A 60,948-nucleotide genomic window follows, 5' to 3' on the forward strand; every position below is an offset into this window, starting at 1 on the left:
AAGTTAAATGGATAGTTCACCCTAAAAATTAAAATGATCCCATGATATACTCACCCTCAAGCCATCCTAGGTGTATATAAGTATCTTCTTCCAGACAAACACAATCATTGATATATTCAAAAATATCCTGGCTCTTCCAAGCTTCATAATGGGAGTGAATGGGGGTCGAGATTTTGAAGCCCAAAAAATGCATCCATCCATCATAAAAGTAATCCATACGACTCCAGGGGGTTAATAAAGGCCTTCTGAAGTGAAGCGATGTTTTTTTTTTTTTTTAAGAAAAATATCTTTATTTAAAACTTTATAAACTAAAATAACTAGTTCCGACCATATGCATATTGTGCCAGTCGACTTGCATCGTGAGAGTGACCCGTGATACGATGTGTGACGTAGAATGCAAGAGTAGCGTAACCTTAGATGCCTTTTGCGGTTTAAACAAATAGGGCTGGGCAACAAACTCCGACTACAATCTCTGATTGTGTTCGTCTGAAAGAAGATAGTCATATACACCTAGGATGGCTTGACAGTGAGTAAATCATAGAATAATTGTAATTTTTAAGTCAAATAGTTTAAAATAAAATAATTAACAGCTAACAAAAATATGTTCTAAGAACGTTTAATAACATTCCCATTATGTTATTTCTGAATGTTCCCTTAATGTTTAAAACTTATTGGATATGCGAACATTCCATTTTATCATTCTTCAAACATCATGTGAACGTTACTTTTGAATGATCTCTGAACATTCCAAAACAAGTAGTAACATTTAAAAAAACAATCTATGAACACAAACATTATTGTTGCTATGGTTTTTAGAACATTATTAAAGACCAGAAAATGGAACAAGCGTTCAGTTAACGTTACTGGAAGAACGTTTGTTCATAACTTTGAGAGAACCTTGCCAGAACGATCTGTTAGCTGGGAGGCAGCTCTCTACATTTTATAGTGCATATATTACACAACGGCATTACGTATGTAAGAGCCCTTCCTCTTTCACTCTGCCAAACAGCAACTGGAGGCACTTCATAGCCCTGAGAAATCTCATGTTGTAAGACCCCACCTGCAGGGCTGCCCTGATAAATCACCTCCCCAATGAATTGCATCTGAATTGCACCTGCAGTGTGACGGGACCGTCAGAGGAATGGAAATCAGGGGACTAACAGCCTGTGGCCCTCCTCTTGCTATGCATCCTAATGCTGTAGCGATTACCTAAACAGGAGTTCTGACGGGGAACTCCATATGTCCCATTCAGAGTCACTATATGCGCTGGCATCACAGTAGCTGAGAATGTCTTATATTAGCAGATCTACATACAAGAGTTTTCAGTGGATACCTGAATGACAATGGCTAAACTTAAATTCAGCGCTGTTCTTTTTAAAGTGTCATGAAACCCCCACCTCAGCATGGGTCAGTTTTCACCATAATTTTGTGTAATTCTGGAAAGTAGGCATGAAAAGTACACTCTAAAAAATGCTGGGTTAAAAACAATCCAAGTTGGGTTGAAAATGGACAAACCCAGCGATTGGCTTGTTTTGGTCGGGTTAAATGTTTGCCCAACGTGCTGTAGTTTTATTTAACTCAACTATTGTTTAAAAATGACTATATGTCTGGCTTAAAATGAACCCAAAATAGGTTAGAAATGAAAAATCAGACACATAATTACTAGAGGCAACAATAATAATCGTAAGGTGAACATTTATTAATTATTATTCATTAAACATATTAATACATTTTAATTTCTGGCATACTTTGGGATCATTTTAAGCAAGCAATACAGTCATTTTTAAACAATAATTGAGTTCAATAAAACTACCCAGCAGGTAGGGCAAACATTTAACCCAACCACTGGGTTAAATCAACCCCCAATTGCTGGGTTTGTCCATTTTCAACCCAACTTGGATTGTTTTTAACCTAGCATTTATGCAAATTAATAAGCCATTTTTATTTGAATTCTGTTTCAAAAAGACACACAAATGCGCTTTCAAATTTTTATTAAGTTTGAGACTTCCACAACATTTACCTCTATAGATAATTGGTCTGATTTTTTGACACACTCGCAATGCTTGCCAGACCGCATCTATAGTATCAAATAATCCACAGTCCATAACATCCAAACTATACTTTTGCAGCCAATGCTTTTGAAAATCAGAAAAATGTCAAAGGGATAATAATGATGCACTGCCGATGTACAGGAATACTAGCACTCACCAATGTCACATTAAGTAACTATCTAATAATAACATAGCCATGGCCGTGACCTGTTATACGCAGCCAAATGCACATTTACATGCACAGCACCCAAGACAATGTCTCTTCTAATCATGTTTAACATGATTGCTTCCTGATATCAAAGTCTGGCAGCTGACATGGTGTCACAGAAAAGATCTGCGCTTGCAATATGGGACATGCGTCATTTACTGCGGATGGGTTGTTCGGCACAGCGTGTCTACATCAATCAGTCAAACCATGGTCAGCTAATGAGTGTGGAATAAACAGCAGAGAGTTTCATTAACATTGTGTTGTTAATTGGCACAGGACAGCCGTGAGTTGTTCCTATGACAACTACAATGAGCAGTCGGCCAGAAGTGTTATTTAGACCGCTTATTAAACATGGCCGTGTTCAAATCTATTGTTGTCAAGAGGCCACTTGAACTTCAGTCTACAGACACGTATACACCTCTTTATGGGAGATATACTGTGCGCAGTCCATTCCAACTCCTAGAGGCGGTGTTCTTCTAGAAAAGACTAGATTGTAACAGGTTGTCACCGCTGAACTTTAGCTGTTTACATACATAAATAATGACAGCGAAAAAGCCCCCTGGTTGGCTTAATTTCCACCGACAAGCACAGGAAAATGCCGGAGTTCATTTCACTGTCGTATTTCACCAGAAACAGGGATCTTCCTGCTGGGTAGGGAGATGTACACAATAGGGTTTGGGCAGCATCATTCTCCGAAATCATCCTGCCTTGAGATTCTTCCAGGCCAACATGCACACACACGCTCTGTCACAACAGATTTCAAACAACTGTAGTTTGAGTTATGTGAGGTCACACGTGGTTATGAAAACCTTGTCTACTTCATAGAACAACTGAAAAAGACTTAAAAGTAAGCAAGCAGAAGTGTCCCTGGGCAACAAAGGGTTAAGTACTTTCTCTCAAGGATACAATGGCCATGGATTGCCTCTTGTGCCATTTTTACCAACAGCCTTTTGGCTCCCAATCTAGATTGTTAACCACTACACTATACTATAACCACCATTCACAACAACTACAGACTCTGGCCCCATTCCCAGGCCCTCAAACAGCCTCATAATAAATACATTTCCAACCTACACCTTTCAATGCCAACCCAGATTGTTATCCACTACACTACACTATGACCATAAACAACAGACTACGCCCTATTTCCAGGCCCCAGAAAGGCAAGGTTAGACCTACTTACCTCTAACAGCCTCATAATGATGGCAAATATGATAGAAATATGGGCTAGTCTTGAGTGCAGGTTTTTACCTACACTCTTTTCAATGGCTGGCCCAGACTGTTAATCACTATATTACACTATAACAGCAACAGACTCTGGCTGCGTTTACACTGCAAGTCTTAATGCACAGATCTGATCTTTTGACCATATCCGTCATGTCCCGCCTGTTTTCATTCACTTTAGACATGACTGGTTTACATTAATAGCCGCCCAGTTTAATTACAAAAACAGCAAAGTTATCACCTCGTTGCTGAGAAATATAATGCAGCTTTCAGTAGTGAAGCCTAAACCTCACTCCCATCCGGGTCACGGCACCACTGCAGCCGCTCCGCTGTAAGCGGGACTCAAACCCAGGTCCTTCCGCACGTAGGTCCTACGTCTGTTACATTAACCCCCCTAAACCTCACTCCCATCCGGGTCACGGCACCACTGCAGCCCCTCCGCTGTAAGCGGGACTCGAACCCAAGTCCTTCCGCACGTAGGTCCTACATCTGTTACATTAACCCCCCTAAACCTCACTCCCATCCGGGTCACGGCACCACTGCAGCCCCTCCGCTGTAAGCGGGACTTAACCCAGGTCCTTCCACACGTAGGTCCTACGTCTGTTACATTAACCCCCCTAAACCTCACTCCCATCCGGGTCACGGCACCACTGCAGCCCCTCCGCTGTAAGCGGGACTCGAACCCAAGTCCTTCCGCACGTAGGTCCTACGTCTGTTACATTAACCCCCCTAAACCTCACTCCCATCCGGGTCATGGCACCACTGTAGCCCCTCCAGTTCAAAACGCCTGCTGTAAAGAGGACTTGGACCTGGGCCCGTCCGCAGGGAAGTCGGATGCTCTAACAGGGAGGCTAAAGGCCGCAGTCCCTAGCATCAGTCGCTAGAGTGCCTCCTGAGTTCAGGGGAGTGAGGTTTACACGCACAGCTCTTACTAGCCTACCTCTATGCACGTCATAATACAACATTAAAAGGTGTCACCCTCGCCTTGTGGTGGCTTGAAATTCAAAGTGGAATTGGATATTCGCGTTTAGACATCAGATGTCTAAATATCGGATATGTATCTGATTTAAAACCACATTTGGAAGTGGTTCAGATCGGATGTGAAAAAATCAGATTTTTTATACGAGTGTAAATGCAGCCTCTGTTCCTATTCCCAGACCCCAGAAAGGCAAGGATGGACCTCTTATGTGACCCTGCTTACCTCAAAAATCATACTTTTGGCAAACATGATGGAGGTACATCTGCCGTGATGACCCCAACAATTTTGTCAAACTTGGCAAATGCTGGCTGGTCTAAATTGTAGGTTTCAACTTACACCCTTTCAAAGCCCAGTACAACCACTATTCACAACAGCTACAGACTACACAGAACCTGATTTTACCAAGAACAACATGTTTCTGGATCAACATTCCAATCAACCAATCAGATTTGAGGGACAAGTTTACAGTTTATGTCAAGTTTAGGCTTACAACGGGTTAGGTGCTTCTACATCAGTGTTATTCACCTATCGTTTCCCTCTGATTTTAAGGATAACTTATGGTTTAGGGGTAGGGATATAGTTAGGATTACATTTTTGGACAGGAATGTTGTTCCAAGACCCAAGTATGCGTCTAACTCAGCAAAAATCAGGACATTCACAGACTACACCCCACTCCCAGGTCCCAGAAAGGTAAGATTAGACCTTATATGTGACCCTGCTTGCTTCAAAGAGCTTCATAATGCTTGCAAACATGATGAAGACACAATGACCCAAACTATTTGGCAAAGTTGGCAAATATAGGCTGGTCTTGACACCCTTTCGACTCCCAGCCCAGATTATTGCTCATTACACTATGCTATACAATGACTACAATTCATAAAAGCTGCAGGATACTACCCACTCCCACACCTGGACTCGTCATCTCACAACTACAGTTTGCACCCCTCTCCCAATCCCCAGAAGAACAAGGTGAGCTTGCTTACTTTAAAAAGCCTCAAGATGTTGGCGACCATGATGGAGACAGAGCTGGCGGCCGCACCAATGACTCCAACGATTTTGTCTGGCTTGGCAAATATGGGCTGGTCTCCATTAGCACAGCGTACATCCGAGCCATCGCGCTCAATGAGAGCTTGCACAAAGGTAAGCGACTGCTCCAGGGCGTAGGTGTCCCGTGAGCAGGTGTCCAGGATACGGGCGCCCAGTGTCACGTTGGGTAGCAGCTCTGGGTCTTTGTTGATAAGGTCGATGGCAAACAGCATTGCCTCCAGTCTGTGAATACCCTTCTCCTTCTTTAACTCCCCGCAGGGAACGCCACGCTCACCCCGGGAATGAACCGGAAACAGGCCACCCAGGATGATGTCGCCATCCAGACGGATAGAGTGGGCGTACTCGATGGGTGGCGTCTCCACCCGCTGGAGGGAGACCGGTAACCAGTAGCAGAGGAAGAAGAGGAGCTGGTATTGAGTCCGACTTGAGCGTACAAGATCCATATCCACAGGGTTGTTATGTGAGAAAGGGTAGGTCCGAAAATTCCAGGTGATGGGATTGAGGATTAACGGGGCAGCAGCAGGTGAACAGGAACATCCATGCCCATTTCAAAGCTGAAGTTGTGCACCTTGACCATTTAGGGTGTGGCCACAGGAACTTCTCATGAGGCACAAACAGCTGGTGTACATGTCATGTGACTGGTGATATAACGAGAAGTGCCTTTCAACATCAATCTCCAAAACTCTCACGTCTTCAGAAGCATCTAAATAAACAAAAACATTGTATGAGTGGCTGCACAAAGAGAAATCAAACATGAGTCAGACACAATATATGCAAGCAACAAAGCAAACTCATCAAACACACGGACATCTTGACAGAAAGGAAATTACATCACAGTCATTTGGAGCTCAGTGTGGTCCTTCATTTCTGCCTCATTGAATAAACAACAAAATCAAGGCCTCTTCCCTCACATTTGCATAGGCAACCAAAGACATTTCACAGTGAGAGGAAATGTGTCTATTTGTGGCCAATAGAGCTGTCGGCTTGATTTTTACAGTTGGGATGGAGAGTAATAAAAGTGAGTTATGGCAGATAAATCTTCACAATTGTTTTTTTTTTTTTTTTTCGTCAGGTTGCACATATTTAGAAATTTGGGTAAATGCAGAAATTGCTAGAATGCTGGCTTAAAAACAACCCAAGTTGGGTTGAAAATGGACAAACCCAGCAATTGGGTTGTTTTAACCCAGCATTTGGGTTTAATGTTTGACCCAACATGCTGGGTAGTTTTATTTAACTCAAGTATTGTTTAAAAATTACAATCTTGCTTTCTTAAAACGGACCCAAAGTATGTTGGAAATTGACATTAATTAATATGTTTAATAAATGAACATTTATTAATAAATTTAATGAATAATAAACAAACAATAACATTTATTAAATCGCTTATTAATAAATGTTCACCTTTTGATTATTATTGTTTCCTCTAGTAATTATTTGTCCTATTTCGGGTTCATTTTAAGCCAGCCATATAGTCATTTTTAAACAATAGTTGAGTTCAATAAAACTACCCAGCATGCTGGATCAAAGATTTAACCCAACCAACAAAACCAGTCGAAACAACCCAGTTGCTGGTTTTTTTAAGGTTGATTTCAAACAGAAAGCATGTGAAATATATACAGTAGTGTATATATTTATACAGTTATTTCTATCTTTTGCTGTAGTGTGTCAGTAGGCAATATCAGTTTACATTTCCAAACGTTCCTTTTGCCATAAACCACACTAGGCTCCAAAATCAAGGTATTAATTTAGTGTTTTGGCACACACCAAACAACTAAAACATTTTAGAGAGTCGAGACAGAGAGAAGCTCTCGTGAAACACCTCCACATCACGCGCAACGAGCGCAGTTACGCGCATCCTCGCGCTTCCGAGAGAGAAACATGCTGCGCAATCTGCCGCCTCCGTGCGCCAAGAGCATCACTCCACGACGTAAAGGAAGTCCACTGCACACTTCTGAATGAGACTGGGCTCTCCTGGTGAGCCACTGAAATCCCCACACTAACCCAGACACTATAGATTACGCAGGATAGGTCTCCTCATTATCCCTGGATCTTACTGGGAACTTTATATTAGCACTCTATTCGACACTGTTCTGTTCTAGAACAATATGACGCCTGTTGTTCTGATTCTGTATGGCTGTATTCTATTCGAAATGACGATTTTCTGTTCTGTTCTATTGTATATGGTTCTGACTGCTCAGTTTTTTCTACTCCTATCATCTTTAGGGAAGACCAGTGCGCATTGGTTTCTCGAGTGCAGGGACACACTGCTGCCTTTTTGAATTGTGAATTTGCATATACGATGAAGTATGCATAATTGGATTTGTTTCAGCCTAATATTCCACTAGTTTGCACGAATTAATCTCTATAAGAGAGCTCAGGTCTTCCCTCTCTTCTGTCGTTATATCAGAGACAGATGGAGTTATTACCCTGGCAGACGCAGTGTGTCCCATTTCTCTTTTTAATTTACACGAATCAGTATGTGTCAAGCAGAACCATCCTCCACTGGAGATGCCATTATATTTCCACCAGGAGAACCTGTCTCATAGGAATCCAGAGCTCTCTTTCTCTCTCTCTCTCTCTCTTACAACTATAGTTGAGGGGAAAAAAACATACAATGGCGTGCATTTAAGAGTTCCAAGTCTGTTAGTGCAATTCTATATATTAAGCATGCGCATTTTTAATTCATAATTCTGAATTTAAAAGAGAAATGAAGTACAAACATAACAGTCCATGTGTGTGAATCAACATGCATGCGTGTGCATTTACGCACATTCCTTTGATGCAATGCAATGATTCACACACTGTCTAATCAACAGCCTCTGCATTCTCGCTCATTTCTTCATATGCAATCTCATTAAAAGCGCAACTATTGTTTCTGAAACAATAAAGTGCTGTTAAGTGACTATTTAAACAAATGAGCTAAATAGAAACAACTACAATATTCATTAAGCTCTCAATAACGCAATAAAACACAACAGTTATCTTTTTGATCACTGACAGTTTTCGCGCTCCAATGATTTCCATGAGCAACATTTCAAACAAAAGAATGAGCAGATCACGTTTTCTCCTATAGTATTACAAATGCAGTATAAAAGCAGTATTTTAAAACATCCTAACATGGAAGTGCAGTAGATGTGAGATCTTACCTTCTTTCTGCTCTCAGATGGAGGTTTGTGGTGCTGAAATGAACAGCGCATCACCAAAATCCTCCCAGTGAATGTGATTGCTTGCTCTCTCTCTCTCTCTCTCTCTCTCTCTCTCTCTCGTGCATCACATGCAGTCTTAAATTAAGCATGCTCTCATTTCAGAAGGAAACGCACAGGATGGTTTCCTCAGAACGATCAAGGAAACACCCATTCTTGTGCACAAAAAAAAAAAAAAGGATGCAGAAGTGCAGAAATAGTTGAATAAAGGAGGGAATAAATGCAGGAATGTGAAGATTATAACCTCTTTTTGGATTTCGCGCTGCATTTGTACTTGGAATAAATAATAATATAATAATAATAAGTTAAATCAGTCAAATAGCACCGAATTATGATGTCTGGTGTCATCTAACGCAAATTATATATTTTTTTCTTTTTGGATGTACTCTAAATTACCCTACTTCAATGTATTGATTTAATGAGTCTGAACGCAAACAAGTAGTTTCAAACACTCTTCAGCATGAAATGACCTAACTATTTATTTATTCATTCAGTCATTATCTTGGACAACTAACCAAAGTCCACATCTGAATAAATTGAACTTGTATTTCCAAACAGTAAAATATTTTTTTTCTAGAAAGTTGGGGAATGTCAGATTTGGCTGCATTTTACTTCAACAGCTGGTTATAAATAGCGCACTATTGCCCTCTAGTGGTGTAAGAACACTTGATCACTCACCAAATTATGACACTGCTTCCCAAACTAACCTCAGTTATTCACTACTACACTTTGGGATTTACAATCATATTTTAGCCTTTCTGTAAATATAATAAATATTACATTTATATACACATATGTGACCCTGGACCATAAAACCATTCCTAAGGGTCAATTTGTTTTAAAATGAGCTAAAAAATAAGCTTTCCATTGATGTATAGTTTGTTAGGATAGGACAATATTTGGCGGAGATGAGGGTGCAAAAAAATCAAAATATGGAGAAAATCGCCTCAAAGTCCTTAGCAATGCATATCCACTCACAAACATACATTTTTGATATATTTGCAATAGGAAATTTACAATATCTTCATGGAACATTAATATCCTAATGATTTTTGGCATAAAAGACAAATCAGTCATTTTGAGCCATACAAAGTATTGTTGGCTATTGTTACAAATATGCAAATTATGACTGGTTTTGTGGTCCAGAGTTACATATAGAATCAGAGTGAAGTGTTATATATTGATGTGTTAAGGGTAACTTTAATCAAAAAGAAAAACATACTTACAAACCCGCTTTAGTTCCATCATTTTACATGCAAAATGCCTTTAAACTTCACTTAAAACAACATTTGCAAATTATTTGAAACAAATAGCACATGGAAAACAATGCATGTGTTAAATTTATCCATTTATTGTTGGTCAATACAAAGAAAAATGAAAAATACAAAAAATACCAACTTTTATCCTCCAGAAGGCTAAACAAAGAAACTACAGATTTGCACAGTAAATGCTTCTGAAGACCAGTCAACATTTTCTGTAAAATGTGAAAAGACAAATGAAGAGCGTAAAATAACACAAGAATCATCTAAAACTGATATCAGACGAATTAATCAAAGAACTGCAGGGAAACACAACTAAAAAAAGATCTGATAGAAAGTGTTTTACCTGCAGTTCACACAAGCACAACTGATCATCTTCCCCAGAGCACGTGCTTTTCAAACATAAATGATCCCTTTCCCTTAATATAACTGAGTTCATGTTGTTCCAGTGGTCTTCAGTGTCCACCGTTTTCTCAGCGATTGTAAAGAAAGATGTCCAGATCTCACCCCATCCCACTGCACTGGATACCAATGAGTCTGATGGGTGTCAATAGCAGCGTTCAGCCATGTTCAGTGCCCTCTCAACAAGAGCATGTGTGTCTTGAAGCTCCGCCTGAGGCCAGTTCACTACATCTGGAGCCTGGAATTATCATCTGGCCGTTTTTGGATGGAAATGTCAAATCTTACTGATGGCAAAGCATATATATTTCCTCTTACATTTGAGAGTGGTCTGAACCCATCATAAATGGATAATAGAGCACAGCTGAAAATACTGTACAGTTACACATTCTCCGATGTGTGTGTTTGGGACGATGGGAAAGCTCAGGCACACATTTCCACACATTTCTTACACCCTACTAACTTCTTTTTTGTACATTGACAACTTTTTCGAAGTACAGCACTGGGATCTTTGTACTTTTTGTAACGGTTGGGCTGTCCAATATGTCTTTCCGCTGTCGCTGCAAGTCCAGTTCGCTGTCAGAAAATATCTAATAAAGAGAGACAGGACGAGTTAGAAAGAGACAAAAACAGTATCATAGTATTATCAAGGTTTTATAGAAAGCTATCATGATGTCTTTACCATGGTAAAACCATAGGGCATGTACTATAGTAAAATTCTGGCTCATATAATAATTTTAATATTATATGGCTGATATCCTAAATAATATAATTCTATATAAAACACACTTATTTGACAGAATAAAATGAGCAGTTTCATGTCTATCCTTGTATTGTTCAACTGGTCGAGGTTGATGTGGGATTTAGAAAGTAATCAGTAATGCAATATTTTTTAGAGTGTAATTAGTACAGTAATCTAATTTCACTATTGAAGATTTATTAAGTAGCTAGTAATTAATTTCTTTTTTTTTGAGTAACTTACCCAACACGGAATATAATATAATATAATATAATATAATATAATATAATATAATATAATATAATATAATATAATAAGGTACATGAGGCTGTGCGCCGAGGCTGAATGTTTATCGGACACATTACGCACAGACTCCAGTTCTTTATTGCTTAAGTAACTCTGTGCAACATGTCGACTGGGAGCAGCTGGTAATCCAGCCTTCATGTGTTTTCATGTTAGATGTAACTTACTGCAACCCAGGGAAAAACACAAAGACTAAGACCCAAAGGAACAAGTGAAATGCTAACTGCCAGAGTGACATATGGACTTCTACCACGGGAGAAAATGGGGCATTAATGGGAAAAAAAGCAAGTCAAGAATGGTCATGGATACCCTAGGCAACTCCGTCACCCTTATTTGAAGATCAGAGAGCTTCTCTTGTCTCTCCGGTCCTGTGACAGAGCAGCGTGATTAATACCGCCCGGCTGAGCCGAACCCTGTTTCCAAGGACACGGGTGAGTTATCTTAATTGCTTCTTAAAGAAGCCCCCCCTCACCGCTCTACCGGCACCCCAAGGGCTCTTTAAACCTTGAGGTGAGACCGGGGCGGCCTAATTTCCGGGGCCTTGCTGTGGCATCCATGCTTCATTCTTCCATGCTGGAAGTCCACCCTGGGATTTCTCTTATTCATTAGCAGCAAGGCTGTGCTAGCAATCCGCCAATCACGGCACAATTCCTCTCTCCCCTACAACAGAGTTCAGAGGCAGAACGAACACATGCTAGCACAGGAAACAACTGCACACAACCTAGTAAACTTCCTACCTAGACAGCTCCTGATTTTGCATCAAGAGTGAGCCTATGTAGGCAACATTTTACTACTACCTTCTGAGATGTTTTGGCCAAAATGAAGGCAGAAATGCATGCTTTTTTCTGTCAAGAATGCAATGGCAGAATTCATTGCAATGAGGTGATCTGCATTGAGATGTTTTGGCTGATTTTCGAAAGGCAGAATTGCATTTTTTTTTGTCAAGAATGCAATTGCAGAATGTATTGTGGTGAGGTGATCTGCATTCTGAGATGTTTTGGTAAAATTCGAAAGCAGAATTGCATGCATTTTTTTGTCAAGAAGGCAAATGCAGAATGCATTGCGACGAAGTGACCTGCCTTCTCAGATGTTTTGGCCAAATTTGAAAGCAGAATTGCATGCTTTTTTTTGTCAAGAATGCAATGGCAAAATGCATTGCAATGAAGTGTTTTGGCCAAATTCAAAGGCAGAATGGCATACATTTTTCTGTCAAGAATGCAATGGCAGAATTCATTGCAATGAGGTGATCTGCATTGAGATGTTTTGGCTGATTTTCGAAAGGCAGAATTGCATTTTTTTTTGTCAAGAATGCAATTGCAGAATGTATTGTGGTGAGGTGATCTGCATTCTGAGATGTTTTGGTAAAATTCGAAAGCAGAATTGCATGCATTTTTTTGTCAAGAAGGCAAATGCAGAATGCATTGCGACGAAGTGACCTGCCTTCTCAGATGTTTTGGCCAAATTTGAAAGCAGAATTGCATGCTTTTTTTTTGTCAAGAATGCAATGGCAAAATGCATTGCAATGAAGTGTTTTGGCCAAATTCGAAAGCAGAATGGCATACATTTTTCTGTCAAGAATGCAATGGCAGAATTCATTGCAATGAGGTGATCTGTATTGAGATGTTTTGGCCGATTTTCGAAAGGCAGAATTGCACTTTTTTTTTGTCAAAAATGCAATTGCAGAATGTATTGTGGTGAGGTGATCTGCATTCTGTGATGTTTTGGCCAAATTCAAAGGCAGAATTACATGCATTTTTGTCAAGAATGCAATGCGATGAAGTGATCTGCCTTTTAATATGTTTTGGCCAAATTCGAAAGCAGAATGGCATACATTTTTCTGTCAAGAATGCAATGGCAGAATTCATTGCAATGAGGTGATCTGCATTGAGATGTTTTGGCCGATTTTCGAAAGGCAGAATTGCACTTTTTTGTGTCAAGAATGCAATTGCAGAATGTATTGTGGTGAGGTGATCTGCATTCTGTGATGTTTTGGCCAAATTCAAAGGCAGAATTACATGCATTTTTGTCAAGAAAGCAATTTCAGAATGCATTGCAGTGAGGCGACCTGCATTCTGAGATGTTTTGGCAAAATTCGAAAGCAGAATTGCATGCATTTTTTTGTCAAGAAGGCAAATGCAGAATGCATTGCGAGGAAGTGACCTGCCTTCTCAGATGTTTTGGCCAAATTTGAAAGCAGAATTGCATGCTTTTTTTTGTCAAGAATGCAATGGCAAAATGCATTGCAATGAAGTGTTTTGGCCAAATTCAAAGGCAGAATGGCATACATTTTTCTGTCAAGAATGCAATGGCAGAATTCATTGCAATGAGGTGATCTGTATTGAGATGTTTTGGCCGATTTTCGGAAGGCAGAATTGCACTTTCTTTTGGTCAAGAATGCAATTGCAGAATGTATTGCGGTGAGGTGATCTGCATTCTGTGATGTTTTGGCCAAATTCAAAGGCAGAATTACATGCATTTTTGTCAAGAATGCAATGCGATGAAGTGATCTGCCTTTTAATATGTTTTGGCAAAATTCGAAAGCAGAATTGCATGCATTTTTTGTCAAGAAAGCAATTTCAGAATGCATTGCAATGAGGCGACCTGCATTCTGAGATGTTTTGGCAAAATTCGAAAGCAGAATTGCATACTTTTTTTTGTCAAGAATGCAATTGCAGAACGCATTGCAAAGAGCTACATCAAAAAAATAAGTACAAAGTTAGTGGACAAAGCAGCCTTTTTTTCAGCCAATCTTTTAGCCTACTAGGAAGCTACCTAGGCAGTAGAAAGCAAGGCAGCTCACTAGGGTTTGTAAAACTCTTTAGGAGGTGCACTCACCAAAGCATGACCTTTGATCGTGTTCTGATACCTGCACTCCTTGCTGCGGTTTTTAGATGGCTTCTCTTGTGCAACCCCAGGTACCTTGTCTTTTTAAAGCTTTGCCCACAGATGTTGCACACGTGCAGAGATTTCTTAGTGACACTCCCTTTAGGGCTACTGGGCTTCACTTTTTTGCTATTGGTCACTTCTTGGACGCGGCGCCCCTTATTGCCAGTCTTTGAGGTCTTGTTTCGCATTATGGCAGGTGTTTTTAGGTTCCTTCGCGTCGGATATGGCGAAGTGTGGTTGTGGTTGACTTTCACTTCTTCTTGTCGACCTTGATCTTTCACCTCTTCTTTGTTCAACACGACCTCCGCTGGCTTCTTGACGGCGTAGCTCTCCAGCAACTGTGAGATCCGGCTCAGGTAGGAGGACTTCTTCTTGTGGAACTCCGAGAGATGGCGTAGCACGTCTCTTTTGCGGCGCGTCTTGTAGCGGCAGAGCGGGCAGCAGTAAAACTTGACAAAGAAGTCCGTGCCATTGTCCGTATGCAGCTCGATGTGTTTCTCCAGGTTCTGCACGGAGCTGAATGTCCGTTTGCAGAGCTTGCAGAAGCGCGCCTTGAAGTCAAAGCCTGCAGAGAATTCAGCCTTGGATGACACCTTGTCCTCCTTGGGGCTCTGGGAGTTAGAGGAGGATCTGGGACTAGTGTTGGGACTGTCTGGAACTTTACCGTTGACCATTTTCTTGGAGTTGGACGGGGGATCAGTAGATTTGGTTGTGGAACCGGAGGATACAATCTTGTGAACAGTCTGCAGGTGTCTCCTGAGGTGACCTCGAACCCTGTATGTCCTATTGCAGAGGAGGCATCTGCATGAGGCCAGGTCTTCTTCCAATGGCTCCTCAGGTTCTTCAGCATCCGGATGCTGCTTGTTTTCCTCTGCATCTTCCTCTACTTTGTCCATGTTCTCCCTTTCATCTTCGTCATCAATGCAATTGCTCTCCTCTTCTTCCAACCGGACCTCGTCTGTGTACATCTCCTGGCTGTTGGAGTGGTAGTGTCTCCAGCTGTCTGTGGGCGTGTGGTTAGGGCTCTGAGATGAAGGTGGCAGGTCGTCGTCTTTGGACAGGTACTGGTACACTGCATTCTGGTTGCTGGGAATGGGTTCAAATTTCAGTATGTATTCTTCTTTATCAGAGCGGGGATAGATGGCTTCAATAAGTTCTTTCAAGCTTTTTTTGCCATCTCCAGAGGGGTCTAGAAGACAAACCGGAAGTAGATCTTAGTTAACTGGACCCTATCATGGAAAACAGGACTTTCTAAGCTTCTTTGATATTAAGGAGCACTATGTAGATATACTATTGTTTCACAGACAAGGCTTAAATCTAGTCCCAGACTAAAATGCATGTTTGAACTGTCTTAACTAAAAGTAACTTTCACTAACATATTTTAAAAAATGTCAGTGCCATTGTTTGTCTCAAGATGCACGTTTAAAAAATGACTACTTTAAAAAGGCCTAATCCTGGCTTTAGGTCTGTTCACACCAAGAATGATAACTATAAAGACAACTATACTGATAATTATATTTGCGTCCACACCAACAAACGATAATGGTCTGTTATCTTTCTTGGTGTGAATTGGCCTTTAAAGTGACAGTAGAAACAAAAGTGCAAGCTGTGAGTGTTAAGCTGGCTTTAAATGTTTTTCCTGAATCCCAATTAGATCACAAATCACAATTAGACGCTGGAAAAATAAACAGAACAGGCAGAATAAACATAATTACATTTTATTTCCATACATCAATGAAAAAATTTAATGGCAAATTCAACAGTGGTCTTTTAAGACAGGATGAACAGCAAAAAGGCAATGTTATACTAACCATCAGGTTCAGGCATTCGAGTGAAACAATAAATTTCCTTGTGCTTGATCAGATTGGGAAGGCCACGGAAGAGACTGCGGCAGAGTTTGCATTCAAAGATTGTGTCCACCTCTTTCAGGAGAATGTGTTTCAGCTGCGCAGTACCTGCAAATAAGCGCAAGAGGGCAGTGATGAGATTCATTGAGATTCTGTGTTGGGTCAGGCAATGCTTTCGGAAACAGTGTTGCACATACTTTCCATTTCATTATAATGGTTTGTTCTACTACGGTCATAAAGAGAGGAAACAGAGGCGAGGTAACACATATAAGCACCTGTGCGGAAACATTCAATGATCTGCTGGATGCCAGATTTGGAGGTGAGCAGCGGTGTTTGTAGCAGAGGAGGATCTCCAGGTTCTGTGGAGTAGACTGCAACAGAAAAACAGTGCATTCTTACAGTAACGTCAATTCATTATTTATGATATGCATACTATACTCTTGAAATTGCACTTCATATATGTTCAGAACAATATTAAAGGGATAGTTCACCCAAAAATGAAAATTTTGTCATCACTTTCTCACCCTCAAGTTCCAAACTTGTATGAGTCAAACAGGTTTGGAACAACATGAGGGTGAGTAATGTGATGACAAAATTTTCATTTTTGGGTGAACTATCCCTTTAAGGCCCATTCACACCAAGGTCTATAAATGTAATGATGAAGATATTGTTCTAAAAATCACTCTAAATATGAAAGAATAGCAGAGTACACACCACAACTGTAACTATAACAGCACAGAGAAATTATATAACTGGAATCACTTTCAGATTTTTTTCCAGCTTATGAACAATGAAAACATTGACAGCCAATCAGAATCCATCCTGCTTTAAAGAGCCCGACATTTAAAGCGGCAGACGACAAAACTTCGAAATCGCCCCCTTACCCTCATTCCCTACATTAGCCCACTAATATAGTCCACTTGAAGGAATGAATGAAAACGAGTGAGTGAATTTGGACACTGAGTGCGTCGGAAGGGCTGCCGCCTGCCGCTTTTGCATAGTTAGCTGTTTAATAATCATTTGAAACTTGGCAAACAGGCAGCTCAAATAGTAATGAAAATATTTATCTTGAACTCTAACATGTATAAACCTTAATTAAACAATTTAATAACTAAAAAGGAATTTATATCCGTATGATACTATGCTGTACCCACATCGGACCAGCGGTTTGAAAATTGGATGGATTGATGATTCAGCTGTGGGCGCCATCTTCTGGCGAGATGCGGGAATTCATTTGGCGCGACCCTCACAGTGCATTATGGGTATTCTCTAGCCGTTGAGCATACATCGGATGTACACTCGTTATTGCGGTGCATTGTGGGATTAAATGAGTGCACTTGATAACGACCACTATGGTTTCAGACAACACTGCAAATTAGTGCCATGCACATAAAGCCCCCTCTCAAACAGCTCGCGGGTACCATATTGAGTGTCTTACTGCGATTAAACGGTCAAATACATACAAAATTACCTCAAAATGTCCATCTTGGTGAGTATTCAAGTAAACACAGTCCATTTTTGGAACATAAATTGTTAAAAACACATGGCGTGCAACAGTATATTGGATCTGTGTATAAGCTCTTAAAGTGACAGCAGCCTAATAAACCTCCAGCTCCAATAGTAAGATTAAAAGATTACAGCTGGGGACGCCATCTTCTGGCGAGACGCGGGAATTCATTTGGCGCGACCCTTACAGTGCATTATGGGTATTCTCTAGCCGTTGAGCATACATCGGATGTACACTCGTTATTGCGGTGCATTGTGGGATTAAATGAGTGCACTTGATAACGACCACTATGGTTTCAGACAACACTGCAAATTAGTGCCATGCACATAAAGCCCCCCCCTCAAACAGCTCGCGGGTACCATATTGAGTGTCTTACTGCGATTAAACGGTCAAATACATACAAAATTACCTCAAAATGTCCATCTTGGTGAGTATTCAAGTAAACACAGTCCATTTTTGGAACATAAATTGTTAAAAACACATGGCGTGCAACAGTATATTGGATCTGTGTATAAGCTCTTAAAGTGACAGCAGCCTAATAAACCTCCAGCTCCAATAGTAAGATTAAAAATATTACAGCTGGGGGCGCCATCTTCTGGAGAGACGCGGGAATTCATTTAGCGCGACCCTCACAGTGCATTATGGGTATTCTCTAGCCGTTGAGCATACATTGGATGTATTTGCAGTGCATTCTGGGATTAAATGAGTGCACTTGATAACGTCCACTATGGTTTCAAACACTACTACAAATGGCTGTTCCCTCAAATAGTGCCCTATTTAAGGGTATGGGGGTTGATTTCGGACTCTATCGCAGCTTTTAATGGCCAAAGACCGCCCATGAGGACATGTGACTGACATGTAAAAGCAACCAATCACAGTTTGTTCTACGTCATGTTTAGGAGCAAATCCTGTACAATTCAATCAATCAGATTGAACCTGCACATGGGCGTGACATCTGAGACTAATGCTAATATAGTAATCATTATCATTCTTAGTGTGAACAGGTCTTTAAACAAATAGATTAGCTGTCGTAAATATAACAAATGCATAAAGCATCATTGCATATTATTCACACCTGAGAAATGCTTATACTGAAGGTCTTTACAGAATATTAATCAAGTACCTGACTTGTAATACTGCTTATCTCTCTTATTAACACTTATGACAGTCCGTCAGGCTGAATCTCGTTGAATAATTCTCCACAGACAAACTCATTATACTGAAATGATGATCTGAAGTCTAGTTTGCTGTGCTCATGCCAGTATGTTTTGGATGGCAGATCTCACCGAAATGAGTCATATCCATTCAGAGGTTCAGCTTGTGCTTTCTAAATGAGACTTTATTAAAGTTTGCATTATTGATGGTCGCTGCCTGCGACTGTCTAGATGAGTATTTGCGAAAGCGTCTGGCTCTGAAACAAAAGCCTTGATTTAATACACATTTTTCCACCGGATAATATCTCTTCTGTTTGGGCCAATATTTCAAGGTTTTGATTAATGAAGCTCTAGTTTGTGGAGACTATTACAGAGAAGACTTATTAGTGGAGTTTGCAAATAACACTAGTATTATTATTATTGCTCAAACTTAAGGTTATGGATACGGACAAACACTGTAGCATCAAGCAAAACCCCTTATATTTTCTTCAGAAACGATTATCTAAAACGGCTCTTAAAAGAGCATTTTCCGTCACCAGAGCTACATGGGAACAGATACGCAGTGGGAGACAATAACTCTTCACTATGTGAGGAGGTGAAAAAAATCAATCGTGTGTAAAGGTACGGGGCACGAACACAGCTGTGGATAAAGCGACCAAATCAGTGGGAGATTGATGATGGGGATGTTGGAGAATTTATGGCCGGAGCAGTCAGCAGTGTGTTTAGAGCGGTCCTCAGAGACTCGCCTTATATTGGAGGTGTTTTATGACTGTGTGAGGGAATTTCCTGGAGAAATGGGCAGAAATCTGCCAATGTCAAGACAGCTAGGTGAGGAGGTGCCAGTCGACAAACACTCTGAATCAATCTGGAGCTCCGCAGTTCAACGCTGCTGACTTATGCTTCTGGTTTGATGGTCTGTGAGCCAGTTTCCACTGGACATCAGAGCCCAGGGTCCAAATTTTGCACTTTCCAAGTGGCAGAGGAAAGAAAAATTGGTTTTGGCTGGTAAATAAAACTTGATTTACTCACTAGTTGGCTGATAGTAGTACATGACTGTTTTGGTGTTGTTATAACTAAAAGTAAAACTATTAAAAATCCTTTTCGGTAACTGTAATTAAGCTGAAATAAAATAACATGAACATTAGATGATATTAGTTTGCTTTGCAACTAATAAATATAAATAAATAAATACATAAATAAATAAATATGTTTAAGTTAAGTACGAAAATTACTAAAACTGGATTGAAAGTAAATTAAAGCAATAAAGAATTATTCAAAAATAATAATAAAATGACAAAAGTCTTTAAATTTAAAATGAAATCTGAAAACATAAAAAATATTTTTTTTTTATTTTAAAAATGTAAAACATAAAAAAATAATAAAAATGACAAAAGTACATAATATAAATTATTAAAAATGTTACAATGACAATTTAAAATATTCAATAAAAAACTAATTACAAAAACATAAAAATTACTAAAAATTTAAAATTATAATAAAAACTGAAAATAGAAAAGCTAATTCAAGATATTAAATAAAAAACTAAGATGACAAAAACAAAAAAATACTAAGTGTAAAATTATAATAAAAATATTAAATTTAAAAAACTAATAAATGACAAAAAACAAAAATTAACAAAACTTATAATAAAACAAAATATAAAAGATAATTCAAAATACTAAATAAACTAATAAATGACAAAAACAAAAAAAATACTAAAACTGTAAAATTAAAATGAAAACTGAAAATATAAAAGATAATTCAAAATATTAAATAAAAAACTAATAAATGACAAAAACAAAAAAAAAATACTAAAACTGTAAAATTATAATAAAAACAGAAAATATAAAAGCTAATTCAAGATATTAAATAAAAAACTAAGATGACAAAAACAAAAAAATACTAAGTGTAAAATTATAATAAAAATATTAAATTTAAAAAACTAATAAATGACAAAAAACAAAAATTAACAAAACTTATAATAAAATAAAACATAAAAGATAATTCAAAATACTAAAACTAATAAATGACAAAAACAAAAAAAATACTAAAACTGTAAAATTATAATGAAAACTGAAAATATAAAAGATAATTCAAAATATTAAATAAAAAACTAATAAATGACAAAAACAAAAAAAATACTAAAACTGTAAAATTATAATAAAAACAGAAATATAACATAATTCAAAATATTAAATTTAAAAAACTAATGACAAAAAACTAAAATTAACAAAACTTGTAATAAAAAATATAAAACATAATTTAAAATATTAAATAAAAAGACCAAAAGCACATAACAAAATGTACTAAAACTCAAATGAAAGCTTTTATTTTTATATTTTCAGTTAATTCAAAATATAAATAAGCACTATAATCGTATATAATAAAGACAATGTTTATTTATTTTAGTTTTACATACTCAAAATTAATGTTGAGATTGAAAAGAAAACACTCTATAAAGCCTGTAAGTTCATTCAATGCATTTCTACTATTAGTAGAAAAAGTATGTAAACAGGAAGTAAAACTGCTATATCATATCACTTCCACACACAACTCCAGCCCCTCCCCTGAGCCCACCCACATGCATACATCATCACATGGGCGTGGCCTCTTTACCTCCCACTATAACAAGGGCAAAGATCAGCCCAATCAATGTGACCATTTCACACTATATATGTGTGTGTGTGTGTGAGGGGAGGGGTGTGACCTCACCTCTGTAAGGGTCATAGACTCTAGTGGCCCCTACCGAGTGAAGGACAATAGCAGGCAGAGGAGGAATTTGCTCTAATCCTCTAATAGGGAAGGATCAGAGCGGATGGGCCGCTATTAAAAAGCATTTACCCTTGTTTGGGATTATATCCATTCATCTGCACAGGTCAGAGAGGATCCCATTGGTCAAGTTAAAATGTGTTTCACAGATGACATCTGCATGTATTATTCATTTAAGACTCATAAAGTGGAAGTTTACCTAGCGTCTTGCTCGCGTGGTCAGGCCCGGGCACAACGGCCTCACCTGCGATGTCATCAGTCTGACAGCACTTCTCATTGGCTGGAGTCGAATGGGCTTCAGACACTGTTTCCTCCATCTCTAAACCTCTTCAAATGTGCCTCTGTGGAGATAGAGAGAAGAGCAGATCAATAAACAGCGACTACAAGCGCTTAACTGTACCGAAGAGAGGTGTAACAGACACCTCTAAATCCAACTTAAAAAGGCATTAAAGGACAGTGATCAGATCCATGTCCTTTAAATGTAAGCTTTTTAGTACACACACACACACACGATCTGTCAGTTTGTTTGTTCATATGCATATTTGTCTCAGTGTCTGTCTCTTTGTCTCCATCCCTGTCCATTTCACAACACTTCCCTTTGCTTTTGAATTAAAAACATTGGTTGTATAAGATGTCTGTCAGCCTGTAAATGTTTGTGCCTGTAAAAGTCCTTACAAACACTCTCACTAACACTGAATACTCAGACTGAAGAGAGCCATCAAACTCCACTCGCTGACACACTGTTATTGAAATGTGGCAGCAATTCACACCGTAATGTAATAAGATGAGGGCTTTTTCATGGCTGGATGATTTCAAACTACTTATATACTGATAAACCGCTGACCTAATTAAACTAGCTAAATGGAAACAAACAAAGAAAATCTCTCAAAAAGTCCACACACATGCATATAAATAAAGAAGACAGGAACTGGAATTTGAAGTAGAATGTCTAAGCTCTAAGTGACCGTGGTTGGGCGACTCGAGAAGGTTTGCAATACATCAAACAAATCACACAGGCTACATTTATGATGTTTTATGGTGCTCATTTTTGGTCACCATCCAGTTTCACTGTATCTTAAAGAGCAGCATGAACATTCGGCTAAACATCTGCTTTTGTGTCCCACAGAAGACAAACGTCATACAAGTTTGGAATGACGTCAGGATATTCATTATCACTTTAAACTGGGATCTCTAAGTGTCGCCCTCTGCTGGAGTTTGGTTGAAAAACAACAACATATGCTCTCAGTCTTGACAACAACTGAAGGATAAGGATAGATAGATAGATAGATAGATAGATAGATAGATAGATAGATAGATAGATAGATAGATAGATAGATAGATAGATAGATCAAAATTTAAGACTTTAATCATTTTAAAATGTCTCTTAAAAGCCTTTTTTCCTCATCTATAACAGTTTTGCCAGATTTTCTCTAATTTGGGCCACAAATTAATGACCATTTTATAACAGATTTACTAAGTTGTACTTCACACTGTTTCCTAAAAATTAAAAATAAACATTTTCATTTTGTATTTCAATCAAAATTCTATAACAAAGATCAGACCAAATTTAGAATAGTATTAAACAACTGAATATATATATAATTTATTATCAAAACACATTGACAGCTAATTTATCAAATCGATTTCTGTATTAAACATTCATGCTTACTTAAATATTCTGACGAGTTTCATAATTATGTCACATGAAGGACATTATAGTCGTTACCGGTGTTGTGGGTAACGCGAGTTATGTAATCAGATTACTTTTCTACGGAAGAGGATTAGGGCCAAGCAATAATAAAAAAATAAAACCCATCTCGAGATTAAAGTCATTATTAAGCGAGATTAAAGTCGAATATAAAATAGAGAATAAACTCATTACATTTTGAGAATAAAGTCGTTATGTTTCGAGAAAAAGGTCATTGAATTTCAAGAAAAATTTTTAAAATAAAATGTTAAGAATAAACTCATTAAATTGAGAAAAAATTCATTGTTTCGAGAAAAAAGTCGATCATAAAATGTCGAGAATAAACATGCATTCAGTATTAATCATTATTAATTTTATTAGTCATTATTGCTTGGCCCTAATCCTCTTTCGTACTTTTCAAGTAAATAGCAATACATTACTTATAAATTTACACCAAAATATCTGAGTTACGTTTTCAAATAAGTAACTAAAGTTACTTCTTTACCCATTTATTGCCTGACGGCTCTCCTGTCCCTTGTGTTAAAAGAGGCGTTGTGTGATCATGATGGTTATTGTAGCTTTAGATTAAATGTGAACATGCATTTGCTCATCTCACTTGCATGAAAACAGATTCAGTGTTCCTCAAAAAGATTAAAAACAGTGAAACGCAAACTCAATTAATGCAATAATTACATATGCTAAATTTAACAAATATACATTATGTATTTAATCTCACTTTATTAACCAGTGTCTTTGCTGCTGACCTTCGATGATCCAATGCAACCATACTATTTAATATGCAAAAATTACTTAATTAGATAATCATCACATTTGCATTTCAGTGTTTTGTTTTTATTGCTAAAGAAAGTTTGAGCTGCGCCCTCTACTGTACAGGCATGAAATCGCATTTCGTTTTAGATTTGCCAAAAACAGAACTTTTTCTATTGTTAAAAAAAAGAAGGAAAAAAAGCCCAGCCCAGGTGAAAAAGGAGAAAAAAAGTAACATAATGCATTATTTTACATAAAAAGTAACTAACACAATTCAGTTACTTTTTTTTTTTTTTAGGGAGGGACATAATATTGTAAGGCATTACTTTTAAAAGTAACGTTTCCCAACACTATCCATTACATCTGCCTATTTAACGTGAACACAAATGGCAAAAATCTCACACCAGAAGTGTAAAGTTGTTCTTCATTACTGTACTTTAGTATTATTTTGGAGAATATGTACTGAAGTTGAGTGCTATAGAAACTGAACACTTGAAATGTTGCAAACTCAAGTCAGAACAGCTGACAATCAGTCTATAAACACCTATAAAATCAGCTCCTGGTTAAATAACACCTGGTTTGTGCTCGAACCCTTCATAGTGAGTACATTCAGAAATTGTGTTGCTTTACGAAGCTTGTATTGCATTAAACTTACTTCTAAATGAGTATAAATGTTTTTACTTCAACTCAAGTATGTTTTTGCATGGGTACTTTGACTTTTGATAAGGTTAAAATGTTGTCACAGTATCCAAACTGCCACTTAAACATATTTTTTCAGCATTATTTAATACCTCCTCCACAATTTGAAACTATCAAAGTTCACACTGACGAGCTAGACACGAGGAACAACCACTTATAACGCATCTTAAAACCACAAAAGGCGAGTGACGCATATGGAAAGGCATAAAAGACGTCATCAAACATGGTAAATAAACTTTACAACACATCAACACCCAAACATGCAGAGCCGAACCACAGAAACTGCTGCGCTTTGCTCGTCATTGCGCGCGGCGCTGGAGAGGCTCGCGCCATTGCGCGCGCTCTCCTGACTCACATATGACAAATATCACGACAAAACACAAATATTGTTGCTAACAACAGTCATCCGCATCTAATAAACTATTGAAAACCTTTATAATCGTGCGCGGAATCGAAACCGACCGTCTCTTCACCATCCACAGACTGAACAACAAAACCATGACGCCATTTTCTGCAAAACAACCGCGTTCGGGGAGGAAACGCGACGCTTTTACGTGTTTAAAACGCACGCAAAGCGCTTCATCGAAGGTCGGAAGGCTTAAACGAAGCTTCTAGCTGTTCTTACCGACATAATCCGCAGATTCCCGGAAGATACTTCGACTTTGACTCGATGAGCTCTTGGATGGTGTGTGACGCCTCCACGCGCATGAATGTGACTCTCCAGCACATGCACGTGCCCTACTGAGCAAACACTGGAGATCTAGCAGGGTGCCGTGACCTAGTGCTCAATGATCCGGGCTGGACTGGGAAGGTTGTGTGTTCGAGTCGCAGAAGAGACCTTCAAGACCTTTAAAACGTTTAAAGATGATCTAATAAGTGTACAGTCAATAACTTTGACTATCACACAAATAAATGCCTATGAAAATAAACGGACTTCAAATATTTTAAAATTTCTAATAAAGACCATTTTTGGCAATAGCGACCTTTTTTTAGATCATTCTAATGAACTCAGAAAGTTTTTAAATTTAAAAAAGTTCGTTATTTCCATATTTTTATTAAAATGTTTTATTGAATTGTAAGTTATACATATTATAGTATTTACATTTGGATTTCTAAGATTTTTCTGAAATGTATTTCTTCCATAAATATAGAGAAATAATGACGATATTAGGCTACTACCGTTCTGTATGAAATAATTACATAGTATCGATACAATAATAATATATTAATAGTACTATATTGTTTATTAGAGATAATATTATCAGCTAAAGCGTAATAATCAATATTTAGACGTAGATTAATCAAATATAAACTGATTATAAGCTTGAAATGCGAAGTAAACTTCTGACCTCAGGTGCTGAGTACTTGCGTTGCTAGGATACCGCCACCCGAGATTCGCGCGCAAAACTTGTTTATATGAGCACGTGCTTCTGTTAATGAACTCGTGCGCGTCAAAAGAAAGATGCAAATCTGTTCATCATAGAAAGAGGATAGAACTAAAGATAGATAGAAATAGAACGATAGATGGATGGATGTAACCATCGATAGATAGATGATGGATGATAGATAGAATGATAGAATGACAGAACGATAAATAGAATAGAACGATAGATAGATGGATAGAAGGATGGATGGAACGACAGATAGAATAGAACGATAGATAGAATGATAGAACAATAGATGGATGGATGATAGATAGATAGATAGAAGGATGGACAGATGGATAGATAGAATGATAGAACAATAGATGGATAGATAGATAGATACATAGATAGATTGATAGAAGGATGGATAGATGGATGAAATGACAGATAGACAGATCAGTAGAATGATAGATACGTAGATAGATAGATAAAAAAGAATGATAGATGAATGGATGATAGAAAGAGCCATAGATAGATAGATAGATGGATGGGTAGATGGATAGAAGGATGGACGGAACGATATACAGATCGATAGAATGATAGAACGATAGATAAAAAAATAGAACGATAGATAGAATGACAGATGGATGATGGATGGATGGATAGAACGATAGATAAAAATAGAACGATAGATAGAATGACGGATGGATAGAATGATAGATAAAAAATAGAACGATAGATAGATAGAATGATAGATGGATGGATGATATAGATAGAACGATAGATAGAACAATAGATAGAATGATAGATAGATAGATGGATAGATAGAACGATAGAATGATAGATAGAACGATAGATAGAACGATAGATAGAATGACGGATGGATGGATAGAATGATAGATAAAAAATAGAACGATAGATAGATGATAGAACGATAGATAGAATGACGGATGGATGGATAGAATGATAGATAAAAAATAGAACGATAGATAGAATGATAGAACGATAGATAGAATGATAGATGGATGGATGATATAGATAGAACGATAGATAGAACAATAGATAGAATGATAGATAGATAGATGGATAGACAGAACGATAGAATGATAGATAGAACGATAGATAGAACGATAGATAGAATGACGGATGGATGGATAGAATGATAGATAAAAAATAGAACGATAGATAGATGATAGAACGATAGATAGAATGATAGATAGACAGAGGGATAGATGGATGGATGATATAGGTAGAATGATAGATAGAACGATAGATAGAACAATAGATAGAATGATAGAACGACAGAACGATAGATAGAGCGATAGATAGAATGATAGATAGAATGACAGATGGATGATGGATGGATGGATAGAACGATAGATAAAAATAGAACGATAGATAGAATGATAGAACGATAGATAGATAGAATGATAGAATGATAGAATGATAGATAGAACGATAGACAGAATGACGGATGGATAGAATGATAGATAAAAAATAGAACGATAGATAGACAGAACGATAGATGATGGATGATATAGATAGAACGATAGATAGAACGATAGAACGATAGATAGATAGATAGATAGATAGATAGATAGATAGAATGATATATAGAACTATAGATAGATAGAATGATAGATAGAATGATAGATAGAATGATAGACAGAATGACGGATGGATAGAATGATAGATAAAAAATAGAACGATAGATAGACAGAACGATAGATGGATGGATGATATAGATAGAACGATAGATAGAACGATAGAACGATAGATAGATAGATAGATAGATAGATAGAATGATATATAGAACTATAGATAGATAGAATGATAGATAGAATGATAGACAGAATGACGGATGGATAGAATGATAGATAAAAAATAGAACGATAGATAGACAGAACGATAGATGGATGGATGATATAGATAGAACGATAGATAGATAGATAGATAGATAGATAGATAGATAGATAGATAGAACGATGGATGGATGATATAGATAGAATGATAGATAGAACTATAGATAGATAGAACAATAGATAGATAGAGAGATAGATAATAAACACACATTAATGCAGAACACAGGTGAGCAGGTAAGAAAATGTATTTCTGTAACAGCTGAAATGCAAAATATCATCAAACCTGAAAATACACATCTATATCATTGAGAACACGGTGACCCACAGGACACACACGGTATAAAGACACACTGCTCATCTTAGGAATGAGAGGAACGCCTGTTCACACCTCCGATTCTGTACCAGAGTCCAGTATAAAAATAAGGCCTTCGAAATCTTTACAATTGTTACGGCTGGATCACTGAAGCACTGAAGGTGTCGCTGGAACAAACGGTCGCGGAAGAGTAAAGGGTGGACATCTGATGAGCTGGACATCACCGATTCAGCAAAGACATTCACTAAAAATGGCAAAAGTAGTAGTGTGCACACATGCAACGACATCAGCAGACTGTGTGGAGAACATTACACAATTCATTCATATTGCTTCAGGCGTTTTACTTTACGTGGAAGCAAGCGGCGTGTCTTTCTTTCACAGCAAAAAGAAAAATCTGCATGCGTTTTTGAATTCGACGTGTAACCGAAACATAGCTTAAAATACAATTATCGACAACCGGAATCTCACCCAATTCCTTGTAAAATCAGCCAATGAAAATAAAATAAATAAAATGCAAAAAAAAAAAAAAAAAAGTAAATATAAAAAAATATATATAAATAAAAATAAAATTGCACTGCTATGCCAGGGTGACATTCATTAATTTCTACAAGAGGGACGTGTTTCGAATAATAATACTTCATACAGTTCAACATTGTTTTGTGGCACCAAAACAAAGAGCCGTAAGATCAGATCAGAAACATATTACAATTGCAATCCGAGTCATTCAGGTTACTTAACCGGCCCTTCACGCTTTTCTGAAAAAATATATATTATTGTGTCAATAATTCTATAGAATAATCTCTAATGATTGATGTGCAACGGGAAAAGGCAAAACATGTAACCGAACATCCTCATCCCAGGCAGTTTTCTTTCTCCGGTGTGGATCGGGTGGGAAACTCCACATGGAAGCACTTCTTCAGCCTTTAAAGATGGTCCGGGTTGGTTTCTAGCTCTGGTTCGCATTGGCAGCAAGGCAACACGGTAAAAGTCGTACATGTTTTTGGGGGTCACAGCAAACAAGAAGCTGGGTTCACAGAGTCTGAACAACTACACATGATTATTTCTCCTCGTAAATTCATAGAGCAATACTTTCATAAATAAAGGAGTACTCAAATCTTGAAGGAAAATGACAAAAAGTGCAAAAAAATAAAGGATCTTTACAGGAGTTCTGCCTGTTTGAATATTAATATTCTTATGCTAGAGATGAAGACCTTCTCAGAGATGAAGCTCAGATTGTGAACTGTGCGAAAGCTTTGGGAAACCTGTTCGGAAATAATCATCGTTCTGTGTTTGGTGAAGATAGTTGTGCGGAAATGACTCACTTCTCCTCTGACGTCAGCATGAAATGGCAAGTTCAGTGAGATTCAATGCGACTTAAAAATCAGTCAGTATGTGCCGAAACATTTATAACCAGCATGAGACCAGGAACATGTACACGACTACTTAATTAAGCAAAAAAGGTTTTGAAATGAGCCTCTTCTGCTCACAAAGGCTGCACTTATTTGATCAAAAATACAGTAAAAATTGTGAAATATTATTACAATTAAGGAAGCTTGTTTCCACCATGGAATAAAACTATTTAAATTTTGCAATTGCACAAAATAAAGTCAGAATTGCATGAAATAAAGTCAGAATTGCGGGATATAAACTCGTAATTGCGCGAAATAAAGTCAGAATTGAGAAATAAAGTCAGAATTACGAGATATAAAGTCAGAATTGCGGGATATAAACTCGTAATTGCGCGAAATAAAGTCAGAATTGAGAAATAAAGTCAGAATTACGGGATATAAAGTCAGAATTGCGAGATATAAAGTGAGAATTGTGGGATATAAACTCGTAATTGCGCGAAATAAAGTCAGAATTTAGAAATAAAGTCAGAATTGTGGGATATAAACTCACTTGCGTGAAATAAAGTCATAATTGAGAAATAAAGTCAGAATTACGGGATATAAAGTCAGAATTGCAAGAGATAAACATTTGTGTGAAATAAAGTCAGAATTGTGGGATATAAACTCGTAATTGCGCGAAATAAAGTCATAATTGAGAAATAAAGTCATAATTACGGGATATAAAGTCAGAATTGCGAGAGATAAACATTTGTGTGAAATAAAGTCCGAATTGTGGGATATAAACATTTGTGTGAAATAAAGTCCGAATTGTGGGATATAAACTCGTAATTGCGCAAAATAAAGTCAGAATTGAGAAATAAAGTCAGAATTGCAAGATATAAACATTTGTGTGAAATAAAGTCAGAATTGCGAAATAAAGTCCAAATTATGGGATATAAAGTCAGAATTGCGAGATATAAAGTGAGAATTGTGGGATATAAACTCGTAATTGTGCAAAATAAAGTCAGAATTGAGAAATAAAGTCAGAATTGCGAGATATAAAGTGAGAATTGTGGGATATAAACTCGTAATTGTGCAAAATAAAGTCAGAATTGAGAAATAAAGTCAGAATTACGGGATATAAAGTCAGAATTGCGAGATATAAAGTCAGAATTGTGGGATATAAACATTTGTGTGAAATAAAGTCCGAATTGTGGGATATAAACTCGTAATTGCGCAAAATAAAGTCAGAATTGAGAAATAAAGTCAGAATTGCAAGATATAAACATTTGTGTGAAATAAAGTCAGAATTGCGAAATAAAGTCCAAATTATGGGATATAAAGTCAGAATTGCGAGATATAAAGTGAGAATTGTGGGATATAAACTCGTAATTGTGCAAAATAAAGTCAGAATTGAGAAATAAAGTCAGAATTGCGAGATATAAAGTGAGAATTGTGGGATATAAACTCGTAATTGTGCAAAATAAAGTCAGAATTGAGAAATAAAGTCAGAATTACGGGATATAAAGTGAGAATTGCGAGATATAAAGTCAGAATTGCGAGAGATAAACATTTGTGTGAAATAAAGTCAGAATTGTGGGATATAAACTCACTTGCGTGAAATAAAGTCATAATTGAGAAATAAAGTCCGAATTACGGAATATAAAGTCAGAATTGCGAGATATAAAGTCAGAATTGTGGGATATAAACTCGTAATTGCACGAAATAAAGTCATAATTGAGAAATAAAGTCAGAATTACGGGATATAAAGTCAGAATTGCGAGATATAAAGTGAGAATTGTGGGATATAAACTCGTAATTGCGCAAAATAAAGTCAGAATTGAGAAATAAAGTCAGAATTGCGAGATATAAAGTGAGAATTGTGGGATATAAACTCACTTGCGTGAAATAAAGTCATAATTGCGGGATAAAAAGTCATAATTGCGGAATATAATTTCTAAATTGTGCGAAATTAAGTCATAATTGCGGGATATAAACTCAGAATTTCGAGTTATAACGTCAGAATTGTGAGATAAAAAGTCGTAATTACCTTTTTTATTCAGTGATGGAAACATTGTAAACTGTAATTTATTCCTGTGATCAAATCTGAATTTTCAGCATCATTACTCCAGTCTTCAATGTCACATGATTCTTCAGAAATCATTCTAATATGATGATTTGCTGCTCAAGAAACATTTATGATTATTATCAATGTTGAAAACTATATTTGTGGAAACGGTCTTACAGTTTTCCAGGATTCTGTGATAAATAGAAAGTATATAAAAGTCACTTTTGATCAATGCGTTGCTAAATAAAGATTAAACAGTAATGTAAACAGGAAGTAAAAAGCTCTTTGAGAAGGTCTTCATTTCAGGTGCTTAAACACTAAAAGGTGCACATATTGACCTCATGACATCTTTAAAAAATAAAATTGGCAACAGACCTCGGCCGACTGCCAATACTGGCTCACTGCAATGTACCTTTCCTCTAGGAAACTGGGACCCTGTGGGTACATCATCATCATCATCATCATCATTTCAGTTAGTATTTCTTTAAAAAAATAATCCAAGAGTCTAAATAATGGGAAAAGAGAAGATGTTCGGCCCTTTCATCGTTAGGTCTATGAAGAGACATATAACTGAGGAAGATAGAAACCACTAAATCCTTGAACCTCTGAGAGATGCTAACAATAAATACAAAAAAAACAAAATTAAAATAAAAGATATGTACACATTTCCAACAATAGGGTCTCTATAATACTTAAAACTTTTAAAATGGCATACAAATATACTTCTGCTCAACGTGTGAAGCACTAATCAGGTCAGTTAGAAAATTAATAAAGACGATAAATTATTATACAAAATTCATCACCGGTTAAAGTTGCTTTACAACAAGAGTACGAGTCCTTATGAATCCACAAAACACTTGTGTGTCAAAAACAAATACTCAAAAACCTCAATTCATCCAATTTAGAAAAATACGACTTGCCAAAAAAAGCGTCTGTAAAATATTCCCTTGGTTGAAACGTCCTCCTTTTGTGTAGTTCAGGCATGAAATTAAGTGCACTTTAGATTGACACGGTTGAGTCTGAAGGGTTTTCCTCCATCCACACGAAAATCAAAATAAAACTCCGTACGTGTATCGCTGAAAGTCTGAAACTTGTTGTGTACTGGTTAAATCAAAAGAATCTGAATGTGTGTGAAACTGAAGTTTGTGAATATGGTCATTTCAAAGGAAACGAGAGACGTCATTCTTCCATAAACTCTCAAACAGACGAGTTTCTTCCTAACGGGTGCGGAACGGAACGAGAACGGGAAGGCCGTGACTCAACCGTAGCGTGATAAGAGGCAGCGGTGGGGATAAAGGCAGGACTCTACAGCCCCTTTAGGAACCACAGGACGTCCAGCGCTGAGTGCCGTTCCAGCGTCACCACAAAACTCTTCTCGAACTCCCACTGCGTCAGTGAGGGACCTTGGGCTGCAAAAGAGGGCGGTGGTTAGTATATCAGCATATGCAAGAACTCAACACTGACATTTAGAAGCATCACAGGGATTTCAGGCATCATTCACATCAAGAGAGGTGCGATTCATGGGCAAAAATCGCAAGTGTGTATTAAAGCCATGGAAGCAGAATAGAGTGAAAATAGCGTGAGGTAATGTAGGAATACTTGTTTTTCAGTCAGTCGGAATAATGTTTTAATGATTATTTTATTGGTATTCCTCTCCCAAAGAACGAACTCCAGCTGATGATGAATGAAATATTTTCGAGCCGCATAAAACTAGAAAAGTATATAGTCACTATAAACAAAAAAACAAAAAAAAACAAAAAATATATATATATATTTTTTAACTTTTTAAAAATATAATACAAATATTCAAATATTCTAAAATAATATTATAAATCTTTTCAAGGTTAGAAAATAACTATATAGTACATTATAATATAATATAATATAATATAATATAATATAATATAATATAATATAATATAATATAATGGAGAAATATGTAGAAAATGTATATAGTCACTATAAAAATTCCATGATTTTAAATAACTTATAAAAAAAACTATAATAAATAACAAAAAAACTAAAATATAATAAAACAATTTAAAAAAATAATAAAAAAATATTATAACAAATATTATAAATCATTGAATGAAAATAAAAAACAAAATATAAAATAATATTATAAATCTTTTCTAGGCTAGAAAAGAAATATGTAGTTCACTAGAAAAATATGCAGTGACCATAAAAATTCCTTAACTTTTAATATATCCAGTCTAATAAAATATAATAAAATAAAATGGACAAATATGTAGAAAATGTATATAGTCACTATAAAAATTCCATGATTTAAAGTAACTTAAAAAACTTGATAAAAAAAAAATAATTATTTTAAAATAAAAAATTAACAAAAATAATGTTAAAATATTAGAAAATATATAAATCTTTTAATGAAAAAAAAAAAATCATAAAATAATAATAGAAATCTTTTCTTGACTGAAAAAGAAATGTATAGTACACTAGAAAAAGTGACCATAAAAATTCCATGAATATAACTAACTTTTAATATATCCAGGCTTGATAATATAATGATATAATATAATATAATATAATATAATATAATATAATATAATATAATGGAGAAATATGTAGAAAATGTATATAGTCACTATAAAAATTCCATGATTTTAAATAACTTATAAAAAAAACTATAATAAATAACAAAAAAACTAAAATATAATAAAACAATTTAAAAAAATAATAAAAAAATTATAACAAATATTATAAATCATTGAATGAAAATAAAAAACAAAATATAAAATAATATTATAAATCTTTTCTAGGCTAGAAAAGAAATATGTAGTTCACTAGAAAAATATGCAGTGACCATAAAAATTCCTTAACTTTTAATATATCCAGTCTAATAAAATATAATAAAATAAAATGGACAAATATGTAGAAAATGTATATAGTCACTATAAAAATTCCATGATTTAAAGTAACTTAAAAAAACTTGATAAAAAAAAATAATTATTTTAAAATAAAAATTAACAAAAATAATGTTAAAATATTAGAAAATATATAAATCTTTTAATGAAAAAAAAAAAAATCATAAAATAATAATAGAAATCTTTTCTTGACTGAAAAAGAAATGTATAGTACACTAGAAAAAGTGACCATAAAAATTCCATGAATATAACTAACTTTTAATATATCCAGGCTTGATAATATAATGATATAATATAATATAATATAATATAATATAATATAATATAATATAATATAATATAATATAATGGAGAAATATGTAGAAAATGTATATAGTCACTATAAAAATTCCATGATTTTAAATAACTTATAAAAAAAACTATAATAAATAACAAAAAAACTAAAATATAATAAAAAAATTTAAAAAATAATAAAAAAATATTATAACAAATATTATAAATCATTGAATGAAAATAAAAAACAAAATATAAAATAATATTATAAATCTTTTCTAGGCTAGAAAAGAAATATGTAGTTCACTAGAAAAATATGCAGTGACCATAAAAATTCCTTAACTTTTAATATATCCAGTCTAATAAAATATAATAAAATAAAATGGACAAATATGTAGAAAATGTATATAGTCACTATAAAAATTCCATGATTTAAAGTAACTTAAAAAAACTTGATAAAAAAAAAATAATTATTTTAAAATAAAAAATTAACAAAAATAATGTTAAAATATTAGAAAATATATAAATCTTTTAATGAAAAAAAAAAAAATCATAAAATAATAATAGAAATCTTTTCTTGACTGAAAAAGAAATGTATAGTACACTAGAAAAAGTGACCATAAAAATTCCATGAATATAACTAACTTTTAATATATCCAGGCTTGATAATATAATGATATAATATAATATAATATAATATAATATAATATAATATAATATAATATAATATAATATAATATAATATAATGGAGAAATATGTAGAAAATGTATATAGTCACTATAAAAATTCCATGATTTTAAATAACTTATAAAAAAAACTATAATAAATAACAAAAAAACTAAAATATAATAAAAAAATTTAAAAAATAATAAAAAAATATTATAACAAATATTATAAATCATTGAATGAAAATAAAAAACAAAATATAAAATAATATTATAAATCTTTTCTAGGCTAGAAAAGAAATATGTAGTTCACTAGAAAAATATGCAGTGACCATAAAAATTCCTTAACTTTTAATATATCCAGTCTAATAAAATATAATAAAATAAAATGGACAAATATGTAGAAAATGTATATAGTCACTATAAAAATTCCATGATTTAAAGTAACTTAAAAAAACTTGATAAAAAAAAATAATTATTTTAAAATAAAAAATTAACAAAAATAATGTTAAAATATTAGAAAATATATAAATCTTTTAATGAAAAAAAAAAAAAATCATAAAATAATAATAGAAATCTTTTCTTGACTGAAAAAGAAATGTATAGTACACTAGAAAAAGTGACCATAAAAATTCCATGAATATAACTAACTTTTAATATATCCAGGCTTGATAATATAATGATATAATATAATATAATATAATATAATATAATATAATATAATATAATATAATGGAGAAATATGTAGAAAATGTATATAGTCACTATAAAATTCCATGATTTTAAATAACTTATAAAAAAAACTATAATAAATAACAAAAAAACTAAAATATAATAAAAAAATTTAAAAAATAATAAAAAAATATTATAACAAATATTATAAATCATTGAATGAAAATAAAAACAAAATATAAAATAATATTATAAATCTTTTCTAGGCTAGAAAAGAAATATGTAGTTCACTAGAAAAATATGCAGTGACCATAAAAATTCCTTAACTTTTAATATATCCAGTCTAATAAAATATAATAAAATAAAATGGACAAATATGTAGAAAATGTATATAGTCACTATAAAAATTCCATGATTTAAAGTAACTTAAAAAAACTTGATAAAAAAAAAATAATTCTTTTAAAATAAAAAATTAACAAAAATAATGTTAAAATATTAGAAAATATATAAATCTTTTAATGAAAAAAAAAAAATCATAAAATAATAATAGAAATCTTTTCTTGACTGAAAAAGAAATGTATAGTACACTAGAAAAAGTGACCATAAAAATTCCATGAATATAACTAACTTTTAATATATCCAGGCTTGATAATATAATGATATAATATAATATAATATAATATAATATAATATAATATAATATAATATAATATATAATATAATATAGAAATATGTAGAAAATGTGTGTGTGTGTTTGTGTGCGTATATATATATATATATATATATATATATATATATATATATATATATATATTTACACAAAACAAATATGTTTCAGGCTAGAAAAAAAAAAACATTCATAGAATGTTTATAATGATTTTATAGTATTAATATAAATTGTTAATACAAAATAAAACAAATAATTATAAATATTATAAGTATATAATATAACTAATTTCTAGTCTAAAAAATATATAAATGCAAACATATGTATAGAGGAAAAATAGTCATTCTAAAAACTAAAAATAAATAAATAAATCTCTTTTCCTGGCCTGCAAATCACAATTTTATAATTCCCTAATATATTCCTTGTATGTCCTATATCATACTGATCAGTGAGTGTTGAAAAATAAAAAAATCAACATGCAAAATAAAAGTCTGAGTTGTTGTGCATCTGTAAGGATGCATCTCTGCATTTCAACATCGTGTTGTGCCAAAAATCAGTTTCACCTGTCTGGGGAGGGCGCTGTGGGCCGCTTCGGCGACTGACGACAGCAGACCGGTGCTGCTCTTCCTGAATATCCCGTCCAGTGCTGTGGATTTGGAGGTTTTACTGGGTTTGTCGCCGCCGGCGCTCAATCCAGAGCTCTTCCTTTTCCTCCCGTCGGAGGACAAGCAGGGCAGCGGGCTGTGGGACGAGACACCCCCGTGATCCCCGGTGAGCGCCTGCGGGAGGGACAGCTCCACGCCGCCGTACCTGTCCTGGTCCCTCGGCCCCTGTCCCCCCGGCCGGGGCTTGGCCCGCACGCTAAGGGCCGCCGTCCCGTTACTGATGAGCGCCGCGCCCGGTGGCAGATGGTAGCTGTTCCCGCTTTTCCGGCAAGCCCCCGATTCAGAAGTTTGAGGGGCTTTCCGCTTTCTGGGTCCCGGTCCTTCCCCTGAGGCTTTTGGTGGCCTGGCCGGTTTATTCCGCTGCAGTCGGGGTCCGGGCTCGGGGTCCCTGATGCAGAACACACCAGCGGCGTTCTGAGAGAAAGAGGTGGAGTATGAGAGCATCGAGACGCCCTCCAGAGGAGCCGTGAGCGTGTGGTTGGGCAGGAACGCTGAGCCGAGAGGAGAGGCTTCAGACGGGCAGGGGGAAGTGCTCGTCACACTCTCCACCGCTAGGGGGACTTTCCTGTGGCAGACAGGATATAACATCACCAGTCTGTGGTAGGAAGCTGTGGCACGTTAACCTAAATATTGTGTGTTTATAGAGCGAGAGAAAACATTTTGTGCAAATACACAGCTTGACTGAAGCCATTAACATTTCATTTACTTCAGCCCAAATCTTCTGAAACAAACATTAAACATCTGGGTCATATTTCACCACCAAATGAAATAAAAAATATATATATTCTGTATAAAGAAAATTACAATTATTTTTGAGATGCATTGCAATATTAATTTCATAATGTTCAATTATTATAGCATTATTAAATATAAATTATAAATAAAATATTATATAGTTCATATTATTATTATTAAACAATAAACATAAATTGTCACATATTACTGAAAAAGATAAAAAGATATTTTTTATTTAAATTATATATAAAAGTTTCATTTAAATTTATAAAAGTATAAAAAATTAATTTAAAAAATAAAATTATTAAATAAATAAACGTTTAAATGTGCTTAACTGCCAATAAAAATATTAATTTTTTTATTAACAATCATATTTATGGAATGATTATTAAAATGATTATTAATAAAAAAATTAAAATGTATGTTTAATAATTGAATAATGTCATAATTTATTTATAAAATTGTAGTATTTATTTTCCCAATGCAAAATAATGTTTTAATTAATTTATTAATTTATTTTAAAAAATGTAGAATTTATTTTCTTTATGCAAAATAATGTTTTTTTTTATTTTCTTTATGCAAAATAATGTTTTTTTTTTAACATTTAATGTTTTTTAAATGTTTTTGGGGGTGACAGAAATAAATTGCATAAAGAAAATTAAATGCATTATTGGGACACAGTGCAATATTAATTTCATAAAGTTAAATTTTTATATCATTATTAAATATAAATTATATAGATTCTATTATTATTATTATTAACCATTAAACAAATTATCAGATAAAAAACTTGTAAATGTGCTTAAGTGCCATGAAAACTTTTATTATTAACAATCATTTTATGGCATGATTATGAAAAAATTATTAATAAAACTGCAAAAATGTATGTTTAATCATTTAATAATGTCATAATTTATTTATAAAATTTTAGTATTTATTTTATTTATTTTTCTATTGTTTTGGGGGTGAAAGAAATAAATTTCATAAAGAAAATGATTGTTTGCATTGCAATTATGGCACAATTAAATATAAATTGTTATATATTTTTTTTTTTAATAAAATAAATAAAATTGAATAATTAAAGATTGCAAATACAAATATTCAAAATGGTCATAAAAAGTCTTTATTTTCCTAAAACAATTATTTTTTGGGGGTGAAATATGACCCTAATATTTGAAAGCTTTTGTGAAAGTCAACTGAATGCATCCACCCATAAATCCTCATCAAATATGGCCATAATTATGCAAGCAGACAGACAAACGTGTAACTCGCCTCCACATGAGAGAGTTGACGTGTTTTTCCACCATGCAGTGCAGCGCCAGCCTCACCCGGTCCCACCGTCTGTCGAACACGTAGTGACCTCTTCCCATCAGCCGACTGCTGAACGCACAACACTAACACACACCGGCAAAGACAGAGAGAAGATGTTTCTATACTAATACATGCTTATACAGGGTCCCAAAACATCTCAGACAAACACTAAAGCTTGAGTTCAGCTCACGCTCATGGGTTGTGGGTGGTGTGGAGAATAATGGTACAGCGGCTTCTCGGTCTCTTCAGGGAGGTCGGCCTCTCCTTCATCGCTGGACAGACGCACGTCTCCGCTGCATCTCTGCCAGCCGGGCGCAGGTTCAGGAGGAGGAGGAGCGGGTGCGGAGCCGAGCAGGACAGCACCGACGCTGCCAGACACTCTGCTGAGGAAAAGACGGATCATCTGAGAAACGCCTCCATTGTAGTCTTGAGTTACATTACGTCACAATATTCCTCATTGAAATAATTCCCACCCAAGGTATATGCAAAATAAAGGGGCACCCAACTGGCACCAATTGTGTTTGGACTTTAGTATGGAAGTAGTCTACAGTCACTAACCGTACCTGTGCAAGTGTGAATTGGCCAACCGGAGTTTGAGAGAGGGAGTGGTCTTGCCATTGGTACAGCTTGCGGATTGGCTGGGTGCTGCGTCATGTGACTGTGTGACCTGCACTGATTGGCTGCCTGCTTGAATTTCCTTTTTTTGCCCCACATCCTTTGCCCGTCCCTTATGTTCCGCCAGAAGGAAGTCAAAGTCTTTCCTCCGTCCTGGGACGGCTCGCCGGTGGGTCAGAGAGTGAGTCTACAACATACATGATCAAACACGCGTTATGAACACCACCACAGCAATCATTCAAATAATCAACAAGAAAATATTCAAATGAACAGATGCGATTAAATGACACAGAAACGAGTGACGGTACCAACCTTACAGGTTAACGAACGAGTGCAGGGCCGCTTCGTCTCTGGGTCCAAAACTCCACAGTGTTTATTAGGATCAAACACTCGCCCTGTACAACAAAACAGAGTGTGACTTTATATTGTTATTATCAGCCAAATATCATTTATTTCATGTATTATATTTCATAAATATATTATGCACTATTTCATTAAATGCAGTAATTATTTGTACACACACACACACACATATAATTTTATAATTTATATTATATTTATTAGATTAACTTGATATAATATTTTATTTTATATTCCATATTATATTATATATTATATTATATTATATTATATTATTATATATTACTATATTATATTACATTATATTTAATTAACTTGAAATATATATATATTACATTTATTATATTGTATTATATTATATATATATGTGTGTGTGTGTGTGTGTGTGTGTGTGTATTAACTTGCTATATATATTTTTTTTTTCCAAGGTATTAAATATAATATAATATAATATAATATAGTAAATATAATAAATTATAAAAAAAAAAAAAAATATATATATATATATATATATATATATATATATATATATATATATATATATAATTTTATTGTATTATTATTACAAAATTGTATTATTTAAATTTGACTGTATAATTTAATTATATAATATATTAATTATATATTATATAATTGAATTATACAGTAAATATAACATACATTGTAAAATACAATTTTATATATATATATATATATATATATATATATATATATATATATATATAAATTTTATTTTACAATGTATATATATATAAATTAACTTGAAAAACAATATCTATCTATCTATCTCTCTATCTCTCTATCTATCTATCTATCTATCTATACTTTTTAGATATATAACTAGATATATTTTATATATATATAACTATTTAGATATATATATATTTTACATTATATATTACTGTATTATATATATATATATATATAACTTGAATGTATTATTATTACAATAATATATATATATATATATATATAGTAATTTATATATATATAAAAATTAACTTGAAAAAATATATATATAAACTTTTTTAGATATATAATATTTTGTTTTATATTTATATATATATATATATATATATATATATAATAAATGTTATTTTAGAATTTATATTAGATTTACTATTATAATTCCATATATATAAATAATATGTATATAATATCAGATTTTATAGAATTTATATTATATTTATTATAAATTATTATTTATTATTCAGGATTTAGTCTATCAACATGCTAATGTCAGAATGCACTGGAGTGTTGGCTGAATATGTTGTGCATTTCTTGTTCTCAAATCAGTCATTCCCAAGGTTTCCTCTCATTTAAGATGCTGCACATGTAGACAGCGAGAAGACTCACTAAGAACATATGTCAGACCAGAGGTTTATCTTTGAGAAACTGAGACAGAGTCCTGATTAAAACAATCGGGTCCAGCTCACGCTGCTATCCGAAGCGCACAAACACTTTAACTACCTCAATCTCTCTGTAATCGAGCGCCGAGCGTCTGTGGCGGCTGCTGGACGCGGCAGAGGATCTGGAGGCCGAAAGCAGCCAATTACACAGCATAAATCAAACCTCCGGTGGGGCGAGAGCCGAGTAAACAACATACGGAGAGGGACGAGTGACGCTAATCAGCGAAATTATGACTAAACATTCATGCTTCCAGACGAACAATGACTCTACAAACCACAGAAGTCCAGTTTGAAAACAGGTGAAGGGATTCATTCCCTTTATAGCTTGTTCATCCTTTTGGTTTGTGTTTTTATTTCTCTTTTCCCCATTTTAAAACAAAAACATATAAAAGTAAATAAAAAAAAACAACAAATCTTGACAAAACAACAACAATTCATTCAATCAGAACACAATGTACACAAATAACCAGTGTTATTTTTTAAATAATATTATGGTATTTATTAATATTTTTATATTTTTAGTTTTCATAATTTTGTTTTATTTTTTAATATATTTTTAAAAAATATATTTTGTTTGTCTTTTTGTAATTAATTTTAGTTCTGTAACTTCAACTTATTTTATTTTACTTAGTAGCCAAGGCAAAGTTTTCCTTCTAATAATAGTAATATTTTTAATTTTATTTCAGCTTTATTTTAATAGTTTTAGTTTCAGTTAACAATGATAACACTGCATAAAACACACAGTACTAAAAAACAATATTGAAATAAATGTTTCATTAAATATTTTGAGCAAATTCCACTAAATAAAATGCCTTTTGTTTTTAGATCAACATCACAAAGGCCATACAGGCGGAGAAAAATAATATTAACCAATAATATCAAAGCCCAGCCCTCTCCTCATCCAATCAAATCCTGTTGGAAGTTAAAGTTGTAAACAAATGAAATGTGCTGCGAATGCGTTTTCTACTCACCCGAAACTCTCCGGTGCCTTGTGCCTTTGGCTCCATTCTGATGCTTCTTGTCTGGAGGAGAAGGCGGGACTATCGGTCTCCGGTCCAATAGGGATGGAGACGTGGAGGCCGCAGGTCTCCTGTCCTGTGGGGAGGGCGAAGGGGCGGGGCGTTTCTCCAAGGGCGACCGTGACGGGCTGGGTCGTCTGTCAATCAGCGACGGAGGCGTGGTGGAGCGAGGAGTCCCAGGACCGCGACCGTTCAGGAACTTCTCCTGGCCCTTGTGAGATGCTGGTGACGTCAAGGAGGACTTGAGAGGACTGGATGACGGAGAGGAAGACGTGGAAGAGAAAGAAAGAGAAGAACCCGCCGTGGGAGACGAGGAGTTGACTTTGATGTGCGCTCCCTCCGATCTGTTGAAACACGGCATCTTCTCCAGACTCACCACGGGTAAAGACACGCTGGAGGAAAAAGATTGGATATTTTACGTTGTGAACTGCAATAATAATCAGAAATGTTTCTTGAGCAGCAAATCATCATATTAGAATGATTTCTGAAGGATCATGTGACACTGAAGACTGGAGTAATGATGCTGAAAATTCAGCTTTGATCACAGAAATAAATTACACTTTAAAATATATGTAAATAGAAAACAGCTATTTCCAATTGTAATAATATTTCACAATTTTTACTGTATTTTTGATCAAATAAATGCAGCCTTGGTAAGCAGAAAAGACTAAAAAAAAAAAAAATCGTACTGACTCCAAACCTTTTGTGTAAATATTATAAACATTAAACACTAATTTTTCCATTTATATGTAGAATATTTTTTTCCAGATTATACATATTTCTGTAAGGCTCAATACTTGAACATAATGAACACAGCTAAATAACTAAAATATTAGTGTTATTAATTTTTTTACCTCTCATTTTAACCCTCTGGTGCTATTCGCGTGTCCGTCAAAAATGACCAAATTTAAAAAAAAAAAATATTTAAATGAAATGAATATAATATATTCTAGTTCAATAATGTTTTTTATTTAATATTTTGTATTTTTAGGGGATTTTATGGTACATAATTATATTTACGCTGTAGTTATAATCCATTTATTCACTTTTTGAGCATAGAGCTGAAACTGAAATTTCCAACTTAAACTGTCATCAATTTTGACTTAATTTTGATCTCTTTTTAAAGACGACACTTGGCAAATTATTTCTGAAGTGAATTTAAAAAAAAAATAAAAATACGTATTAAACGTATTTAATACGTTTATTGTTATGAAAAATGCACAAAAATACTATTTTCAATTTTTAGATGAAATATATATTTTTATATACAAGTTTTACTCTAAAACTGAAAAAAAAAATTTTAAAGTCATAAATATAAACAAGTTCCAATTTTGAGCTTGATATCTCAAAAAATGAGCTTTCAGTAAGATTTTGTTTGGGCGCAGTACCAAAAGCTTCCACTAGATGAAATTAGTCTCCCATTCATTTCCAATGTGCTCATTTTTGACGTTTTCATATCATTTCCATATATTTTTGTGTTCACATAGCAAGTGACAAATCCTTTACCAAGTTTCGTACCATTCCAATGTAGTAAAAAAATAAATAAAATAAAATTTTCAGTCAAATTTGACTGAGAGCATCAGAGGGTTAATTGTGCCATGCAGTGGTGTGTAAAGAGCTTTACAGTCACATTACAGCAGTAGATGATGTTTGCAAACACTTTGCATTATGACACACTCTCTAGAACACTAAATTGAACCCATAATCCTGTGTTTGTCAGGGAAGGAGGGGGGAGGGTGGTGTTTTACCCACCAGGCCTTGGCTCGGGCTCCCTTGGGCGGATAGACGGCCAGCGGTGCCTTGCTGAAGCGTGAGTGTGGGTAATCGCGAGGAACCCGGAAGGGAAGGGGATCCACCTCGCTTTGGCCCACCGACATCTTGGCCTTGACAGGAACCAGAGGGGTCCTGGAGCTGCTGGGCGAGCAGTGTCTCCTCTCTGAAGAACACAACCGGCAGCAGATCATGAGACTCTCAACAGGAAGTTACACTGGAGAACCTCTACAGATAAACAAACTGTCCCAAAGTGCATCTAAATCATTGTACAATAAATAAAACTTTAAAGTGTGCACACTTATGCTCATCTGCTAATATTCCACACAAACCACTTGCAATATTCTAGAGGAGTTTGTGAGGTTCTGGGTTTTTCGATTGACTTTTTCAGTTGTAGTAATATGTACGTTAAGGAATCTGAGACTGAAAATGAAACCGCAGCTTTAAATGTATGAAACTAAAAGTTTACCAGCAACAGATATTAAGAAAATGAATCTAGCTAGATGGTCAAGCTTATATGTAAATGCAAACAATATGCGATGCATAAAACAATAATAAAAAACATATTATATATATATATATATATATATATATATGTTTTTTATTATTGTTTTATGCATCGCATATTGTTTGCATTTACATATAAGCTTGACCATCTAGCTAGATTCATGCAATAATACAATAATAAAATCAATAAAAATTTAGTTTAATCAAGATTTTCCACAGTTTTCCTTTATTTGAATAATATTTGTATTATTTATATTTGAGCATAATTTTTTTATTTATATGGACCAATGTAACAGTACATAAATCATAAATAAAATAATTAAAAAATTATATTTTATTCAAATAAATAATAATAATTAGTGCTGTCTAATCGATTAATCGTGATTAATCACATCTAACATAAAAGTTTGTAAATATAATATATATATATATATTTTTACCATATTATACATATATAATATATGTATAATATGGTAAAAATCTAGTTAAAAAAAAAAATTGTGCATATAATTTAACAGTACATAAATCATAAATAAAAATAATACTATTTGTTTTAATAAATAATAATAGAATATACTAAGCACTTTTACCCAAACACATTTTTACGAAAACATTTAATGCATGAAAAATACCACACATAGGCTTCCATAAACATTTGTGCATGTCAACTCAAACAAAATCACTGAATCAGAGGTTTGAACTGATTCACTAAAATGAACAGCCTGATTCACAGCAATAAAACAAACTTATCAGCTCAGTCCAAGGTATTAATAAGCCCCAAAACTGACATTTCAAAAGAAAGACTGAGACGGTTGTGTAACACACTTACGGTTCTTGCTGTGCATGGCTGTGGAGGGGTCGAGGTGGACGCGCTCCTCTCTACTCACTGTTCAACTATTCCCCAACTACCTACAAAAACAAAGACTCATTATCACACACACACACACACAACACAAATTAGGGGCAACAACATATAATTGATGTAAGGTGTTTGAAAACATCACACTGAGCCAGACTACTCTGAGGAAAAAAAGAAAGAAAAAAAAGTCCTTGTTTATTTTCAAAGTGAATAATAATAATGGTTGGATCTGGCAGTGGCAGCTCACTAACCGGCCTTGGCCTTAACATCGTGTCTCATCTGCCAGTGAAACTCAGCCAAGAGCCACAACAGTGTTTGCGAGGTCTCAAAAGAGCTGATTTCAGAGGCTCTGTTTGGACACGGCGGACGGGGAGAGCCCCTCGCTCGCAACGGGGTTTGACCGCAGACCAAGAGAGAGAGAAACAATGGTCCGGCCGCTCTGACCGCAGGGGTAATTCAGCATTGGGTTGGTCTGAATACGCGGCAGGTGTGCAAATACGCTTGTAGGCGTATCTAGTGCAGATGGGCTGAGAAAAAAAGAAAAAGAAAAAAGGCCATCGTGTTCACAGGTATGCTGATGTTCTGATCTGCTGCACACTGACGCTGCTAAAACATGTTTACTATGAGGAAGACTAATCAATTAGAGTCTGTTGTGTCTTTAAGATGAGGTTGAGATGTACAAAACACAAAAAGTCTATCGCTTGCTCCGAAATCGAATACTTCCCTACTATATTGTAGAGCTGCGCGATTAATCATTAAAGTCCCCATGAAATCATGAAATGTGGCTTTTAGTATGAATATGTTAGGTGACAAAACAATGACAAAATTCACATTCAAAACTTCATCAATGATTTTGCACTTCAGCGAACACGATTCAGACAAATGCAATTCCATTCATCAATAAGCTATAGCGGGTTTGCACTCGGTTCTTATCAATCATATCAATCGTGATTTTATAATTATAAATGTATTATGTTTTAATATACATACTGCTCTCCAGTCAGGGTTAGATATTTCAAGATAGGCTGGAAAAAATGCTTCTGATAGTTCGTGACACGAGCAAGAGCGCCGTTGAATCTGTTTTTGAACAAATTGGGCGAGTCTCTGACTCACTAATCCATTCATTAAGACAGTCATTTGCTTCGTTCCTGAATGAATCAGCCGTTTTGAACAAATCGGTTGAATGATTCATTGACTTAATCATTAACACTTGCTGCCACCTACTGGCGACTTTAGTCTCCCATCTAAAAGTAGGCCTATTCTATCATTTTTTTTCCAAATTTTTATATTTGAAACATTAATATCATAACATTATTTATGCAATTGTAATTGTAGTGTAAATGCATAAATGCTACATCGTAATGTCAGTTCATACAGCTTCTGTGCAGTGCTAAGATGAATTTTGTTTACAATGATTCATTTGATTGGTAATAAAAGCCTGTTATTCATTCTCATTAATGAAGTATTCAGAGAAAAATCTGGTCTGTTTTCATGTTTTTATGAAAGTTTGGTTCATTTTGTATACTGCATGGTATCGTGATACTTCAGCTGGTATAGTATCGTAACACATTTTTATGGTATCGTGACAACCCTACTACATGGTGAATGGCACATAGTGCACTATATAGGGGATGGGGAATGATTCAGACAGTGTAAATATGCTTTCCATTGGGGCGAATGAAGTCTGGTTTCACACAGTCTGCTCCAGTCCAGAGACACACGAGCACAGAGTGGATTATAACCGCGAGTCGGCGCAGACCACAAAACATATCTAGAGCCCTATGAAATTCATTTGATTTTTTCCCAAATTCCGTTTTTTCCGTTTTAATTTTTCTGGATTCCGTTTTTTTCCGTTTTATTTATTTTTTGACTCCATTTTAATGGTTAAATTAAATTTTAGTAATCAAAAAGCATGTCTAATTAATTGAAATAATGAATCTTTACCAACAATTTAATAAAAGTTTACCAAAAAAAAAAAAAAAAAAATTTTATGGCCCTATGATAAACATTTTATTCTTTCCCCTCAAATGTTATTTTTACCAAATTCTGTTTTCTGGATTCCATTTTAATGGTTTAATTCCATTTTAATAATCAAAAAGCATGTCTAATTAATTGAATTCTTAAAAACAACAATATTAATTAATTAAAAAATATATTTTTATGAATTTTTTTTTTTTTTTTTCAGAAGTTCTGTTGTGTATTTAAATTTTTCTGGCAATCAAATGAACCATTTAATTTATCTTTTAATCATGAAATTAAACTTTTTTGTCAAACAATGTGCTGCACAACAGAGCTTTACTGTTAAAATAAAAACATGGAAGAAACACTGAGATTATTGTATATTTTCATAATTTATTGTTAAATTAATTTATCTAAATTCTACTGTACAACAGCAATATGTTTCTATCAAGTTAAATCGAACTTTTATTTTGACGGTTTGCCTAGAGCTTTGAGTTTCTCTGTGTTTATGACGGTAATTTTCTCAAATGCTGATGAAGGGACTTTCAGAGCAGCTCTGGAGATGAATTTGTGCGTTCATATAGTGAGGCGACAGAGGACGAAAACACCGCGAGCGTCGCATGTGCTTCAGCGTGTGTGCGCCCCTGCGCGAGGTATGCAGGTATGACTATTTTTTAAACACTGTTTAAATAGTCTTTTTGCGGTTTAATATTCACAGACACTAGTATATATCATGATTTAATTTAAGTGTACTGACCTGCTTTTAATTCATTCATCAAAAATTTGACAAATTCCGTGACATTCCGCGTTATAAAGTAAATTCCGTTTTTATGAATGGATTCCGCGATTTATAGGGCCCTACATATCAGACCCAATTGAATTCTGCACAGAATGTTGTATTTTAAAGCGATATGGAGGAGATTAGAGGGAGAAACTGTTAGGGATTAGGAGGAAGCTCAACACCTGAGCTGAGAAATAAACTAAACACTATTGGCTTATTTAAAAAAAGGGAGGAGCTGTTCATTATGCCCTGCCCTGTCTTCCTGTATCAGTTGAAATTACGCACTCCAGTGGGCCTTTAAAAGATCTCGATTCAAACACCCACGTGATCTTTTTACTAAATGACAACATTTCGGCTCTATGTCTATTAAACCTTTGACAAGTACGATCCCAGCGAACATTCAGATCTTTGTCGGCGCTGCCGCTGATCCAGAGAGAGCCGTTGTCATGTATAGGCGTGAAACAGCTTCACAACCACACAGTATCATTATTTCTATGTTACAAATATTTATATTATCTAGGATGAACTGGGATAAAAGTTTATAGCTCAGATATAAACACTGATGTCTACAGAAGCGAACAAGCGAGTGTAAATCACCATTTGAAAGTAACACGGCGCTTCAAATAATGATTGTATCAATGACATAATTACACCAGTAGGTGGAGACAAGTTAAAAAATTTGTTTGTCATTGAATCATGCATTCAAAAGATTCGTTAAAAAAAAACATAGATTCATCCAGTAATGAAACAAGTGAAGTCTTTATGAGTGAGTCATTGAATCATTCACTCAAATTAGTCATACAAATTAAACATTTTAAATAGACTGCAGTGTCAGAACTTTTATTAAATTACATGTTATTTTTAGGGCTGCAACGATTAATCGTTTGCAAAATAAAAGTCTGTGTTTACGTAATATATATGTGTGTGTTCTGTGTATAATAATTATGTATATATAAATACACACACATTCATGTATATATTTAAGAAAAATTTTATATTTATATATAAAATATTTATATGTAATATAAAATATATATAAATATATATATATTTATAATACATGCATATATTTCTAAACTTTATACCTGTATGTGTGTGTATTTATATATACATAATTACTATGCACAGAACACACACACATATATATATTACGTAAACACAGACTTTTATTTTGCAAACGATTAATCGCGATTAATCGTTGCAGCCCTAGTTATTTTGTTTAGTTGTCTCTTCAGAATTGTGGGAGAATCATGATCTCTAATCGAATCAAAAAAAGAAAAATCATGATTCTCAATTTATTTAGAATCATACAGCTCTATTCCCTACTATATAGTATGCAAAAAACAGTAGTATGTCCGAAAAACAGTAGGTGAAAAGTCCCCAGATGACCTAAAACTAGATTCTGAAGTGTGCATTTGATGGACACTTTATGTGTGTTCAACTTGAAGCGGCGTTGCACAGACCGATCGCCGTTATTTAATGATCACAAAGTAAATTCTGACAGTGCATGCAAAGCTTTAAAAGTAAACACAATCACTTATCTAAACACAAGCTCAATGCTTTCTGAAAGAGTTACCACAGAGTTATAGGGGCGCTATAGTGTAAACTGTCTTGTTTTATGGTCAGTTTTTGTCTTTCAGAGCAAAGCAACAGTTCGAAGAAAACTTTTCTGAACAAGTTAGTTTATTAAAAACATATTTATAACTAGCTACCTGAATAACAACAACATATCCAGTGTAATGACAGAAATTTAAAGGCGAATCTATCGCCCCTTCAGTCCTAAGACTGGCTAACGTTACGACGACACAATTTACAATCACTCAGTGAAAGCCTATGGGAATTTGTTCATTAGTTGTATCATCTGCCAGATCAAAATCATAAGTCGAAACTCTCAGAAATGTGATATCACCTCTCTCTTAAACAAGTTGCTACAAATCTGAGCAATGACAAGAGTGATAATTGCACCCAGGATAAAACGGCACTGTCTTGGCATGAAAATGCATATTCAAAAGTATTAAATAAAGTACGTGTGTGCGTATGTGTATGTCTGTGTGTGGTCGGTGAATAGTGTCCCCATCTGACAGGCCACAGGAAGCCACAGGCACCAGCTGAGCCGCGTTTGTTTACATCCGTTCCGCAACTACAGAAAGATGACCACTAGCGAAGCCTCGTCCTGCCGTAGAGCTCACGACACACTCGCAAACAGATGCGTAAACTGAAAGCTAAGCAAACACGTGAGGTGATCAAAAGCTTCTGCTGTGAATAACACACACACACACACACACACACACCTCGGTCGGGAAGAAGCACTTACCCAGCTTGTGCTTGAGGGGACGGAAGAGAAAAAACAGAAAGCGAAAGAGAAGCAGAGAAAAACACGAGAGAATAGCATGCCTCCTGTGTGGCTGAAGGCGTCCCCCCCTCTCTTTCTGGGCCGCGGCGTTCGAGTTGAATAGCAGCGAGTCGTTGACCCCTGTGCTGAACCCTCGCAGCTGCCTCTCGAAAGGCGGGGGAGAGAGAAACGCAGTGAAAACGCCGCCGGAAGGGGGCGAGCTGCCAACGGGCTTTCCGTGCATTAGCGTCGCCTCCCGCCGCGCGAGACACCTCTCCGGTCCACGAGCGCACGTGGTCTGGGCACAAGACCAAAGACAGACATGAGCCGAGCTCGAACAGACCAGACGAGCACGAGAGGCTAAAGCGAAAGTAAACAAGAGGAGCTGGAAAAAGCGTGATGAGTGACTGCTGGAGCGTTTCTGCCCCGGGACAGGATGCCTTTTGAAAAGAGAAAACCCTGCTTTGTTGTTTTTTTTAACATTCCCATATAATGGTTTATAGTGCAACAATACAATACAAACTCGTTTTTCCTCCCAGCGAGAGGTTCGCTTCACAAAAACCACCAAAGTCCCATTCATTTTCTCAGACTCTCGATTTGTAGCAATAAACTTCTCAAGATGGATCTGCAATGAGGTGTAAATTTACAAGTGAGACTGACAATCTTGTTCAACAGTTAAATTCTGTGTGAAAACTACACTACCCATAATCCTGAAGAGAGATCCACCAATCAGACAAGTCACTGTTACTGTGGAAACAGATATTACAACAACAAAAAAAAAAAAATGCAAATGATTTAATCAAGGCAGTCTTGCTACACAGTCTCAAACTGATTTTTATACAATACCGTTCAAAAGATGTTTTGCATGTGTATATTTTAATATATTTTATATATTTATAATATCTAATTCCCTCATGCACAGTTCAATAAATTTTTTACAATTTAAGAAATCAATACTTTTATTCAGCAAGGACACATTAATTTGATCAAAGCATTTATAATCGTTACAATTTTTTTCTATTTCAAATAAATGCTAATATATATATATATATATACACACACATATGTATGCTGTCAAACAATTAATCACATCCAAAATAAGTGTTTACATAACATGTGTGTGTACTGTGTATATTAATATATAAACACACACATGCATGCATATATTTATCAAAAATATATTATATTTATGTATAAAATATTTATATTAATATATAACAAATTATATACAAATATAAATATACATGTATACCAAATATAAATATTTTTTAAATAAATACATGTATTTGTGTGTATTTATATATTAATATACACAGTACACACACGTTATGTAAACAAACTTTTATTTTGAATGCAATTAATCTAAAATAATTAATGATTAATTCCATCCAAAATAAAAGTTTGTTTACATAACGTGTGTGTACTGTGTATATTTATTAAGTATATATAAATATAAACACACATACATGCATGTATTTATTTAAGAAATATTTACATGTATGCACGTATATTTATTTATTTATATTTATATATATTATATATAAATACAAATATTTTGTATGTAAATGTAATATTTTTTGTTAAATATATACACATGTGTGTGTGTGTATGTGTATTTATGTGTGTGTGTGTATATATATATATATATATATATATATATATATTTTAGTTTCTCATATTGTTGTTTGATTGATTTATGTCTTACAAGTCCACAACTTAGCTAAACAAAAGCTGAAATCTGTTAAAACCAGTCTGTTTCTCTCACCCACAATGCCCAGCTCTAACAGAAGGTTTGGCTGATGATGTTTGCCGAATTAAAAGGTGTCTTAACACGCCTTAGGTGTAAGACTGAGGTTTCTATGGGATGCAACAGGTATAATAATGTAAACTGCAAATCACTCTTGCTTTACAGCAGTAAAAACTTCTATTATATCTTACACCAGACTATTAACAGGTTACTTCTGCATATCATCTATATATTTAACTCTAGCCATAGAATTAAGGGTTTACTTTAATTAGGAGTGTCTACTAAGACAAACATAACTACTATTATTGCTCATACTCAAGGTTAGTGATTTGAACAAAGACTTCAGCACACAGACTACAGATGCAATGAAGCGATCAGACTTACAATCTTCTAGATCATTAATATCAGCAGGCCTGATCAGGCCCTCTAATCGTGGTTATTTGAGATAACTGCAATAATTTAAATCACATTTGCCAAAGAATATAAAAACACTCTTGTAAAGTACACAAAAATAGTCAAAGGTATATATATTATATGAATTTTCACAGCATTAAAGTAAATCATATGGGCCTATTTAATTATAATTTTATTATTATAAAATAACGTATTAGGCCAAGTGACATGAACAAAACAGAACATTTACTCCTTAAACAATTCTCTCTAAATGAACAAATAATTTGTTTAAAATAAATATACACTGCACAGCAGCTGATTACAGGACATCCCAGAAGATGAATCAAACACACACAATTCATTTCTGAACTGAATGACTGAAATATCAACTTTAAACACACTTCTGTCAGACCATTAAATTCCCTCTTCATAAATCTGTATCATTACGGCCCAAACGACGGCTGTCAGCAAGTCAAGTTGTGGCCAACACACACTTACTGTAATGAGTCAGGACGTCCTGAGGCTTAACGACTTTGTTGCAGACATGGCAAACGACGGGTTTGAAATCCTCATGGGTTGAGACGTGATCATACACGAGCATATCTACAGCCGAGAGAGAGAGAGAGACACAGTTAGACAACTATTAAAAGCACTTCACGTATGTGTGAAAATACGTGTCTACCGAGTGTGTGGTGTTGTTTTTGACAACATAATTAAAGGATTAGTTCTCTTCAGAATTAATATTTCCTGGTAATTTACTCACCACCATGTCATCCAAGATGTCGAACAGAAAGGTAAAAGAAATTTTTGAGGAAAACATTCCAGGATTTTTCTCCATATAGTGGACTTCAATGGGCACCAACAGGTTGAAGGTCCAAATGTCAGTTTCAGTGCAGCTTCAAAGAGCTCTACATGATCCCAGACGAGGAATAAGGGTCTTATCTAGCCCTTTCATGCACGAATTATGATAGGCTACTTCAGGATTTTTTTTTCAAAAGTGTTTTTATTACTCTTTAGGCATGAAAAAAAAAAAAAAAATCACCTTCATTTTTTTCAAACATGCATTTTTCAAGGAGTTGGTGAAATGTCCACTAGAGTGGACAACGCGCATTTAAAGAACGGATGAAATATGTGTTTGAGAAAACAATTATTAAAAATAAATATTGTAAACACTATAAAACATGTTTTTTTGCTCTTGAACATTGTGTTCATGTATTTTGAACATATTCCAGAACTTTTAACAGTCTCTGTTATTTTTTTTTTGCACTTGCAAAAGTTGACCAGTGGGTGGCAGTGTATCGCATGACACATTAGTGTCTTATCTAGCGAAACCATTGGCCATTTAGTTAAAAAAAATTGTTTTTAAAAAATATTGTATACTTTTTAACCACAAATGCTCATCATGCACTGCTCTGCGATGAGCCAATCATGTTGGAAAGGTCACGTGTGACGTAGGCGGTACTGATCTAGTGTCTACAAAGTGAACGTGCAAAGACGAAGTCAAACACCCTTTACAAAAAAAGGTAAAACAACGATGTTGGACAATTTTGAAGTTGGAGGAGAAAATGAGATACCGTGGTACTTCCGCCTAGCCTGGGTGCCAGCCCGAACCCCGCCCACAACATTTTTTGGACGGGAAGTTCGGTCTGGACTCGATCCATTGTGGAGTAATTATGCTCGGCTCCCAGAAGGCCGAGCCAATCAAATTGCCAGGGCGGGCTTTAATCGATGATGGACAGGCTATCTGCGGTTACGTAACCACCCACGTCATCAAAGAGCGCTTGGGGAGTTTGATTGACAAGCGATCGAACCAATCAGAACGCCGCATCCGCCATTTTGTCCGACAAAGCAGTCAGGAGTTAGAAGATTAACATCGGTGGAGTTAAACTTGAAAAATTGTGCATATTGACGTATTTCCGCGTTTGAAACAACATTCATTCATGTTTATTTGATGCTATAAATGGACTAGTAGGAAGAGATGATCGGTTCACGAGCCTCTTGAGCTGAGGATCTACAGCAATCTGTCACGGTCATGGTCACAACACATTAAAGAGCCACAAAACGGTTTTTATTGTTTGAATCTTTTTAATAACTACACAGTTTGAAAGCTGGGACTTTGTTTAATATCATAAGTAACCTGCTCTGTCTCGTCTGTCGATGTGTTGTCAGTTTCCTCTTTGCTCCGCGTTGTATTTTCCACACTGTGTGGCGTGACAGCGCCACGGCTTAACTAAGGGGGGCGAATCTTTGCGAAAGGTCAATTAGTTTACAACAATGATGGCTGTTGAAGAACTGAGATGTGTAGATTCCGCCATCGCGTCCGTTATAGAAGATATCGACAGCGCATTAATTTTAAAAGAGGAACAGAGGACCGCGATCAAGGCATTTGTCGATAGGAAAGATGTCTTGGCCGTCCTTCCTACGGGATTCGGCAAAAGTTTGATTTATCAGCTGGCCCCGATGGTCGTTAAGAAGAGTTCTGTTGACAACTATGCGTCGCTCAACATACGTCACTTACTCTGTAGCTCTGATTGGTTGTAGGTCTATCCAATTGAGGTCTTTCCTGGATCGGTTGAAATACGCCCCCATAATCAAAGCCCAATGGAGCAGTATCAGACTCATATTCTGACTAGAATTGAGTATGACCACGTCAGGCTAACTTCCGCCTATATCAAGCGTGACCTTTCCAACATGATTACGTAATGCGTGACGCATTATATATATATATTTTTTTTTTTTTTTTTTTAGAAAATGACCAATCGTTTCTCTAGCCCTTTCATGCATAGAGGTCACTACAGTGAACAGCTATTCAATAGTTGTTTTCTCCTATATAAATGAGTCTGAATGTCACAGTCGCACATCAGTCACTACATTGGACGCTAATGTGTCATGCAATACACTGCCACCAACTGGTCAACTTTTGCAAGTGCAAAAAAAAATTCTCTAAAACAAGATTGCAGACAGAAGAGCAGATGTGCCTTGCAGGGGAGGAATGTCTGTCCATTCCTTCTATTCTAGGAGACCCTTGCAGGTAAAAAAACACATGAGGACATCAAGCAACAACTAAGGAGTTGTTAAAATATCCAAGTATTGATTTTGTGATTTGAGGAAATTGATTAATCATGTGTGGACATCATGCATCGCTGGCTATATTTAGACTACAATTTATAGTATTGCTGTTTTTTTTTTGAAAATACGCCATCTGCAGTAATGTTTTGGCTGAACATCAATTTAATTTTTATTATAGCAATATTTTGTGGATATTAGTTCTATCATGAGAGTGATGATCCTCTATAAACTGTACTATAAATTGACGTCTAAATATAGCCAGTGATGCATGATGTCCACACATGATTAATCAATTTCCTCAAATCACAAAATCAATACTTGGATATTTTAAAAATTATATTGCTCCTTGATGTCCTCATTTTTTTTTGAGGAAATGTGTCATGCAATACACTGCCACCAACTGGTCAACTTTTGCAAGTGCTAAAAAAAATAACAGAGACTGTTAAAAGTTCTGGAATATGTTCAAAGTACATGAACACAATGTTAAAGAGCAAAAAAAAAAAAAACATGTTTTATAGTGTTTACAATATTTATTTTTAATAATTGTTTTCTCAAACATGTTCTTCAAATGCGCGTTGTCCACTCTAGTGGACATTTCACCAACTCCTTGAAAAATGCATGTTTGAAAAAAATGAAGGTGATTTTTTTTTTTTTTTTCATGCCTAAAGAGTAATAAAAACACTTTTGAAAAAAAAATCCTGAAGTAGCCTATCATAATTTGTGCATGAAAGGGCTAGATAAGACTCTTATTCCTCGTCTGGGATCATGTAGAGCTCTTTGATGCTGCACTGAAACTGACATTTGGACCTTCAACCTGTTGGTCCCCAGTGAAGTCCACTATATGGAGAAAAATTCTGGAATGTTTTCCTCAAAAACCTTCATTTCTCTTTGACTGAAGAAAGAAAGACATCTTGGATGACATAAATGATCAGGAAACTTTAATTCTGAAGTGAACTAATCCTTTAAAAGTCTGACTGAAAAAAGATTTTCCTTTACTAGTGTATTTTAAATGCTCCTGTGGTGTAACAAACATGCTCATCTTTTTCTCCCAAAGCAAACGTCCTGCTTACCGCAGATCAGTGCCAAATCTGAACTGTGCCAGAAATGCACCAAATCGCTCTCTTAAATTAATGGAATAATCATTTTACAGCCGTGAGCGACATGAAAATTATTTTGGGTGCATGTGAATTTTTTTTCCACATCTGACCCACTAAATTATTAACCAACGTTGCCAATGAGGGCCAGAGCTGTCATAATAATACCATGTATAACCCACTTAAAATGACATTTTGAGGCTGAAACTAATATAACATAATATAAAGGAGTCCATTTTATGTTTTTTTTTTACATGTTTAACTTTTTTAGTATAATGTTGCTGTTTGAGTCACTCCAGCAGGAAACAAACACGTCACAATATTCCTCATTTAAATAATTCACGCCCAAAATAAAGGGGCGGGGCCTGGTTGAGTTAGTTGGTAGTGTGTTGAAACTGGCGGTTATGGTAAGGGGCGGGACATTTCCCAAACACGCTCAAAGTGCTTGACCAATCACAACACACTGCTCCAGCAGACCAATCAGAGCACATTGTGCTTTTCAGAAGGCGGAGCTTTACAGAGACAGGAACTAAACAGAGCGTTACTGACAGACTGAGAAGAGAGGAGCTGCAACAATGGAGAATATGAGGAAAATAAACAACATTAAAGCATGAAAACCTGCTCTAGTAGAGCCCAAAAACAACATCAAGACTAATAGGTCCCCTTTAAAGATTTGATAGCGACACTAATTATTTCACATTAAACTGCGATGCAATTCTTCAGAGGAGCTTGTCATATTCGCTGAACTTTCATCCACCATCCATGCAGAATCATTACACACTTCCTCTGAGAACATACACACTCACACAGAGCTCTTGTGCTGATGTTAAACATGAGAAAAACACATCTGAACTGCATTAACGCCAGCTGTGTGTTGTGGTCAGACTCTGAACTGACAGATTACGGTCAGAATGTAATACTAGTGTATTGTTTCTAAATAGTGTGCAGGAGGTACTATATAAAGTCACCATGAAAAATGTATAACATTGCAGTGTGTATTATAAATGGCTTTAGCCCCCCTAAATTTCAATCCAGACTCCCTAAAAATTTGTGATTAACGCGGTAACACTAATTCGTGATCACCTCAGTCCCCTTTAAAACTCAAATGAATTTCCTACTCTTCATACTTCAGTGCAATAAAGTTGTTATAATATTCATTTTATAATAAATCCGAAAGCAAAACACGTGAAAAAAAGCTATAAAATGGAGTGGAAATGGCAAATGAGCTAATGAGTGGTCCTCTGCAGCCATCTGATGGTTATAATGTTAATTTCATGTCATTTTCATGTTAAAAGTGTTTGTTTTCCACCAGGTGACAGAAATCAAACCAGGTGACTGTAAATGAAAATAAGAAATGTAGATCTTCATTAAAAGGTGCAGTAAGTGATTTCTGAGAAACGCTTTTGGAAGTGAATTGGACTGAGAACCAAAACAAACTTGGAGCCAATCAGCAGTAAGGGGCGTGTCCACTCATGAGGGGGGAGGTGCCATGTGTTGCATAGCATGTTCATGGATTTGGGGGCGGAGCTATCAAGGGTAGGGGCGTGTTTGTTTTGCTGATTTCAAATATCAACAGCGTTTCTCAGAAATCGCTTACTGCGCCTTTAAAGTTAATTTAACTGCACAAATGTAGTTAAAAAATTAACATTTTCGTGTTGAAAAAAAAATTAAAAATATACATATTGCCAATCTAGACAGTTACAGTAATATAAACTTGAGAGGTAGTGTAGAACTGACTGTATTGTTTAATTTATTATTAACAACTATTAATAATAATAATAATATTTATATAATTATATTATTGTTATTGTTATTATCTTCAACATCAACAACTAGTAATAATTATTGTTATGAATTATTGTTATTAATTACATTACTATTTCCTTTTTTATTCAATTAATGAATGTATACAATTAATATCTATTATATGTTATGTAAATAATAACATGTAATTCTTTTGATAATCAACTATTATTATTATTATTATTATTATTATTATCTTCAACATCAACTAGTAATAATGATTATTATTGTCATGAATTATTGTTATTAATGGCATTAATATATACTTTTTATTTTTATTCAATTAATGAATGTATACAATTAATATTTATTATATTATGTAAATAATAAAATGTAATTCTTTTGATAATCAACTATTAATACAACTATTATTATTATATTCAACATCAGCATCTAGTAATAATGATTATCATTATTGTCATGAATTATTGTTATTATGTATATTACTATATGCTTTTTATTTTATTCAATTAATGAATGTATACAATTAATGTTATGTAAATAATAAAATGTAATTATTATTATTATTATTATTTATACTTTTTTTGACAAAAATTAAATCTGTCTATTCTGTTGTCAATACTTTTAAGTTTTGGTAGTGTGATATTATTGAAAAGTTAGGCTATTGTTGGTGCAAACAGCAATAACACAACAATAACATGATGACACCAGAAGAAACGCCCACCACACACACACACACACACACACTCACCTGCTTTACTGAGTTTGATCACCGCTGCACCCTTCAAGAGCTTCTTCCCAGCAGTATCAGAGTGAAGATCTGAAATATTTGTCAAAATCAATATCACTGCATGCATTAGACTGACACTGTAACCAAACAGTTAACCAACATGCACAGTTACAAATACTGGTAGCTAGATGGCTGTCTTGATCCAGTCATGCAACACACACACACACACACACGCACACAAACACGCACATATACACACAAACACACACAGTGTCTAAACTTATACACACTCCGTCTCGTGAGCCACCAACATCCATGCATTCACGTGTAAAGTACAGAAGTGCCTGACACCTGTCAATCACTCATGACACACAATCATATGAATGCATGCGTGTTTACAGCGTGTTGTTTATGCAGCGGCGCAGATGCACGGAGGACACGCGCGCGCGCGCACGCACGATCCTCCGTTCTAAAGCGCGAGATCACCGAGCGTCGTACCGCAGTTGAACAAGTGTCTGAGGGCAGCAGTGTGACTTACAGTGTGTGTTGTGGCTCCTGTGTGCAGTGTGAGCGCGCGGCGGTACAGCGTCGCCATTGCTCTTCCTTCTTCCTTCACAGACAGCGAGACGAGCGAGCGAGAGAAACATATGACGACACCTTCGCCAGCGCTCGGACAGTGTTCGGCTGCATTCGGCTTCAGGAGACGAAAGGTGAAAGGTTGAACGTGTACATCATACATTATATAGTACATCATTATGTTTAATTAGTGCATAAGTCATTTTATGATTATTCATATAATTTTATTATTATGATTATTATTATTATATATAATAATGACCGCAACAACAGTAATAGTTGTATTAATAGTTGATTATCAAATGAATTACATGTTATTATTTACATAACTATAATAAATATTAATTGTATACATTCATTAAATGAATACAAATAAAAAAGAAAATATTAATGTAATTAATAACGATAATTCATGACAATAATAAT

At 35.0% G+C, this 60,948-nt stretch overlaps 3 protein-coding genes across 11 annotated transcripts in view; all 3 read right to left on the reverse strand.

The window, feature by feature from the left end:
• grm8a (glutamate receptor, metabotropic 8a) overlaps positions 1 to 8,757 on the reverse strand; it is a 240,618-nt gene extending 231,861 nt beyond the window's left edge. For all 3 annotated transcript variants that reach the window (XM_048154637.1, XM_048154636.1, XM_048154638.1), the window contains exons 1-2: positions 8,656 to 8,757; positions 5,446 to 6,212 (exon numbers count right to left, since the gene is read on the reverse strand). In XM_048154637.1, the coding sequence (XP_048010594.1) occupies positions 5,446 to 5,952 (507 nt within the window). In that variant the 5' untranslated portion in view covers positions 5,953 to 6,212; positions 8,656 to 8,757. The remainder of the gene's footprint in view (positions 1 to 5,445; positions 6,213 to 8,655) is intronic.
• Positions 8,758 to 10,041: 1,284 nt separating this feature from the next.
• znf800b (zinc finger protein 800b) lies at positions 10,042 to 25,643 on the reverse strand. Of its 3 annotated transcripts, none has more exons than XM_048155966.1 (6): positions 25,355 to 25,643; positions 21,775 to 21,916; positions 16,421 to 16,516; positions 16,110 to 16,253; positions 14,279 to 15,487; positions 10,042 to 10,960 (listed from the first exon to the last, which is right to left on the reverse strand). In XM_048155966.1, the coding sequence occupies exons 2-6, from the start codon at positions 21,890 to 21,892 to the stop codon at positions 10,950 to 10,952; spliced, it is 1,578 nt and encodes a 525-aa protein (XP_048011923.1). In that variant the 5' UTR covers positions 21,893 to 21,916; positions 25,355 to 25,643; the 3' UTR covers positions 10,042 to 10,949. The 3 variants fall into 3 exon arrangements, with proteins under 3 accessions (XP_048011923.1, XP_048011921.1, XP_048011922.1); XM_048155964.1 differs by having other exon boundaries at positions 14,248 to 15,487; positions 25,355 to 25,637; XM_048155965.1 differs by lacking the exon at positions 25,355 to 25,643 and adding an exon at positions 25,161 to 25,298 and having other exon boundaries at positions 14,248 to 15,487.
• Positions 25,644 to 31,786: 6,143 nt separating this feature from the next.
• atxn7l1 (ataxin 7-like 1) lies at positions 31,787 to 60,653 on the reverse strand. Of its 5 annotated transcripts, none has more exons than XM_048155985.1 (12): positions 60,485 to 60,653; positions 59,968 to 60,036; positions 53,788 to 53,892; positions 46,048 to 46,127; positions 44,694 to 44,877; positions 42,894 to 43,333; positions 40,466 to 40,548; positions 40,102 to 40,340; positions 39,729 to 39,918; positions 39,500 to 39,621; positions 37,391 to 38,057; positions 31,787 to 33,073 (listed from the first exon to the last, which is right to left on the reverse strand). In XM_048155985.1, exons 4-12 carry the CDS (start codon positions 46,061 to 46,063, stop codon positions 33,056 to 33,058), a joined length of 1,959 nt encoding a protein of 652 aa, XP_048011942.1. In that variant the 5' UTR covers positions 46,064 to 46,127; positions 53,788 to 53,892; positions 59,968 to 60,036; positions 60,485 to 60,653; the 3' UTR covers positions 31,787 to 33,055. The 5 variants fall into 5 exon arrangements, with proteins under 5 accessions (XP_048011942.1, XP_048011938.1, XP_048011939.1 ...); XM_048155981.1 differs by having other exon boundaries at positions 39,729 to 39,921; XM_048155982.1 differs by lacking the exon at positions 60,485 to 60,653 and adding an exon at positions 60,237 to 60,459 and having other exon boundaries at positions 39,729 to 39,921.
• Positions 60,654 to 60,948: the final 295 nt, after the last annotated feature.

The sequence above is a fragment of the Megalobrama amblycephala genome, linkage group LG14 (assembly GCF_018812025.1).
Source record: "Megalobrama amblycephala isolate DHTTF-2021 linkage group LG14, ASM1881202v1, whole genome shotgun sequence".
NCBI lineage: Eukaryota > Metazoa > Chordata > Actinopteri > Cypriniformes > Xenocyprididae > Megalobrama > Megalobrama amblycephala.

Bases quoted from the DNA above. Each gene is read 5' to 3' on its own strand.
- znf800b (XM_048155964.1), bottom strand. From the start codon at position 21,892: ATGGAGGAAACAGTGTCTGAAGCCCATTCGACTCCAGCCAATGAGAAG. The intron at 16,517-21,774 runs GTAAACTTCCAC...TTTCTGTTGCAG, and splicing joins CCACGCGAGCAAGACGCTAG to TCTACTCCACAGAACCTGGA. The intron at 16,254-16,420 runs GTGCTTATATGT...GCTTATTTGCAG, and splicing joins CATTGAATGTTTCCGCACAG to GTACTGCGCAGCTGAAACAC.
- atxn7l1 (XM_048155981.1), bottom strand. The intron at 43,334-44,693 runs GTGGGTAAAACA...TTTTTCCTCCAG, and splicing joins GGAGCCCGAGCCAAGGCCTG to CGTGTCTTTACCCGTGGTGA. The intron at 38,058-39,499 runs GCGAGTTACACG...TGTCTGCCACAG, and splicing joins GTCAACTCTCTCATGTGGAG to GAAAGTCCCCCTAGCGGTGG.